Source organism: Lycorma delicatula, chromosome 4 (genome assembly GCF_047948215.1).
Source record: "Lycorma delicatula isolate Av1 chromosome 4, ASM4794821v1, whole genome shotgun sequence".
NCBI classification, from domain to species: Eukaryota; Metazoa; Arthropoda; class Insecta; order Hemiptera; family Fulgoridae; genus Lycorma; species Lycorma delicatula.
In genome coordinates this window covers 21393518-21465606 of record NC_134458.1, presented here as the reverse complement: position 1 = coordinate 21465606, position 72089 = coordinate 21393518, and the positions used below count along the sequence as shown (strand labels likewise).

General features: G+C 34.7%; 1 protein-coding gene across 1 annotated transcript; it reads left to right on the top strand.

Moving 5' to 3' along the window:
* The first annotated feature begins 14356 nt into the window (after positions 1–14356).
* On the top strand, positions 14357–54780 carry LOC142322820 (uncharacterized). The gene is made up of 2 exons (XM_075361892.1): positions 14357–14545; positions 53513–54780. Exons 1-2 carry the CDS (start codon positions 14525–14527, stop codon positions 54509–54511), a joined length of 1020 nt encoding a protein of 339 aa, XP_075218007.1. The 5' UTR covers positions 14357–14524; the 3' UTR covers positions 54512–54780.
* The last annotated feature ends 17309 nt before the right edge of the window (positions 54781–72089 follow it).

The following is a 72089-nucleotide window of genomic DNA, read 5'->3' as shown; positions in this document are numbered from 1 at the left end:
CGGTAACACGACTTTCCGAGCTGCCAGGGGTTGCGCTCCAACTCGCGCATGGAGTCTTGTCAAAACTTGAGTTTGGCTTCCTTGATGGCATGAACGTACTCATTACGGGCGCACCGGTAGATCCACAGACCCTCAGCGCGCACGTCATCAACGATAATCCCCGTTAGGTGGCAACGCTGGTATCTTCTCCTAGCGGACTTAACTCTTCCGCGCAGCACGCTAAGGTCAGAGGACCACCATGTTTTACCAGGTTTCCGCCTGCGTTTAACAACCAGCTACCCGGAAGCAGCGGTCATGATGGCTCCAGGCACTCTCCGATCAGCGGACTAGCTGACGGAGCTAAGGGTCAGTCGGACCTAAGGGTCCGTCCATTGACCGTGGCCGCCATGGGAACCTATCGCAGTCTTGATGGCCCGGGCGAATTGTTCAGCCATCAATTCCACCTCCTCCCTACACTCCATGCGTTACTCCACCACTTGTAAGGCAGCCGCACACTCGCGCCGCAGTCTGTCCGGATCCAGGCCCCTTAGGTTATAGTGACCCGAATCTGGAGCTCTTAGTCTGTCTCCGTAAGTTACAAGCCTATGATCAATCACACTGGTCTCAGGCCAGACAGTCCAACTACTTGTGCATCTAAGCAACCTTCCCTCGTGAACAATTGGTTAAATTGCTTTTAGGACGTGGGGGAGAACCCCATGGGTTTTGTCCTACGGGAGTATTTATAGGAAAGAGTCAACTGCCAAGGCATCCTAGGGCCTCTGATGTGCTGGTTAACGGCGGTTCTGGTTGCCTCGTGGGTGGTTTAATAAAATAAGTGAGACAGAAAAAAGAGATATTGGTATTTTGGAAACTTTTTTCCATTTATATTTTTGTTTTATTTATCTTTAATTTTAAATCGGGGCTCTTTAAACCTCGTAAATGTTTTTAGTTGTGTTCTTTAATGTTCTATAAAGTTTAATGTTTTTAAATAAAATGTCCTCCTCTCATGAATCATGAGACCTTGCCGTTGGTGAGGGGGCTTGAGTGCTCAGGGATACAGAGTAGCTGGACCGAAGGTGCAACCATATCGGAGAGGTATCTGTTGAGAGCCAGACTAAGGAATGATTCCTGAAAGAGGGCAGCAGCTCTTTCAGTAGTTGTTAGAGGCGTGAGTCACAATGACCTAAACGGCCATATCAACATCACTCAGTCCTGAGTACTGCGCAGCTGAAAGCAATGGAAAACTACAGCTGTTTTTTTTTTCCAAGAAAATGTAGCTCTCTGCATTTTCACATATACAATAATGGAGGCGCCTTCCTTGGTAAAATATTCCGGAGGTAAAATAGTCCCCCGTTCGGATCTCTGGGTGGAGGCTACTAAGGAAGGGGTCACCAGAAAACTAAAAAATAACATTCTACGAGTCGGAGCGTGGAATGTTAGAAGCTTAAATAAGGTTGGTAGGCTAGAAAATTTAAAAAGGGAAATGGATAGGGTGAATGTGGATATAGTAGGAATTAGTGAGGTTCGGTGGGAAGAGGAAGGTGACTTTTGGTCAGGTGACTTTATTCAGCGTCAAATAATGGGCAGGCAGGAGTAGGTTTCGTGATGAACAAGAAGATAGGGAGGAGAGTGGAGTATTTCAAGACACATAGCGATAGAATCATTGTAATAAGGATAAAATCAAAACCTAAACCAACAACGATTGTTAACGTCTATATGCCTACAAGCGCCCATGATGATGATGAGGTAGAGTGTGTATACGAAGAGATTGATGAAGCAATTAAACACGTAAAAGGAGATGAAAATTTAATAATAGTTGGAGATTGGAATGCAAGCATTGGAAAAGTCAAGGAAGGAAATATAGTGGGTGAGTACGGGCTGGGCAAAAGGAATGAAAGAGGGAGCCGATTTATAGAGTTTTGCACGAAGTATAATTTAGTAATTGCCAACACCCAATTTAAAAATCATAATAGAAGAATATACACCTGGAAAAAGCCAGGCAATACTGCAAGGTATCAGATAGATTATATCACGGTTAAGCAAAGATTTAGAAATCAACTCGTTGACTGCAAAACTTACCCTGGAGCAGACATTGATAGCGACCATAATTTGGTGATAATGAAATGTAGATTGGGGTTTAAAAACCTGAAGAAAAGGTGTCAGATGAATCGGTGGAATTTAGAAAAGCTTGAGGAAGAGGAGGTAAAGAAGATTTTTGAGGAGGACATCGCAAGAGGTCTGAGTAAAAAAGATAAAGTTGAAAATGTAGAAGAAAAATGGGAGAATGTTAAATGGAAATTCTTAAACCAGCAGAAGCGAACTTAGGCGGAATAAAGAGAACTGGTAGAAAACCTTGGATTTCAGACGATATATTGCAGTTGATGGATGTACGTAGAAAATATAAGAATGCTAGTGATGAAGAACGTAAAAGGAACTATCGGCAATTAAGAAATGCTATAAACAGGAAGTGCAAACTGGCGAAAGAAGAGTGGATTAAAGAAAAGTGTTCAGAAGTGGAACGAGAAATGAACATTGGTAAAATAGACGGAGCATACAGGAAAGTTAAGGAAAATTTTTGGGTACATAAATTAAAATCTAATAATGTGTTAAACAAAGATGGTACACCAATATATAATACGAAAGGTAAAGTCGATAGATGGGTGGAATATATTGAAGAGTTATACGGAGGAAATGAATTAGAAAATGGTGTTATAGAGGAAGAAGAGGAAGTTGAGGAGGATGAAATGGGAGAAACAATACTGAGATCTGAATTTAAGAGAGCATTAAAAGATTTAAATGGCAGAAAGGCTCCTGGAATAGACGGAATACCTGTCGAATTACTGCGCAGTGTAGGTGAGGAAGCGATTGATAGATTATACAAACTGGTGTGTAATATTTATGAAAAAGGGGAATTTCCATCAGACTTCAAAAAAAGTGTTATAGTAATGATACCAAAGAAAGCAGGGGCAGATAAATGTGAAGAATACAGAACAATTAGTTTAACTAGTCATGCATCAAAAATCTTAACTGGAATTCTATACAGAAGAATTGAGAGGAGAGTGGAGGAAGTGTTAGGAGAAGACCAATTTGGTTTCACGAAAAGTATAGGGACAAGGGAAGCAATTTTAGGCCTCAGATTAATAGTAGAAGGAAGATTAGAGAAAAACAAACCGACATACTTGGCGTTTATATTTCTAGAAAAGACATTCGATAACGTAGACTGGAATAAAATGTTCAGCATTTTAAAAAAATTAGGGTTCAAATACAGAGATAGAAGAACAATTGCTAACATGTACAGGAACCAAACAGCACCAGTAACAATTGAAGCACATAAGAAAGAAGCCGTAATAAGAAAGGGAGTCCGACAAGGGTGTTCCCTGTCTCCGTTACTTTTTAATCTTTACATGGATCTAGCAGTTAATGATGTTAAAGAACAATTTAGATTCGGAGTAACAGTACAAGGTGAAAAGATAAAGATGCTACGATTTGCTGATGATATAGTAATTCTAGCCGAGAGTAAAAAGGATTTAGAAGAAACAATGAACGGCATAGATGAAGTCCTACGCAAGAACTATCGCATGAAAATAAACAAGAACAAAACAAAGTAATGAAATGTAGTAGAAATAACAAAGATGGACCACTGAATGTGAAAATAGGAGGAGAAAAGATTATGGAGGTAGAGGAATTTTGTTATTTGGGAAGTAGAATTACTAAAGATGGACGAAGCAGGAGCGATATAAAATGCCGAATAGCACAAGCTAAACGAGCCTTCAGTAAGAAATATAATTTGTTTACGTCAAAAATTAATTTAAATGTCAGGAAAAGATATTTGAAAGTATATGTTTGGAGTGTCGCTTTATATGGAAGTGAAACTTGGACGATCGGAGTACCTGAGAAGAGAAGAGTAGAAGCTTTTGAAATGTGGTGCTATAGGAGAATGTTAAAAATCAGGTGGGTGGATAAAGTGATAAATGAAGAGGTATTGTGCCAAATATATGAAGAAAGAAGCATTTGGAAAAATATAGGTTAAAAGAAGAGACAGACTTATAGGCCACATACTAAGGCATCCTGGAGTAGTCGCTTTAATATTGGAAGGACAGGTAGAAGGGAAAAATTGTGTAGGCAGGCCATGTTTGGAATATGTAAAACAAATTGTGAGGGATGTAGGATGTAGAGGGTATACTGAAATGAAACGACCAGCACTAGATAGGGATTCTTGGAGAGCTGCATCAAACCAGTCAAATGACTGAAGACAAAAAAAAATAAAATAAATAAAATGTAAGGGCCCTTTACACCCTTACATATAACGATTCTGATGTACATATAAACCTCTTTTAAAGAATGTGACGAGGGCTAACGTCCTTAGAAGTCGATGCCCGTATAACAAACCAATAAAGATAACAAAATAACAATAACAACAACAACAACAACAATAATAATAATAATAAATAACAAACTTCTTAATAATCATCCTATGGCTGAATTATACGAACATCGTGCTACCTATTCCAGACCAGCCGGAATTAGGTACCACGAATTAAGAAGAAAATACGAAATTGCTATTCCGGAGACTCTAGCTATTTCCACAAGAGAAATACCGCCATGGCTCTTGCCAGCGGTAAATACAAGTTTGGATCTCTCTCAGGGAGAAATATAAAAAAACCATCAGTGATCATCCAACAGGAATTTTTGGCAACCGTCAGTAGTTATGAAGAATATTTTAGAATTTATACTGACGGTTCTAAAACCGAACATGGTGTTGGATGCTCCATATATGTAAATAGAGAAGCCCATTCTTGGAAACTGCCAGATATGGCCAGTGTTTATATGGCAGAACTACTGCTATTCAGCAAGCTCTTCGCTACACAGAACACTATTGCGAAGAGAGAGTGCTAATATGTTCCGATTCTCTAAGTGCACTTGTTACAATTCGTAGCAAAAACATTAAAGATGTTCTAATTTCAAACATCCTGTCCATTTTGTATGTTCTAAACCAACGAGGACAGCGATGCGTATTTGTATGGACTCCATGGCATGCTGGTATTACAGGTAATGAAAGCGCAGACGAAGCTGCCAGAAAGGCAACAGTCTGCGATGATTTGGATGCATTTCCTGTAAGAGTGGCAGATGTTAAAAACTGTCTAACGAACATAGTAAGAAACAAATGGAATACTGATTGGAGGAGTTTAAATACAAAATTAAACTCAGCGAAAACTTCTTCATATAAATGGAAAAGCGACTTGAAGTTGCCGTGAACAAGTAGCTGTGACCAGACTTAGAATCGGTCACACGCGATTGACAAATTCATATTTGTTAACCGGTGAAGAGAGACCAATGTGCGGTGTTTGCAATAAAACACTTACAATTAAGCATCTAATAGAAGAGTGTATAATATATGAGGGCCTCAGAAAGAGGTTCCGTCTAAGAAGTGACATTACTGCTGATCTGAATAATGGAAATGAAGAAAAGATAGTTTCATTTTTACACGCCAGTGGACTTCTTAGAAATCTGTAAAAGTTGAAAAATTTTTAAAGCTGTGTTAAAGAATCTCTAAGTGGAATTCATTATGTATATGGGAGTCTCGAAGCGTGGTACGTGTAGTGACGGGAGGTAGCCCTCTTGCCTAGGCCATCCTGGCTCGTCGGCATTTACGAGCAGTGAGTCGGGGTGTGTCCAATTATGGCATGGGGGACCCTCAAGGGTAAACTGAGGGCACGAGGCTATGGGTGGGCGTGGTGCATGCCTGTAGCCTATTTATAAGGAGGAGTCAACTGCCACGGGCCCTGGCGCGACTGATATACTGCTCAACGGCAGTTCTGGTCGCCCCGAGGGTGCTTAAACAAACTATAAACGAGACAGGTAGAAGGAAATGGTATTGATAAGTATATTTTTAATTTAATGGTCTTTTGAGAACCTTATCTCAAATTTTAATATCGGGGCCCTTTACACCCCGTAAGTGTTGTGTTTGTCTTTGTTGTTTGTGTCTTAATGTTTTTGTGTAGTTTGTGCTTTTAAATAAAATCTAAGGGCCCTTTACAGTCTTACATATGACGATCCTGATGGTGATACTAATTTCTTTTAAAGAATGTGACGAAGGCTAATGACCCTAGCAGTCGATGCCCGTAAAAATTCAGAAAAAAAAAATAATGCTCTGGTTAAATTCAACTCCACGTCAGTGAAACAACAGCTATGCACACGTCCAGGTTAAGCAACGACATGATACTTCGGTACGTGCACTTATGTCGGCCAATGGGGAAATGTTCTAGCTCAGGAACTCCCTTTGGAGTAGGGGATTGGCGGTTCCGAGCTATCCGAGCTGGTTGCGGATGTGCTTCTCGGTTTCGCTGGTTGCAGCGAGGTAGGGAGGCATAACCGTGGTCTGTTTGCCGACGCTGGGCGAAGTGTCCATCCCTCTTTCGGTTGTGGAGCCGGGTTGAGGGCGGGCTGCTGTGAGTTTGCTTTGCCGAAGTCTTGCGTCGTCCAGTGTGAGTCAGTCACTTCAACCTTTGGCAGGGATTGTCCCCTGGGTAAGGTTATCGGAGCCCTTACTGTACGTGCGAGCTCTGGGATGTCGGTATCATGGGTCAGGCAGTTTGTGGGAGGCGGCTGACTGGAAGAACCCACGAAGGATCATTGATACGTGGCACGCCCAAATGTCTCCCCGGCCGCACCTTGCAACATATTGACTGACGAAGCATAGGACCATGGAAACAACAACTTCCAAAATTTCCGTGGCAAAGGATCTACGTAAAAACCCTCGTTCTGGAGAATCTCTTTCTTCGGTAGCGAAGAGGAGGAAGTGTTGAGTTTAGTGATAAGAAAGAGTTTATAGTTCTAGAAAAGAAGGATCAAACCAAGCTTCGACCTAATAGTGGAGGACCTATTCCTAGGTATTTAATAATTATGAAAAAGGATGGTGATTTTTCTAAGATCCTTCTAAGTCTTTCCTTCTAAGATCCCTTAAGGATCCTAAAGGATCCTTAAGGGATCTTAGAAAGGATCTTAGAAAGGATCCTTAAGGATCTAAAGGATCCTTTCTAAGATCCTTTCTAAGTCCTTCGTGATAATTCGTGGCATCACCAAAGCAGCTGGAGGACCGGTGAAAGATACAAGGAAGATTGTGACGGGATTATTTGTTGAGATCGTTAACGACTTAGAGTCGTCTCAGTTATTAAATCAAAGATTAATTGACGTTAAGGCTTGAACTTATCGACGTTGATGTTGTACCACACGGTACTCTAAAACCCTCTAAAGAAGTAATTGTGTGCATAGATTTGCTTAACTCCATCGATGATGATATTGTTAATGAACTTTACAGACACAAAGTCATTGCATTTCGACGGCTAAACACTCGACGAAACGGAGAAGTCTTACCCTCCATGTCATACGTGTTAACATTTAACAGACCTAAATGTCCGGAGAAAATAAAGGCAGGTTTTTGATAGGGTTGATGTGTGTCCGTTCATTCCAACATCATTGCGGTGTTTCGGATGTCACAAATTTGGACACATGGGTGCGAGATGCACGAGGAAACAGATTTGCACGTGTGGCAACTCGTTGCATCCGGATGATCCGTGCAGGGATCCGCCGATATTTGTAAACTGTAATGGACAACATATCGTAAGATCAAGGAATTGTCCGAAAAATAAGGAAGAAATTACGATTCAGAAAGTAAAGACCGTTCAGAAGTTCAGTTATTTTGAAGCTAGGAAAATCGTGCATAGCAGAACGCCAAAGACCACGACTTAAGCACAGGTGGCTTCTGCTCCTGCAATCACTGTCAAACCTAAGGACGTGGTAAGTGAACTGGACCCAGTCTTAACTACACTGGTAGAAAGAATAATTGATCGGAAATTAAAGAACCGAACATTTAGGGACAGCAGCCCAAATTCGTGTAAAACAAAAGCAGACCTGCCAAAACAATAGTGTCTTACTTTACCAAAAAATGAGTTTTCCACTAATTCAAAGGCGACGCAAATTCAAACAAAAATGAAGGAATCTCAAACTAAAGTTCAGATAGAAAAAATGCCAACTCTGGGACCCGCGAAACCGGAAATACCAATCTTAGAAAAGGAAAATTTATGGAAACTGCAATGGAGCCTCCGAAATCACAGAGGTTTTTAGCTGTGAGGGCGAGACACTCGGCCGCCCCACATGTTCTTGCGGTGAGTACATCCAGTCTCGACTGTGATGTGTTTCTGGCTGCGGCAGTGGAGCTGGTGTCATCTGATGCCGGCAGTAGGAGATCCTCTGTGTTTTCCACCGAAGGAGCTGAAGGATCGATTTCGGATGTAACAGACACCGCAATATTTGACATCGAGCCCTTCAAGAAAATGGAGAAGAACAAGAGAAAAGGATGGCCGAAAAGAAAACCAAGGCGATAGATTTAAATAAGAGAAAGATCAAATATCTCAATCGAGAATTTTATAGTTAAATGAATTTTTTATTGATATGTATTTTTGAGGTTTTAATATAAGTGTTTTGTGTGTGACGTTAAATGGCAAGGGTCCTCTACATTCTTGTCATATTTCGTTTAACAGATTCTTTAATGTGTGTTTTAATTTTAAAATGCGCGGTAAACTCATGTAAATGGAGAACAATAATAAACCCTCGGATAATATGGATGAACAAGGATGTGGACGGGCAGGTCGCCGTTCATCTTATATGCGATAGCCCCCGTGGCCTCAGATGGAGTCAGTAGCACCGAGCCACGTAGAGCGATTACTGTTGCACCACTTGAAGGAAACAGCACCAAACATCGTCATACCGAGCCAACTGCTAGTCCTTTGCAGGCAGTGCCTGTGACCTCTGCTGCTGGAAAACCGAGATAGCGCTTTAAATGGACAGACGAAATGAACGAGCACATCATGCGCTGTTACTATACAATAACTAGATTGGAAAACGACATAACAGGGTACAGGATGCCATTATATCATCAGTTCTTACATAAATTCCCGCAGTACTCAAAACTGATAGAACAACGAATTGCAAACTAAAGCGGGTCATTAGTACGTGACCAAGCCAGCCGTGGTACATGACTATTTGTCTAACCGTACGGCTCTGTTTAGAGATGTGCATCATGCTGTGGAAAAATTCGTCAACAGTGGAAGCCCGCAGGGTTCTGTTCTCGGTTCCCTGCTGTGGAACCTTGTATTTGACGGGTCACTGGGATTGACATTCCAAGAAGGATCACGGTCCAGAATTTCGCGATTACTGTCTCCTACAAGTTCGTGGTAATTGACGACCGCAGCTGGAAAATTGAGCGCAAGCGGCCTTGTCAACCGCGGAGGGCTGGATGGATATTAAAATTTTAAATATTTCTCGGCCCAAGACAAAGTATATGCTTCTCAAGTGTGCAGATAAATTATCGTACATTCAAAACCCCCACATTAAGTGTAAAAGCTCTATAAGCAGACCAGTGAGAGTTAATAAATACCTAATTGTTTTGTTTGATGAGAGGTTGCTGCTGTTTATAAAACACATTAGGCAAGTAGCGGCAGATGCCATCTCAGTGATGCACAAACTTAGGAGGATTGCTCGGAAGCACTATCGATTGTCGAGCCGTCAAATGTACATGGTGAACCAAAGTGTCTTCGAAAGCATAACCAATTACACGCCGCACGTTTGGGCGCATATGTTGGATATGTATAGAACACTTATTCAAAATTTAAGGAGTGCCCAGTGCAGAGTCTTAATTTTATGCATTGTTGTTATTAAAATAACTTCCTTCGAGGCTACTACCGTATTGGAATAGGCTCTCCTAAGCGATTTAGTGGTGAAATTTCGGGCAGCCATGTGGAGATTGCGAAGAGGCTGGGAGGCCGAGTTATTTGCGATGCGGTTTCGGGCCGGGCTAGTAGTGGTACGGGACGGTGACCGCAGTGCACCGGATCTAAATAATTTCGTTCAGTGCCGATCTCCCGCCTGCGAAAGAGGCTGCATAGCCTCGCGATGGAGTCATGGCAGCCGGAAAGGGACACCACGACTAAGGGGAGATCATTGTACAAGATTTTACGAGATCTGGGTGGATGGTGTGCCTTGAGTTCGTTTTTAAGCGCAACGGCTGTCCAGATGCTCACCAATTATGTTAATTTGAACCAATATATTTTTCAGTTCCGCTTGGCAGCTGATGAGCATTGCGCCTGACTGGAGGTTCAGTCAAATGAATAGCTAATATTTTACTGCCCAAGTTTTGGGAGTGCCAGAGACCGGGACACTCTTGAACTTATAGGACAAAGGGAAATTGGCCTCTCACAAGCGGCGAGTCTAATTGGCAAGAGAAGCTTTGTTGGATCGTGTGAATGTTCCTTGATGCGGTTGCTATATTCAACTTACATCAGTAGTTTACTTAAGTTAAAAACTCCTAACGCATTGCTGTGGGAAACTAAGTACTACAAATATATATGACATCTATAAATTGAAATACACTTTTTCTAGAGAGCAATTAGCTGCCACAGCTAAATCGCTGAGTGCCAGCAAGTACCTGACTGCATAGTAAAGCACTTGCAACCTTAACTGCCTGGTGGTCAGCCCACATGTCTGGTGTCAACCCCTTTCATGAAGCCATATTTGCTTCGTTCTATAAGAGAATTCATATCAATGCATTCCCAGAGCCATGCCACAACCAGCCTTTCAAGCAACCTGCCGACAACCGGCAAGAGGCTGATGGGTCGGGTCGATAATGCCGAGCTCAATAGGATTCTTTCCTGGTTTTAGGAGCACCCTCACCGAAGCCACCTTCCAGCAAGCCGGAAAGCAACCCCACCTAAGGCACCCTGAGAACAGCCTTCTAAGTGGCTGTCTAATAACAGGCAGCAGATGACAGAAGATATTGGGGTCAAGTTGGTCAATACCCGGTGTCTTTCTCAGTGCCATTCAAGAAACCACTCGATCTATATCTACTGGATGCACAGCCCGTACGCCAGGGAATGGCGAAGTCCAGCCCTAACGGTGACCTCTCTTTCACTCTCCGGAGCATCCGGAAACAGAGTATCCAGGAATTCCTGGTAAGTCGCCATATTTGTTAAAGTATGGTCACGATCACCAAACCAGCATCAAACACTGGATTTGGCCGGTAACATGAGCTGCAAGTGGCTGCACTGCATCTCGCCTATGGGGTCTTGCCATAGTTTGAGTCTGGCTTCCTTGATGGCATGAACATACTTATTACGGGCGCGCTGGCAGTTCCGCAGACGCTCTTCGCGCACTTCATCTACGATAATCCCCATTAGGTGGCGACGCTGGTATCTTTTCTTAGTGTACCTAATTTTTGCGTGCAGCATGTTAATGTCCGAGGACCACGACATTTTCCCGGATTTCCCCGGCGGCTCCCTGAAAGCAGCGGCCATGACGGCTCCAGGCACTCTCTGATCTGGCCACTGCCCATGGGTTCGTCCATTGGCCGAGGCCGACGTAGGATTCTATCGCAGCCAGTCTTGATGGCTTGGCCGAATTGTTCAGCCATCAATTCCACCTCCTCTCGTTGATCTATGCGCCATTTCAATTCCTGCAATGCAGCTGCGCACTCGCTCTGCAGTCTGTGCCGATCCAGAACCCTTACGTTGTAGCGACCCAAATCTGGAGCTTTTAGACCGCCTCCGTAAACGATCTCATAGGTTATAAGGCTACGATCGTTCACACTAGCTTTGGTGCAGACAGTCCAACTACTTGTACTTCGCAGCAAGTCGCCCGTCACAAAAGTGACGTCGATGTAACTTTCTTCCAATTCGAAAGAGAAAGTTGGCGGTTGTTCGGTATCATTAATCAAATAGAGGTTCTTGGCTTCCACTAACTATTCGATACCAGCACCTCTGGGGTCAGTGAGTGGTGAACCACAGGCGGGAGACTTGGCATTAGCGTCCAGAGCAGCCAGCACTCTGGTGCCAGGAAGCTCGTCCAGAATCTTGCCCAACGTCACCAGTAAGTCATTGATATTCTAAAGTATCGATAGTATACTTAAAAGGTATCAGTATACTGTTCTCGTAGGGTCCCCTTATTCAGGCTTCGACATAAGCTGTGTTTTTTACAGCTCTCGCTCGTGCAATATCAGACGCCTTGCACTGCTTACCCCCGACCTATCTTCCAGCATTGCTGTCTTGCACCAAAGTATAGGCAACGCACTTGGCAGGCGCAGACTTGGCCGGGCAATTGGCTGCCCTTTGCCCCGGGAGTACAAAGTGACCACACATCTCCATCTCCTCTCTGTAGTGGAAAGAGGGGTGACCAAAGCCCTGACACTGTAGCATCGGGCGACCTCTTTATGGTCGACGATCTTACATGAGATCCACCTGAAAACAAACGTCCACCGACTACCAAAACCTGCCGGATCTTTGGCGAGGTTTCGAAGCCTCAGTAACTCTTTCGGGCTTCCTGACCACCTTGGTTTCTCGAAGGAAATCCTCGACGGACATATCCAATGTAGGATTTTGCCCTACACAGCCCTTAGGATTTTCGGCTCCTCCATCCTTGTCGTCCTTAGCATATCGTATACCAATATCTTCGTCTTGCACTCGGCCAGCAACTGACCCTTCAGCTCGTTCCTTGTCAGAACGTCTACCTCCAGTATCTGCTTCGCCTGCTACTCACTTATGACTTCCAAGTTCCAAGATGACACCGTGGTCTTTTGTTTTAGTGATCCGGGAGACTTGGATCTTTTCCCTCCGCGGGTCTAGTGCCTTCTTCATTGTTAGGTCCGTCGCTAACGGCGAAGCCCCCGGACCAGTTTTTAGCGGAACCATCTTAACGGTAGTCTGCTTAATTTTAGCCTCCGGTGCCTGAACTGGCAGCGGTGAACTAATCCGCCTAGTCACAGGCGCGTCAGTAACTGCGGCGAAGGAGACAGGCTTTTTAACCTTCTCCTCCATACCGTTTAATAGACTTGTGGAGCTCTCCCAGAGCCTCGTCACCCGTCACAGTCTTGAAGCCCCTGACTCCGTCCACTACCTGGTCCACTTCCAAGTCCAAGGCAAGGTTGGCACCTTGGAGTCTTTCACATTTTAATGCCAGATCCGAGACAACGATACATAAGAGTTTCATTGAAGTATTTTGCACTAATATCTTCGACATCGCTAGTTCAGCCGGCTTTTTTACAAATTTTTAGGCTACAAAGGAAAAACTCCTTACAATTTCTTCAGACACCCCTCTTCAGTCGTCCCGTACTCTATCCTTTACACAGACATCCGATGATTACGCCATAGAAGCATTACGATTAAACTTTCTATTGACCGCACGTCGAACAGTAACTATAGATTCGCATTTAGCAAACTGCAAAACATAAAGGCTTTCTGTCCAGAAGTCGCCGTTTTTGCAAGCGACACTGTCAAGCTGATAGATAGAGAGTCGATCTACGGCCATGAGTCCGATAAACCTGTCCTTTTTACTCTTTTGACTTCAGCCTTTAATAAACGCTATACAAATCATCCGAGAGATATTATAACAGATTAAAGCCCCAATATTTTAGTCGTCCACAAAATGTATGTTAGAGCGTATAACTTGGTTTTTAACATTTCATCAGTGCAATACTTTTGCACAGATGAAATTGAAACTGACATTTTTCACTTTTGCATAGTTTTATCAGTACCGCTTTTTATCTCTTTATCTCCCCGCCATCCTCACCGTGGTGAGGATGTTTCTTCTCCGTTTACACAAATTTTATTTTTATCCTGCATATGCCCTTCACATTTTGAGACTTCTGTTGGGTCTTTTAAATCGTTATATTCACGTTTAAGGAATTAACCAAAAAATTATACGATCCGGTTTCTTTAGGAAAACTGATATGTATAGAGCGTGAATGTTCGATTTGAAACAACGATCGTAGGATTTTTTTTAATATTTCAGATATTGGTACACAATAATACCGATTATATATTTTAAAACGATTCTCAAGTCAAACAAGATATTTTTCTTTTTAAGTTATCGTTTTTATCTCTATGAAGGTTATTAACTATTACTATTAGTTTTAGTGATTAATTTAATTAGATATTTTTAGTTTGGGCTTATACAGGGATACGCGTTATTTCTTGTTTTTCACCTTTTTATTTATCGTATATTATTTCAAATTACAAATTTTTTTTTGTTAAAATATTCACATATTGGAAAATTAAAAAATCTCATTTTATATTAATAAGCGCAAAACTTAAAAAAAAAAAAATGAGAGAATGCGTACGTATGTGTGAGAGAGAATTTAGGAAAGCGTATAAAAAAAGAAAGAAATATCAGTAGAGCCGGTAAAGGTGAGACGGTAAGGGAGTGATTGAGCATAGAGTGGGCGCGTGGTCGTGTGGGCGTCAACCCTCCCTCTAGCCCCTCCCGATCGAGTGAGCTCGGCCCCAGGTAAGCTCATAGAATTGCCGATTGTTGTCATCCGGCACCCGTCGTCACCCCGTGTGTACGCTGCATTATTATGTGTATCGGTGAGCTTAACGAGTGCGGCGCGATGTGAATGCGGTCTTTAGAATAAAGTTACAAATCTTGTTACCGATTAATTATTAACAAACATCTTTATGAAAGTAACCGATGTAATTTTACGTTCAAACAAGATCAGGATATGATGGCCGATTTCCAAGAGGTCAATTATTTTAATTATGTGTATATAATTAATTAATAACGAATATTTATGATATTAATAATTTAAATTTACTCGTCGTGTCAAAATTAAATTGTATTATGAGACAAAAAATATGGGTATATTTACGCACGTACTTCTAAATTAACGGATTAGTTTACATTAAAATACGTTTTGTTTACCGATCGTTAGTAAAACTGAGACTATTATTTACGAACGGCAACCGTCAATAAAATGTAAATATGTAGCTATTTTAACATTACGATGATAAGAATCCATTAAGAACTAATTCTTTTTGTTTCACAAATAATAATTAATTAATGTCCTAAAGAAATAATATATGTAGATCTGCAAATATTCTTACCGAGCGTAAACAGCGTTATACGTCAAGTTATATGCTCGGTTCGCGTGTGAAAACAGAGCTTCCATTTATTTATCCGAATTCTGCGCATAAGTGCCGTGTAGTGTGTTTACGCAGCTATTAATTGTCTTTCTGTAAAATAATACCCCGAATATCAATCTTTTTAAACATATATCTTTTTCTTGCAAGAACTTGTAATTTATTTGGCGTATTAAAAATACATCAATTAATTTTAATGAAACTTTTTGTAACAAATAATAAATAAAGAATAACCTCCGCAAAACGGTTATTTAAATAAAAAATCGGCAAGAGAAAAAAGCTCAGGAACAGTTTAAAAACACGCTAAAGTTACATGTGTATTTCAGTTGTTAAACTCGTAAAGTCGTTTATAAAAAATAAAGGTACAAAAACAATCGTTTACTAATAAATAATAACGATCGTATCATTTGCTAGTTAACAACTGTGTTTTTATTTTTTTAAACACCGGCTGAAATACTTGTATTTTTTAGTCTTTTTAAAATTATATTTTATTATTTTTAATAATTCTTTTATATCCGTATAATTATTTTACGTTTCTTTTTTTTGTGTTTGTATTTACTTTAACTCTTACGCACGTTCTCATTATGAAAATTGTTTATCAATAGAGTTTTTACCTATTTTTACGTTTCTATTTATTATTACTCTTTTTTAAATGGTATTTGATGTTTATTCTTCTCGCAAATAAAAACGAAAGAAGAAAAACCACAATAATTAATGAAATGTAATTATTACATAATTTTAAATTTCTGGGAATTTCTAAAACATATATATATATATATATATATATATATATTTAATTTCCATAATTATGCATCTTACAATATTTTACATTACATTTAATAGATAAATTTTAAAATTTGTAATTTTTATATATACTAATATTATCGACTTTAAAATAAATGAGTAAAATTGCGTTATATTTATTGACATTTCATAAAGTGTTTTTATAATGAAATCTTTATATCTTCGGGGACGACAAATAATTTTCATATTTTATTTGCGGATCAATAGATTACTCTTTTTTTTAAATATTATTTAATACGTTACTTAAATAAGTTACAGTTATTTGATCATCAGTTGAATTTAAAAGAGGTGTTTCGCAGTCGGATCCGTATAATTTGTTTTAATATATTCGAGCCTTCCCTAAACTGACCGATTTTTATTTTTGTTTGTGGAAAAAGTTGTTCTTCGGGTAGTTCTGTAGGTTTTTTTTATTTGTGATAAAATTAGCATAAGGTTTTTTAAAATGAAAAATTGTGCGGCGCATAACTAATTGCAGGGTTTTAAATTAGTTTTTCGCTACGATTACTTAATATCGAATCGTAATAGATATAGCATAAAGCGAGAGTGATATTTTAAAAACTTTTCACGGGAAACTTGAAGAAACTTACCTTGAAACTTCAAGAAAATTACCTTCAGGTAAAAAGTAATAACTTTTCGCATTCCAGATAACCTTATCTCACAATAGATAGTCTTTAAATGTCGTTTTTCTAGATTCATTTTTTTTATCAAGAAGCAGGATTCTAGGCATTTTATCAACAGAGGCTATCTCTTAGCGTTTCTTTTGAAAGTGGTTTCTGTTAGGTGTATCTATATTTTGAATAAAAATAAAATAAAATAAAAATAAATTATCTGATTTAAATTGGGTGTCGGCTTCAAAAATAAAATAATATTTACTATTTTTCACATTTCAACTTGTTTTTTTTTATATATGTATATGATACATTTTTCAGTTTAATTTTGAAAAAGGTAATAAAGTAAAAATACGAATATAAGTAAATAAAAACGACTAGAAAATTATTTTAAATCCATTTTTATCTCTATCTCTGGAAGGGCGGCAAAAAGTAACAAACAGGGCGAATTTCTGTATATATTTACAATCGATTAACCATACATAATACATTACTTATATTAACGAAATATAAATTGTAACTAAGTACAATTACGGATAAGAAAATTTATTAAAATATTTTAATATAATTACGTACCATCTATCGTGTCTTAACCTTGATAATATCTCGATGATTCTGATTTCTATTCCTCATACTTAACAAAAGTTATTTCTTCTTACTCATATGTACAACGTTCGTACAAACGTCAAGATTATTTAAATAATTAGATAGATTATTTTCGATAGACGTTCCTGGATTAAGTTTTCTGTATCGTAAGAAAAAGATTAATTATTAATTATATGTGATATCTTAGGATAGGTAAGCCGTGAGAGTTAAAACCGAATAATAGAAAATAAAAAAAATATATATCGTATCGACGGCAAAATTTGCAAAAAAGCTCTATCTTCTTAGTCTTTAAGATGACTGAAGTATAACGCAAATTAAAAAAAATATGGAAACGAAATTTTCATTTGAAATAAATTTTAATTTATTTTCTGACAACGAATTTTATTATTTATAGTAATTAATAATTTGACTGTTAATTAACCGATTAATATATTTCACGGATGTTAATCCATCGATAAAAGAGAAGAGAATTTCTCATAGAAATTCTATTATCACTTGTCTTAAAGTACGGCCTACTTCTCTCATACGCATCATTATTTCTTTAAATCTCCGGTGTAGCATTTTGCGGGGGCGGAGTTTACATATTCGTATATTAAACGCGTCGTCCTTTGTAGGAACGAATATTACTTTTTATATCGCATAACCATTTTATTTTCCCATGCCTGCCTTTTAAAAAAGTCGGGACGTTCTTTATATTTGTTATATGTTGCGTTTTTTCGACCGTTCTTTTTGGTACGTTCTCTTTTTATTGATGAATTTACGTATAGTTTTGCACGAATAAAAGTAGGGTAACGTAATGTAATCTAAGAGGTAGAATAACGTTTAGGCATACGCGTCCATCCAAACGGTTATACGCACGTATATACGCTTCGAAACGAGATGCTACCGAATATGACAACCGTTTTCAAGACTAGCCGGTATCCTGTCTCAAAATTAGTGGCAAAAATGACGAGCGAAGCGATCTCTCGTTTCTTTATTCACCGAGACGATTACATTACTTTACGTTAATATAAGCCTGCCGAGTTCGCTGAAATTCTGATAATATTTGGTTTTACAAGCTCGTTTCACAAGCTGTATTGTCTGTTAAGGGTAAAATATTACACCCAGAATACGCAAATTCTGACAGGTATCTTGAAATTCAGGTTCTTTACGTACTTTTAAGTGATAAAAAGACAAAAAAATAAAATGTTAATGCGCTTCTATTCGGTAAAGAAAATACTACGTTGTTTAAAAAAATTATTATTTTTATTAACTATTTGGAAGTACACAAATTTTACATACCGAAGAAATAACCTTATTTATTAGTTATTTAATAAATTAACTACACTTCTAAAAATAAAAAAATAGTAAGTTTATTTTATTAAGAACCCAATATTTTTTAAGCTTTCATTTATTTTTAAATTAGATGTTAAAAAATATCAAATTACGTTTTACTCGGGCAAAAAAATTAAAAATACATTATACTAAAAATAAATAATTTTTTCTATTTTTAATTTACTTATTTACTTTTAATGAGAAAAAAATACAAAATTGAATTTATAAACTTAACAAATTGTGATTAAACCGCGATTGAATTAATTTAGAAGAGATTCATGCTGGAAAAAGATTATTTGAATATTTCTTGATAAATATATATGTTTCGGAGGTTTTTCAATATTTTATAAAATTAAAAAAAATAAAAGTTATTGATTTTAAATGCTTTACTTTTTATGTGTGCGGTGCAATATTTTATTTTTGTATTAACATTTTATTAATTCACGTTAGTAACCAGAGGATAGAACAGACTGAAAAATTTATCGGTTACTTCTTTCTATATACAAATTTAAAATTGCAAAATTGTATTTTTATACCTTATTTTTATCTTGAAAACTTGTTTTAACTTTTTGAAGGAACTCCAAGACATAATTTGTATTTTAAATAAGAATATACATTATAAATATTCAACGACGGTGAAAATGTTAAATTTTTATGCTAAACCGCTAAGTAAAACATTTAAACGTAGTTCTATAAAAAGATTCATCATACTTGCAATTTATTAACTCTAAAATATCTCTTTATCGGTCTACCAATGTTTTAAAAAAGCCGGCGATGAAGCGCATAACTTACGCGGTATGTGATTCATTGTTGAAAAAAATTTTCTGGCTTTCGATTCGATCGTTTTAACCGATTGAAAAACAATAGCCAAAATAATGAATTTTTTTTCACATACTATTTTTATTTTTTTAATGTTGGGGGCTTCCATACTCTACGGTAAACGTTCGGGTAGAATTAATTTTTAAGAAAATAATCTCTAAGCGATGTATTAAAAAAACCTTTTTAAAAAATATAAAGATAGAGCCATAATTCCAGATGGATTGAAGCTTTGCAGCTTCACCCGCGCTATATGTGTATAGAACTTAAAAAAATTTAAATTGCTTTCAGTAATTATCCTTGGGCTGTTGCTCTCAGAGTCGTCGCTGTTTGTAACTTACCGGATAATATTTAAATAAAAGATGCAACCCCAAAATAAGATTTCTAATGAAATCAGGAGAACATTGAATTTGTTCATAAACTACTTTGCCTCGACGCTACAAAGTCTAGGAGTTTCATAATTTCATTTTTTGGCGTCGGAACGGTTATATATTTTAATCGCGTTTCCTATTCGAATACCTTTCCGATTCAAATAGTCGATTTCAGAGTGATTGTCAAAAGCTGATTTGAGACCTAACATATTTCTAGAAGGTCGAACTCTTTTTTTAGCAAAGCGTATAGATTGCTCTTCAAGACGGAGTACGTTCTGGCGTAGATTCACGTTATGTACGATCTTAAACTCTAGTAGTCCTACAAATTTCAAATATTCGATATAAATCGAATCATTATTCGATACAAATCAATACTGATTTAAGTAAGATTCTATTAATAGAATATCAAGTCTTCGCTTTTAAAAGCCGTTAAAAACAATCGGTAGAAAAGGATTGATAATCAAGCTTCACATGCACAAACGTACAGGGTGCGGACTCTTCATCGAGTACCTAGGGATAGCTAAGGATCACCTTCAACAATTTCATGAAAATTCCATTTTAAATAGTTCTAAGATTGTAAATGCCACTATTACAGGAAAGATAACGGCCCCGTGGCTGCATAGTATGAAATGCGAATACCCGGATAGATTTACTATAATTTCTGTTATTTTTCTAATGAATAATTCAACATTTGAATTACGAGAACATTTAACTTGCAGATAGTATTAAAATGTTTACTATAATAATCAGACTCAAACTAATCCAAAAGCTACTACTGCTTACGCATCGTACAACAAACAATAACTGTTACAGTGATTTGAACATTTTCAAAATAAAATATATTTTATATAAAACACAGTTTTTACTGTTTTGATAAAATATTGTTAGGTCTTTTTTTAATCTAGAATATTATATTTTTACGTACATTTTTATCCCCTGCAAACTGTTTTCAACAAATTATTGATAAATAATTATTTCAATATATGTTTTACAAATGAAAATACAAAATACAAAATTTGATTTATAGAAAACAATATCTAATTTTATATTAAGTATTTATTTATTTTTATAAAAAGTTTTACACGGAATATTAAATTTTTGCATACATTCTTAACACCTTCAAGCAGATTTTACAAAAATATGGAATAAATAAAATAGCTTTTTGTCGCTTAAAAAATCGTTTCCCACTTTAGAAACGAAACGTTGAAATTTAAATCTATGCGATGTTTTATAGATTTGAAAAAAATTAGTTATATAATTATTGTTTCAATTAGCTTTGAAAAATCTATGCGCGCTAAACAATTTATTTTCGATGAAGAAATTTTAGGAATGTATAATTGCGGTTAACCGAAATACAACTTCACGAATAACTGCTGCCGGGTCGGTGTATTTTTGAACTCGTAAAAATAAATAAAACTATTCAAAAATCTTTATACAAAACAAAATCAAAAATATTAGAGTTAAGACTAGCCACTTAATAATTGTTTCCTTCAAATTATTCAACCGCCAGCGACTTTTCGCTAATATTCCTAACTTTTCGCAACGCCTCGCTAAGTTTATCGGTTATTATTTCATTAAATATATGTTCAGTGTCTTATCCATATCGATAATTACTTGAAACCCTTCGTCATAAATATTGTAACGAAAAGTAAACTAAATCATAATAACATAGCCTGAAAAATATTTTATTTAATGTAATACTTTCTCTGTCTATCAGTCATGAGACCTTGACGATGGTAAGGGGGCTTGAATTCTTAGTGATACAGAGTAGCTGGACCGAAGGTGCAACCATATCAGAGAGGTATCTGTTGAGAGCCAGACTAAGGAATGATTCCTGAAAGAGGGCAGCAGCTCTTTCAGTAGTTGTTAAGGGCATAGGTCAGGATGACTTAAACGGCCATATCAACATCACTCAATCTTCTGAGTACTGCGCAGCTGAAAGCAGTGGAAATCTACAGCTGTTTGTTTTTCCAAGAAATGTAGCTCTCTGCATTTCCATGTAAAAAAGATGGAGGTAAAATATTCCGGAGATAAACTAGTCCCCCGTTCGGATTTCCGGGTGGGGACTACTAAGAAAGGGGGGTCACCAGAAAATTAAAAAATAACATTCTTCGAGTCGGAGTGTGAAATGTTAGAAGTCTAAAAAGGGTTGGTAGGTTAGAAAACTTAAAAAGGGAAATGTAGATGTAGTAGGCATTTGAAAAGGTGTAGTTGAAATTTTCGCGAGCTTCGGTGGGAAGAAGAAAACGACTTTTGGTCAAATGATTTTAGAATAATTAAGTCAGCTTCAAATAAAGGGCAGGCGAAGTGGGTTTCGTAATGAACAAAAAGATAGGTAAGACAGTAGAGTATTTCAAAATGCATACCAATAGAATCATTGTAATAAGGATAAAATCAAAACCTAAACCGACAAAGATTGTTAATGTCTATATGCCTAAAAGTGCCTATAAAGATGATGAGGTAGAGTGTGTATACGAAGAAATTGACGAAGAAATTAAGCACATAAAAGGGGATGAAAATTTAATAATAGCTGGAGATTGAAATGCAAGCATTGGAAAAGGCAAGAAAGGAAGGAAATAATATGGCAAGGAAGGGTGAATACGGGCTGGGCAAAAGGAATGAAAGAGGGGACCAACTCATTGAGTTTTGCACGAAGTATAATTTAGTAATAGCCAACAACCAATTTAAAAATCATAATAGAAGAATATACACATGGAAAAAAATCCATTACAGATTACAGATTATAACATGGTAAAAAAAAAAAATTAGAAATTATCTCGTCGACTGCAAAGCTTATCCTGGAGCAGACATTGATAGCGATCATAATTTAGTGATAATGAAATGTAGATTGGAGTTTAAAATCTTGAAGAAAAGGTGTCAGATGAATCGGTAGAATTTTAAAGAAGCATGAAGAAGAGGAGGTAAAGAAGATTTTTGAGGACATCGGAAGAGGTCTGAGCAAAAATGGTAAGGTAGAAAATGTAGAAGAAGAACGGGAGAATGTTAAAAAGGAAATTTTTAAATCAGCATAAGCGAATTTAGGTGAAACAAAGAGAACCGGTAGAAAATTTTGGATATCAAAGGATACATTGGAGATGATGGAGGTAAAAGGAACTATCGACAATTAAGAAATACTAGGCAGTGTGTGGTAGGAAAGAAAAGTGGATTAAAGAAAAGTGTTCAGAACTAGAAAGAGAAATGATCATTTAGTAAAATAGACGGAGCATACAGGAAAGTTAAGGAGAATTTGTGGCACATAAATTAAAATATAATAATGTGTTAAACAAAGATGGTACATCGATTTATAATGCGAAAGAAAAGGTCGATACGTGGGTGAAATATATTGAAGAGTTACACGGAGGAAATTAATTAGAAAATGGTGTTGTAGAGGAAAAAGGGGAAGTCGAAGAGGATGAAAAGGGAGATACAATACTGAGATCTGAATTTAATAGAGCATTAAAAGATTTGAATGGCAGAAAGACTGCTGGGATAGACGGGATACCTGCAGAATTACTGCGCAGTGCAGGTTATTAAGCAATAGATAGATTATACAAACTGGTGTGTAATATTTACAAGAAAAGGGAAGTTCCGTCAGCCTTCAAAAAGAGTATTCATGGTACCAAAGAAAGCAGGAGCAGATAACTGTGAAGATACAGAACAATCAGCTTAACTAGCCATACATCAGAATTCTTAACTAAAATTCTATATAGAAGAATTGAGAGGAGAATGGAAGAAGTGTTAGGAGAAGACCAATTTGGTTTCAGGAAAAGTACAAAGGAAGCAATTTTAGCACTCAGATTAAAAGTTGACGGCAGATTAAAGAAAAACAAACCGACGTACTTGCCATTTATAAATTTGAAAAAGACATTTGATAATGTAGACTGGAATAAAATGTTCAGTATTTTAAAAAATGTAGGGTTCAAGCATAGAGACAGAAGAACATTTGCTAACGTTTACAGAAACCAAACTGCAACAGAAATAATCGAAGAACGTAAGAAAGAAGCAGTAATAAAAGAGGGAATCTGACAAGGATGTTCCCTATCCTCGTTAGTTTTTAATCTTTACATGGAACTAGCAGTTAATGATGTTAAAGAACAATTTAGATCCGGAGTAACAGTGCAAGGTGAAAAGATAAAGATGTTACGATTTGCTGATAATATAGAAATTTTTGCCGAGAGTAAAAAAGATATAAAAAACAATGAATGGCGTGGATGAAGTCCTACGCAAGAACTACCGCATGAAAATAAACAAGAACAAAACGAAAGTAATGAAATCTAGTAGAAATAATGGAGATGGACCACTGAATATAAAAATAGGATGAGAAAAGATTACGGAGGTAGAAGAATTTTGTTATTTGGGAAGTAGAATTTCTAAAGCTGTACGAAGCAGGAGCAATATAAAATGCCACATAGCACACAAGAAACAAGCCTTCCGTCAGAAATATAATTTGTTTACATCAAAAATTAATTTAAACGTCAGGAAAAGATTTTTGAAAGTATATGTTTAGAGCGTAGCTTTATATGGAAGTGAAACTTGGACGATCGGAGTACCTGAGAAGAAAAGATTAGAAGCTTTTGAAATGTGGTGCTATAGGAGAATGTTAAAAATCAGATGGTGGATAGAATGACAAATGAAGAGGTGTTGCGGCAAATTGATGGAGAGAAGCATTTGGAAAAAGATAGTAAAAAGAAGAGACAGACTTATAGGCCACATATTAAGGCATCCTGGAATAGTCGCTTTAATATTTTCTTTTTTCCTGTTTAGCCTCCGGTAATTACCTTTCAGATAATACTTCAGAGGATGAATGAGGATGAATGAGTATGAGTATGAGTGTAAATGAAGTGGTCTTGTACATTCTCAGTTCGACCATTCCTGAGATGTGTTGTTAATTGAAACCCAACCACCAAAGAACACCGGTATCCTCGATTTAGTATTCAAATCCGTGTCAAAATAACTCACTTTACTAGGGACTTGAACGCTGGAACTCTCGACTTCCAAATTAGATGATTTGAGAAGACGCGTTCACCATTAGACAAACCCGGTGGGTTTAGTCGCTTTAATATTGGAGAGACATGTAGATAGGAAAAATTGTGCAGGTAGACAACGTTCGGAACATGTAAAACAAATTGATAGGGATGTAGGGTGTAGGAGGTATTCCAAAATGAAACAACTGGCACTAGTTAGGGAATCTTGGAAAGCTGCATCAAACTAGTCAAGTGACTGAAGACAAAAAATATAATACTTTAAAATGTTTAAAGTATTATTTAAAATGTTTACAAAATTCTATTTAAACTTTAAGGATTTAATTAAAATTGGCTCAAAATACATTCGAAATGATTAAAGCGATTTTCACAACACGAAAACCTAAAATCGGGTTTATAGCTCCCGTTAATGCTGCTTTCTTTTATTTTTTTCAAGGTAAATATAAAAAAAAATATTTAGGATATCTAAGCAATATTATTTTATTGAAAATAAAAGATTAAAAAAAATTAAAAAATCTACGGATTAAATTATTTAACGCTCAGAATACTCGGTACAGAAATTTTTTTTTGAATCTTTAATAAAACAATTACCGTTTAAAATATCTAAAAATAGGGCTTAAAATAATTTAAACTATAAAAAAATATAAAACAATAAAACGGTTAACGTTTATAAAAGCTTTGTAAACCGGTTTGACTCGCTTGTATTTTATATCGAGCTAGAAACTTTAACGACGAGCGACACAGAAGTGCGGAAGAAATAAAATCAACACGATTCAAACGCTACATTTTTTACTCTCGTACAAAAAAGCAATAATACAAGTTTGGAGATTTTTGAGCTTTAGGCTATTAAAAAAAATTTTGTTTAACGTTAAATACGATTTCATCAGTATAATGTTAAAGTTGTAACATTAATGTACTTTAAGTCGGAATAAATCATTTTTGCAAACTGAAAGGAAGAAATTTTCACAAAAATATTAAGAAAAGAAATTAATTTTTTAGTTTAAAACATTGACGGTCGATTACCGATTGTTATATTACTTGATAAAATTTTATCCAAATATCGTTTAATTGGTCTTCACAACGAAGATACGTTGATTTTTAACAAAAAAAAGCCATACAATAAGAAAAATCATTAAAATTTATCCAAAAGAAATGGTATATGAGTAACGCACACACTGGGAACGCACATGTAATCCCTAGAGTTTCCAGATAAAAACGTCGATACGATTTCAAGAAAACATAAAACTTTAAAAGTAATCCTACGACTACAAGGCGCTTTTAATCCGCTTATCTGTAAATAGTTAAATAATTTTTTTGTTACCGTTATTTAAAAACGTAATATCTAAAAACAAGAACTTCTTTGTGTACATTAGTTCAAAAAAAAGAACTAAATGTTGTTTCTATTTGTTATGATAGTTTATAACGTAAAGAAGATTAAAAGGGTTCGAGTAAAAGTTTACGATCAAGTAAAGAGGGTTCTTTTCCCTCTTCTAAATGCCGTTTGAGTCCTCTATATACAAATTTATCAGTATCTAGTATATTCAGGAGCGTTGCTAAATCGATACATCTTAATAATAACAGTTCAATAATATAACTATTTACACTTGTTTAAATTAATTTTTATCTTTTATTATTATTTAACCTGATATCGAGGTTATAACGTCGATACGCGTAAGTTGTTGTAAGATCGATTCAAAAATAATGTTAAATTTTTTGTATTATAAAAATAAAAAAGCAACCGGAGGCAAAATTACTAAATTAAAGTGTGCAAATTCAATTTTTTTTAAATCTATCTTTCTGTTTAGACGATTTAAAATTTAAAACACCATAAATTAATTGTTTTTATATCGGTATTTTTTTTATTTTTTTTTTATTTTCGTCGATTAGGAATTAGGGATAATAATTTTACTTAATAAAAGGATAAAGGAACTAATTCTTCAATCGGTATGCAAAATTGTGTTATTTATTTACGTAATTTTAATTAGATCTAATAACATTGAGTATATTTGTAAATAATAACCGATTTTATTGTCATTGATTTTATTTTTAACTGGCAGACCCAGCAATGCTTCGCGATTGCTAGATTTATATATATATATATATTTCCTTTTCCCCGTTTTTCACTTTTTTATTTTTTCCATTTTCCCCTTCTTCCCTTTTACCTTTTTCTACTTTTCCCTTTTTCCCCGCGCTTAAATCGGTCCAGTAGTTTTTTTAGTCTATAGCGAACACACAAATCGGAACATTGAAATGGAATCGTAAAATATTTAGTATAGCGTGTGTTGCTTTTAAGTCCAACAGATAGCGCTGTTTTTTTAAAAAAAGCATGTGTTTACCTGTCAAAGGTGTGACATCTTATGTATATAAAAACTCGCGCCTATTCGAACGTAACGTTGTGTCAAAATTTCCAAGTAATCGGTGAAAAACTTTCGGAGATTTAAGATTTTGAACAAACGAATATTTACATTTTTATTTATTTAGATTCTATGTACTAATCTTTACATGTAACTACATTTGAAAGCGATTTCTATTTTACTGTTTACTAATTTATATATAATAAACATTACACGATCGCAGCTTATTTCATGCAACGATGAAGCTCAATCGCAATATATGCAAATAGTCGTGTGTATCCTTATTTCTATAAAAAGTAATAATAACAATAAAAATAGATAAAAGAGATTAAGTTAAAACATAAAAGAATTTCATCAGCGGAAAAGAGTGTAATTTCGATTAGGAGTGGCTCATAAACTCGCTATCGCACAGCAGTTAACAGTTAGTAACGTATGATTTCTTGTTAAATTAGCCTACAACTGATCTCAACACAATCAGGATAACTTTCCGATAAAATGCATACGATTAATTAAAAAATAACTTATAGAATAGTCGATGATCGTGTAAATTGTGATGACCTTTACGTACTTAATATTTAACATCTACACGTAATCTTCCCCAACGGTTATTTCCGTTACGGATAAACCCGTGTAAATATTGTTGAAAACCTACAATTTTTGTTATTTTCTTTAGAGATTTACCAAAAAAATTGACTTCTTATTCGTTAGACTTCTTTGCAAACATATTCCGGTAAAACAAAGAGTTGAAAATAGCGATTTATAAAAAATAATTTTCGAATCTCTTTTTTGATCTATTTTATAACTACAGTAATTTGATAGATCTACGGAGAAATTTGTAGAAAACGATGCGTAAATCGTACTTCTATATTACCAGGGAGGAAGATAAATAGCAACTGGCAAAGTATCGCGTGACTTTCCGGGCTATTAATGATAAAAATTAAAAGAGAACCGAAAAACAAAAAAAAACAGAATATACATTTTTTTAGAGGAGGGGAATAAAGTTTAAGAAAAATTCCCCAAAAAAAGTTCATATGTAAGTTTAAGTTTAATAAACTCGCTTAAGTAAAGTTTTCTTATTATATTCAAAAAGATTATCTCAAAAGCTTTTGAAAAACATTTAAACAGAAGGGAGATAGAGTAAAAGAACAAAAAACACATAACTCAATTTTAAGAGGTGGCGGTTGATTTTTAGAATTTTTTGGGGATTATTTATGTATACTGAGCGGAAAAAAAATTTACTTTTTATCAAGTTCTCTCTAAAATGACAATTAAAAAATTGAAATAGGTTTTTCGTGATATCTCCTAACCCTTTAATGTGATTTGTGTGGGTGAATCACGCACTTCGGTCGAGTTTCGACAGTTAGTGGACTTCCGAGTGTGCCTTGATGGTTTCTGAGCTGGCATTGAAATGCGAGGGTCTCCAGGGCGCTAACCGAGCCCTAGATTCGGTCGTTGATTGACTATCGGGCAAAGGTGGACCAGGTGGTGGAAGGAGTCAGGGACTTCAAACCGGTAACGAGGAGGATCCTTGGCCAGATCCGCATCTCTTTAAAACGGGTGGAGGAGAAGGTGAAAAAGCCTGTATCCTTCGCTGTAGTAAAAGGCGCACTTGGGTCTAAGCGGGTTAGTCCCCCGCCGCCAGTTCAGGCGTTGGCTAACAAAATTAAGCAGGCCACCGTCAAGGTGGTCCCAGTAACGCCTGGTCCCGGGGCTTCGTTTGCGGTGATCGAACTGACTCTGAAGGTCTCCCGGGTCACGAAAACAAGGGACCATGGAGTGGTCCTGGAGGTCGTAAGTGAGCAGCAGGCGAAGTGGCTACTGGAGGCCGATGTTCTGCAGAAGAACAAGCTGAAGGCTCAGTTGCTGGCCGAGCGGAGGCCTCAAATATTGGTGTATGATTTACCAAGGGCAACGAGGGCAGAAGAGCCCGAAATCCTCAAGGCGATACACGGCCAAAATCCAGCGTTGCATATGGCTTACGAGGACTTCCTCAAGGGTTTGGCGACGCTTGAATTCGAAAAGCTTTCGAGGACGGTCGTCACCATATTGAACAATTGCACCTGGGGTAGTTAAACATTCCCAAGCGGCCACCAATGAAGCCATGAGGATCCTTGAGGAGTACGACCTCTTGGTTCTCTTTGTCTAGGAGCTGCACATGGTCGGGGATAGAGTGGTCGGCTTTCATGGGGTTGATGTTATTCATTCTCATGGGGAAGGCCGCTCTCTGGAATCGTGGTCGGCTCGGTCTCGTTGGGTGTCTTCTGGATGCCTCAGTTTTCTGACGTGCAATTCACCGTCGTGCGAGTCACGAGTACGCTCGATGTTGTACTAATGTCGGGATACTTCCAGTATGGATGGAATATCGATGACTTGCTGGTTCTGGACCGTCTCCCAGGCATCAGAGTGCTGGTTGCTCTGGACACTAACTCGAAGCCTTCCATCTGGGGTTCACCACTCACTAACCCCAGAGGCGTTGGTTTTGCCGAACTGAGGGAAAGTTACATCGACGTGACCTTTGTGACGGGCGATCGGCATAGGAGTACAAGTAGTTAGGGCAGGGTAGACCAGTGTAGGTCATAATCTTATAACCTATGAGATCGCTTACAGTGGCGGTCCAAGAGCGCACGATTCGGGTCGCTATAACGTAATATATAGTCTATATAGACTGGATGAGTACAGGCTGTGGCGCAAGTGTGCGGCTGCCATACAGGGATTGGAATGGGGCATGGAACTCAATAAGGAGGTTTAATTGATGGCTGAACAATTCGGCCGGACAATCAAGACTGGTTGCGATAGAGTCCTACGGCGGCCTTGGCCAATGGACGGACTCTTATGTAGTGGCCAGTCCGCTGATCGGAGTGCCTGGAGCCATCATGACCTCTACTTCCGGGGAGCCGTCTGTTAAACACAGGCGGAAACCCGGGAGAAAGTGGTGGTCCTCTGACCTTAGCGTACGGCGCGCAAGAGTTAGGTCCGAGACCAAGAGCTAGGAGAATATACCAGCGTCGCCCTCTAATGGGGAATATCGTTGATGACGTGTGCGCTGAGGGTCTGTGGATCAATCGGCGCGCCCGTAATAAGTACGTTCATGCCATCAAGGAAGCCAAACTCAAGTGTTGACAAGACACCATGCCAGCGCAACCCCTGGCAGCTCGCAAAGTCATGTTACCAGCAAAAGCCATTGGACAGCACGTCCAATGTTCGATGCAGGTTTGATGGTCGAGACCACACTTTAACATCTGTGGCGACTTACTAGGCTTTCCTGGATACTATGTTTCCAGAAGCTTTGGAGAGTGAAGCATATGTCGGCGTTAGGGCGGGTGAGACACCATTCCCTGACGTACGGGCTGTGGATTCCGTAGATATAGACCGAGTGGTTTGTCGAATGGTATTGAGAAAGTCACAGGGGATTGACCAACTTAACCCGGATATTTTGTGTCATCTGCTGCCTGTCATAAGAAAGCCGCTTGGCAGACTGTTCTCGGCTGCCAAAGCTGGGGTTGCTTTCCGACTTGTTGGAAGGTGGCTTTGGTGAAGGTTCTCTTAAAATCAGGAAAGGATCTGTGTGAAGTTAGCAGTAATCGACCTGTCTGCCTCTTGCGAGTAATCGAAAAGTTGCTGGAAAGGCTGTTTGTGGAACGACTTTTGGAAAGCATCGATATGAACTCACTTCTAAATCGAGGCCAGTATGGTTACATTAAAGGGGTTGGCACCGAGGTTGGAGAGGCAGCATTTCCTTCCTTGTGTTAAAGTTCTGTCCTCTATGAGTTGGAACGCCGCAATGTTGACGTTGCCCTGCAGGTCGTACTACGTGACACTGGTCTGATCGCCGGGCTCTGTTTAAGAATGCGCACCTAGTTGTGGAAACGTCCGTCACCAGGGGAAGCCCTCAAGGCTTCGTTCTGGGTCCCTTGCCGTGGAAACTGGTATTAGATGGATTTTTGGGACTGACATTCCCGGGAGGGGTTACGGCCAGACTTTCGCCGATGACTGTCTCCTGTTAGTTCGTGGTAACTCAAGGTCGCAGATAGAAGACCGGGCGCAAGCGGCCTTGTCAACCACAGAGGGCTGAATGGATATTCAAAATTTAAAGATTTCTTTGCTCAAGACGAAGTTTATGCTTCTCACAGCTGCAGAGAAATTATCATACAATCGTAACCCCAGTATTAAGTATAAAGGCTGTATAATCAGCCGAGTTTGAGTTCAGAAGTACCTAGGTGTTTTGTTTGATGAGAAGTTGTTGTTTAGCAAACATATTAGGCAAGTAGCGGCGGACGCTGTCGCAGTGATGCACAAGCTTAGGAGGATTATTCGAAAGGTTTACGGACTGTCGGTCCGTCATTTGTACATGGTGTACCGAGGTGTCTTCAAAAGTACGACCTCTTACGCGGCGTTAAGTTGTGCCAAGCGCAAAGACTTAATTGTATGTACTGCGGTTCTAAATTACGTACAGTGTACCATCTCCCGCCTGCGGAGGAGGCTTTACAGCCTCGCGATAGAAGCATGGCAGCAAGAATGGCACGCAACGACTAAGGGTAGGTCCTTGTATAAATTTATACAAGATCTGGGCGGATGGTAGCTTCTCCTTCGTTTTTAAGAGCAACGGGAGTCCGAGTGCTCTCCACTAAATTTAAACCAATATTTGTTTCGGTTCCACCTGGCTGCTGATTAGCTATGCGTCTACTGGGAGGTCCAGTCGAACGAACACTATATACATATAGTGTTACTATATATATATATATAACACGATATTCGACCGCCCAGCTCTTAGGGGGCCAGAACTCAGCCACCCTGGAACTTAGAGGTCAATGGGAAAATTAGCCACTCACAAGCGGCCAGTCAATGTGGCGAGAGCCGCATTTTCGTTCCGTGTGGGAGTCCCTTGATGCGGTTGCTTTGTTCAACCGACATCAGTAGTTTGCCTAAGGGAAAAGACTCCTACCGCGCTACTGTAGGAAGCTAGCCGAGAGATCTGGCTGGCTACCAGCCAGATTAAGGCTCCAAGTGCTTTAATGGTGGACAGGTACTTGCTGGCATTCAGCGACCTAGGCGTAGCAGCGGATTGCTGTCTTTGACAAGATAAATTTAATTATTGATAATCATATATGTTTTAGTAGTTGACGGGGTTCGGCTAGCCATTTTAGTGCTATATGACAAGTGGGTGGTGAGAAACGCAAGGCAATGGTGGATGGTACCACGCTTATTCCGCTCTCGCTTTTAGGTTAGCTCTAGGAGCTAGTTAGGACACTGGTCCCTAAACAATTTCGAGGCTCAGTACCCGTTTGTCGCCCAGACATTCGTTCTTATGCTTTAGTGCGACCGAATAGGGTGGTGGCGGGAAAAATTTCAAAAAACATCGCCCCATTTTTATTTTTAAAAAGTAGATAAATTAAAAAAAGATCTGATTCAAGTAAGGTATTAACTATAAAATCAGATCGAATAAAAGTTTTACTTTATCTAAAAGCGTCAATGCATTTAACACCCACACATCTCTCAAAAAATACAAACCTGAAAAATTTGAAAGTGTAATAATAATAATAATACCCTGATAACTTAACCGAGAAACTACTGAACCGATCATTACGAAATTTTAACTGTAGGTTCTTATGATCCTCGGAATGTTTACCGCAGTTCAAACCTACCCGACTTCACCAAACGTAAATCATAAATACTAAAAACGTATAAATAAATAACCTAGAACTTTTTTTATTAAATTTAATGTCGTTTATATCAATAGATATTGTCTACATAGATCGTTGTATATATCAATACCAACCGACATCTTCAGCAGTTATGTGATTTACTAAATTTAATATCGTTGTTAATAAAAAATTATTTTATATTACTATCATAATGTACTTAAAAAACAAACGGTTTGATAATAAAATTAAAGGGAATGACGACTACTTATATATTTAAAATTTTAATGGTTTGACGAATATTGAATTTTGTTATCGATATAGACGTCTTCAGAAAGTTATTAGGTTAATTTAAAAAGTTATTATGTTTTACTATATTTAATGCCATCGACTAATCTGGCGTGTAGACCGGTGGGACTCGCCTCACGCGAGCAAATTAGTATTCTGTAGATTTTTATATCCTGAACTAAGAAGTTCCATCAGGATAAGCCGTACACATAATCGCCATAAATAGGACTTTCAATTCGGTATTAATATTTTCATAGCCCAGGTCGACGAAGTCACAGATGATAGGAGGAAGAACTCCTAGAGCTACTAGAATTTACGGTCGTAGACGACGTGAATCTACGTCGGAGCATTCTAAAAGTCTTGAAGAACAACGTACACGTTCGGCTTAAAATCGAGTTCAGCTCAAAATCGAATAAGTTATGTATAGAGATAACTTTGAGAGCAAGAACCCATACGTAAATAACAAAAAATTATTTCAAATTTTTTATGTTCTATACGCGTATAGTATCTATTTTTTATTTTATAATTTTTTATATGTTTTGAGGCTGCTTTGATCAAAGTTTTATCATGGTTTCTGTTGATCCAGCCAGATAAATGTCAGGGTAGTTCCTTATTTAATTCACGGAGTAACAAATCTATCCGTTCCTGACGTGATTTATGTAACATATTATTATGTATCAATCAGAATAAAATATTTATTATTTATCTAATTTATTTGTTAAAATTATATATATTACTGTACAAATATCAAAAATAAAGGTTTTAGTAAAATTTAAAAACTGTTTTAGAAAATACGTTATTGATGAAATCATTTTAGGAAAACAAACGAAACTTGAATTTTGCGTTACATAATAGTAAAACTGTTTATTTTTCGATGATGTCTTTAAACTCGTTTTCACTCTAGTTCATCGGTTACTCCGTCCTATTTTTGTATTTTATAAGTTAGACTCTACTCTTCTTGTATGTACTGCCTTAGGGGTTTTGTGTAATGGACATGAGTCTGCATTAAATTATAACAATGTATTCATGAATGAACGATGTATAAATAAATGAATGAAGAGGAGTACGGCACTGTAATGTGAATTAAGGTTAGGTTAGGTTGGCGTCGATCATAAAACAATAGGAATGATACACACGGGGGCGTCCGTTCAGATGGCCTCTCGATTCTGAGCCATCTTTTATAACAACCTACCTATAAAACCCCGTGCATGTATACAAGTGACGTCATTATTATAACATCCCATTATACTAATTAATATAATAATATATTTGACAAACACGCGCGTGTGTAATACAACACGAACGGTCTACGCATAAGCTATATACACATACAAACACACATAGACTACTCTCACGCACGAATTAAAATGCTATGATGAATTACGGGGTTGTCAGATGTATAGAACAAAACTTCTTTTATATCGTGAAGAATTTTCGATTGTATTAAATAAATTGTTAAAAATATATTTAGCCTGACGATTCGCTACAGTAATTCTGATATTAAATTCATCCTCTTAAAAAATTTAGAACATGAGATAATTAAAATATTCTCTGTAGATAAAATCAGTATTTAGGATGAGAAAAAAGGGAATAATAATAATAGAAGGCAAAAATTGTGATAGGTTATTAGACAAATTTTTAGGTAGTGTTTTATACAATAATTATAATTTTTTTTTTTAATATCATTTACATTAATTAATTTTAAAAAATAAAATGGATTTTAAAATCTTACCAAAAAGTGCAAAAAAGAATTCTGTTAATTAATAATAATTAAATACATAAATAATATGTTGTCAAATTAATTATAATTTTGTTTTTCTTACAATAATAATAGTCACAAAGCAACTAGATCGGCTGGAGAAGAGAATAAAACTTGTCATTTATGGGGCTGAAATTTATCATCTGAAATTCGATGAGCTTGGTGGGCTGATTTTTTACAATATAATCGGCTTAGTAAGGAAATTACTTTACTTCCTTAATAAGCCTGGCTCATTGAGGGATTATTTTAAAAATTAATCGTTATCTGTCTTTAAGATTGAATTTTATCTATCGTTTAAGCATGTAAAAAATTTTCGGTTATTCACTTCAATTTGACTGTCATTAATAGTGGTATATAATGAAACGATTGTTGACATGTACTAGGTCTACACAATATTTTGCGCTTTCATGATACAGAACTCTTTTCAACTTTATAAACAACCGGTCGAGATTTCTAACAGTTTTAATGGAAATTCTTCTTTCCTTCACAATATATGATTTTTATTGTCGTTGTCAAATAAAATTATTAAACTATTTATGTATCGAAATAGAATGTTAAACATATATTTCAACGAAATAACTCTTTACTAAAGCCGAAAAAGTTTTTTTTTTTTTTTTATTTCAATATATTGAAACCGATGATCGGAAATTTTTAAATTATTCAAACGATAAATGAAACTTTGTTCTTAAATAAATGTGTATATTGATCTTTTTATTATACAATCTATTAGAGTTTTGAAAAAAACTATCGGAAACTGCGTGTTCTTTATGTTTAATTTTTTATAACTTCAACAATTTTTCTTAAAATAAATTGCACCTTTAATATTTAGAACATGAAAATTACTGCTTTACATTTTTTTTTTATTTTGTTTATTTAAAAATCTTGATTTGTGATGTCAAAGATCTCTATGAGGATGGATAGACTATACATATCTTTTGTTATTTATTTATAAATGAGTATGATTTTATGTTTTTTTTTGAGTGATTATTTTTTATGTAAAATTTTATATATATTTATATATATATATATATATATATATATATATATATATTTTTAAATTACTGCATTATGCTATGTGTTTGAAATTTTTGTCCGCCATTTGATTCACCATATTGAATCAAACTTTTTTTTTAAACAAGAAGGTGGACATGAGGTATTTGATTTTAACGAATCAAACGCACTATAAAGTAGAAAATATCTATCTAGATCCGCACTTGTTTCTACCTCCTAGTATCCATCAGTTTTGAAATGTGAAGTCGTTTCCATACTTTAATAACATTCTGTATAAGGGTGAAATATGAAATTCTTCGAACATGTTATGTAAATTTTTTGATAATTTATAGTCTATCGTAAAATTGATTTATTATTAATTAATAATTACCTTTAAAATATATTATTTTATTAATTAAATTATAGAGTTAAATTTAACAAAGATTTACAAATTTTTTCGCACTATGTTTTTATACTGATAAAAATGTAATAAAAATCGTATCGATAAAGAATATTAAAAATAAAAATACTACTACGGGAACAATAGTTTACGAGACAGTTTAATTTTATACCCCTAAAGTGTATAAGTATTGTAATACTAAGCGTATAACTTTGTGCTTGCATTGTAATAGGTTTTTTTTTACAAAAAAAAAGACTTAACTTATTTTTTTTGCATTTGAATTTATTTAGATAAGAAGGAAAATTTCCGTAAATGTTTTAATTAATATGGCCGGACAAGATGTGTCAATGATCAGAAAAAACAAAAAACTTCTCACTTTGATAGTATTATTATTCCAGAAAAATAGAATTTCGCTTAAAAAATTAAAAAAAACAACATATATTTCAATATTTCCTTAAGATATTTATTTCAAATTAATTTTTCTATCTATGTTAGATGAGTATAATCTACTCTGTATACAATCGCTTTTCTTTACGTGAAACTTCAAATTAATTTCCGACCGACACAACTAAATAGTTGAAACTGAACGGTACATCTTACAACTTATTAAAAGATACAGTAAATTAATTGTTCGATTCTATTTAGTGATGTCAGTTGTAATACCGACCGTAAGATAATTAAAAAATACACTTAATGGAATTATAGACAATAATTTTCTATATCTAATTCAGAAAACAATGAGAATGGAAAATGCAAATGAAGCAGCGTAATAAAAACTATTTCAAACAGAATAATTAATATTCGTAGTTAACTGTTTCCAACAATTCCAAAATCGATATTTTTTTACTTGTTCCATACTTTTTTTTTTGTTCCATTATGTTTAATTTTTTATTACTGCAGTTAGATAAAAAATATTTTCTTGTCGAAAAAGTTTACCAATCCCATAAAATGCATATTTCTTATGGATTTTTTCCTCAGAAATCGAAATTTAATAATATATATAACCGGCTCAAAAACTAAATAAAGTCCGAGAATCAAGCTTTTATTTATAAATCTCATTAATACTGCTTATGAAAAATAAAAAACATAAATCGATAGCTACTGGATTTCTCTTATGCGGTAACGTAATGTTTTATAATTTTCAAGTCCACCGATCAAATATAATTAATTTCTCCTCGAATATAAAACGAGCTTGAGTTTAAATTCAATAATTTCAGTTTTATTAAATTTAAGTAGTCTGAAATCCTGAAGTAAAACAAATGTTTTGAAATGATAATTCGTTTCTTCCTCCAAGTACGATGCATTATCAAATAAGCTACAATATATTTTATAATTGTAGTCACGAAAGAAAAGGCGTATTTTTGTAATGACCATTTGATGGAACAAGTTGATTTTTAAATCGTATTAATCTTTGATTTTTTCTGCATTTAACTTAAAATTTCAGTTTATTTAAAGAAAATCTATCAGAATTACGTATAAAAAAAACCGCAAATTAAATATAAAAAATCATTTTTCACGAAGGTGAAATTTCAAAGATTTTTACCTTGAGCGATAAGAATTGAAGAATATTTTTTCTTCTATCAAAAATGTTAACATATTTTTTCCGATGATCAGTTTAAATGTAGCGGCCACATAAAAAAATGCTATTTTAGCTCTTACTACAGAGAAGAAATTTTTACCGCAAAGAACTGCACTGAACTGTGTTTCAAGAATACTACAATGATATCTACAGAGTTTCGTAATTTCAGTTAATATCGGTTCGGTAAAACGGTTATGAATGAAAGAAGAGCTTCATTAAAATCTTTCGGAATCTCGACCGTCTCATACAAAATAATATAGTTGCTTAACAGTGTTACACAGTGAAGCAGCTGTACAGACAAGCACGAAATTTTTCCTTTTTCTTAAACGTACATGAAATTACTGAAATCTAGAGGAAACTTTCTTTCTCAGCCGTAGGTGTTTGTAACAGATTCCATCATTTTTAATGAATATTTCTCTTTGCATCCCTTTTTCATCGTGTTGTTAGTCGAAACTGAAAGTATATACGTACAAGAACAGTTGCTAAACAGACATTTCAATAAAAAATTATTTTTATATCTTTATCGACAGCCGAAAATAGTAATTTAATAAAATTAGCCGATTTATTAAAACGGGCTACGGAAAGATTCATTTCTTAAATTATTTAAAATACGGATAAAACCAGATTCTTGATTATTTATAATTAATAATTATTTGTATAATCTCTAATCACATAACGGAATGTTGAAATTACATTACCGAGAAAACAAATGAAAAAGGCAATATGTTTAGATTGTCTCGTAATATCTTCAAATTTTCTTTAAATAAATTAAATCTCAATAATAACAAAAACACAGGAAAATCTTTTAAAGTTTATTAATACACAAGCGAAAAAGTTTGTTTTTAAAAAAGTATGCGTATATAAGAAAAATTTGGTGCCACATGATATAATTATCTGATAGACAAAAAAAAAAATTAAAGTTTCTCTAAGATACTATTTCTTGAATTGCTTTTTTGCGTACATTACAGATCTGTAAATACAATTTTTCTATCACCCTTATTTTTAAATAAATTACGCTTCAAAAAAATTAAGGGAAAATATAGTTAAAATCTGTAAAATTTATAATTTTGCATCCCCATACCTGTGTTAGAATGATTTCGCTGATGCTTTTCTTTATAAATAGCCTCAGGCACATTCCAAATTAATTCCAACAGCAATCAACTAGCATGCTAGTGCTTCGTTTTCCTTTATAGCTGCATTCCATCACCGAAATGTCTTGATGGAAACGTTCACCGTGTTCGTCACTTAGGTCTCCGAGGTTGTCCGGGAAAATTCCAGATGTGAGTGGAGGGAATTTATTTTTAAGGACATATTATTACTTCCCGTAGCTCTGTATGAAGTAAGTTGATTAACAATATCGTGGTATTTTTGTTTGCCGAGAAAACCTTTGCAAACGTATTTAAATAAGCCCAAGCTGCACTTTCTACATTATTTAACATCGAATTAACTACATCATCTTTGAGCAGCTCTCTTATTTCAGGACCAACAAATAATATTCCTTCTTTAAGTTTTCATTCATTTACATTCGGAAATTTCTGCCTGATGTACAAAAATCCGAGATTATCCTTCTTCATTACTTTGAAAAACTTTTCATTAGTCCTAGCTTGATATGGAGAAGGGGTAAAAATATTTTTTTGGGTTCAACTAAGGGCTCATGAACAATTATTTTTCCCATTTAAAGTTAATTTGTCTTGTTTCTTTCACTCTTTGGTAACATAATGTTTATCGCTAGCTCGGCTGTCCTGTTCGTAAAGAAAACACATGTATTTAGTATAGCGTAAATGCACGTGCCTAACAAAATAGCTATAACTTTCAAATCACCTCATATGTTCCAGCTATGTTTTTTATCATTTATTTTTTCAAGAACATCTATCATCACATCATTTATCTCTTTCAAATTAATACCACAAGCGACTGGTATCGAAGGATACTTGTTAACGTTGTATAGTAGAACCACTTTCAAACTACACTTGGACGAATCTATGAAAAGGCGCCAGTCCTCAGGTTTATGAACTTGTCCTAAATGTAACATAAGCTCATCAATATTTGTGCAATAAACCAAATTATTTTCATCAATAAAGTACTGAGAAAGTTCTTTTTGTCGGCTTCGAAAGCCCGAAATTTTTGTATTTTTTTAAAGTAAATTCCAACCTTGCAGTCTTGATCCTAACAGTTCAGCTTGATTTTTTGATAAATTGAAATCCCTAACCAAGTCATTTAATTCACCTTGTGATATAAGATGACTGGAAGATGATTCAAAATCAAAATCATTGTTGTCTTTTTCGGTACTACCTGATTCTTCATCGCTGTTTTCGAAACATACATTCACAGGTGGCTCAGGAAGAATAATTTCACTGTGAGGTACAGACTTGACTGCAGATTGCAATGAAGGATATTTTAAGTATGTTTAGATTTTTACAAATTCCAGACACACCTGTTAAATAAAAGTAACAATCAATTACATGATCCTTTGGTTCACGCCAAACCATAGGTACACCAAATGGCAAAGCCTTCCGTGTACCTTTCAGCCATCCCCTTAAATATACAGAACAATTAGTGCATATTATGTCAGGAGCCCACGTCTTATCCTGATCACCAATTTTACACTGAAAGTACAAATGATATGTTTTTTTAATTAAAGGTGTAATGTATTTTCTATTTGATTTTACGGTAAACTCACCACATACATAACAAAAGGCATCCACATCATTTATACCGTTTCGAGGCATTATGACATTGCACTTTTAACAAACTTAAGACGGCAATAACACCGAAGAAAATGAATTCATTTTTAAATCCAGTGCTTAATACAAACAACACAGCTGTGTTTTCAGCTACATGTTTTGACCTGCAGAGACATGATTAATCTTGTCCATGAAGGCTCACTCTTCAGTATTAAGTATGATGTCACATAATATGTGACTATGATATGATTTAATTATTTGTCTAGTATTGTTTATTTATAGCTTACAAATTATGTTAAAAAGTTAAACAATAAAAAATTAGGTAACAAAATACAATATAGGAGCTTAAAATGCTAATTATACGTTGAAAAATGTAAAAAATCGTTTAATTAAAATTTAAAAATTTTAAAAACATGGCGAGTGATAAATAGATTCTGAGTTCATATTCATTTTCAGCATCAAAAATCAGATTAAAATCATGTATCGCATGTTAGGAAACCAAAATTATGTTTATCAATGTTATGTATGAAGAGAATTTTTAAAAAATGCGAAAAGCCGAGTTTCTAGCCGAGATTTCTTTAACAGAGATACAATTTTAAATTTAGAAGATTATTATTTATTAAAAAGTTTAATTATAGAATAATTTAAAAACGGATTTTCTGCTTCCCAAATATTTTTGGAGGAAAAAGTACTTAATCTAACCTAACCTACTGTATGAGTTAAGAATCGATAGAAACGGGAACAGTAACATTTCTATCGGCTAATTATTCTAGTATCGATGAAAACAATCGTTCTTATTTGTATAGATTCCTTATTCTTCTGGCAGAACTACAGAATAAAAAAATACGTAGGTTGTAGCAAAGATGATGATTATTCCTCATCGCTGTACTTTTTACCTTCGAGTATATTTAAACAATACTTAACTGATTGCATGTAAAGTACACGGGATTTGATTTTTTTTCAATGTAAAAAAGTGGGAGAATGCATTGAAAAAAGACTGCATTTGGTGAAGGTTAGGATTCGATTTTCTACAGTCGTAGTCAAACTAATTATTTTACGCATATAGAAGATAAAAAAATTGGAAATAGCTTTTTAGTAATTAGAAGTAGTTCAGAGTTTGACGGTAAAAATAAAGTTATTACCTCAGAATTCTTTCGGACAACATCGATTTTCATGAAAATTTGTAATTAAGCTTACCTAACCCTCTACTTCAAAAATTATACGTTCCTGATGTGTGCTTTTTTGTTTCTTTGGGGGTGAAAACCACCCCTTGTTAAAAAAATTCAAAAACCATAAATTTAAACATTTCATAGATTGAAATCATGTTTAAATATGTAGAATAAACATTCTTTTATATTTTGGAATATAATTTAGGATGTTTTATTACGTTTCAAGCCTTAGAATCTACCCTAATGACGAAAAAAACTTAGTTTTCAATAACTTAAAATGTTTTAATGGTGTATTTATAATGAATTATACACTTTTTACAGTTGTTAATGTAATTTATAATTTATTGCAACGTCCCAAATCTTAGAAACCGGCCTCGTGCATATATCCTTAAAAAATACATTTAGAATTTGTAAGGAATTTTTTTAATAGTGTGATTTGAATAATGAAGTACCACACAGACGACGCTTTTAAAGTTAATCAAATATAAAGTTCGTTTAAAAATCTATTCAGCATTCAATTTAAAATTAATGAGTTTATTTAAAATAATTACTATTTTTAACTTTATCATGAAAATTAAATTTCTGCTCATGTATTAAACGATGAAAAGTGAATCTGATGTACTTACATCTTTATTAATAAAAAAAAATAATAACTTTAATTCAATAACTTTTGAAAGGTAATATTAACGAAGTGCACCGCGTGTTTATTCTTTCGGTTTTGGAAATGTATTGACTACACCATATAAAAGAGATACACATTCAGATACATGAGTCTCGTACATGTACAGAGAAAAAGAAAATTTTATAAGAAATTTGAAAATACTTTTCAAATTGAAGCAACCTTTTTTTCAAATCTAGGCATTCCAAACCAGTCAAACTTCTAGAACATATTTTTAGTACTTAAATAAAGCAAATTTTAAAAAGATTGCGCTCAATTCAATTCTTGCGGAAAAATCATTTGTTTCATTGCTGATTTTTTCTCCGAAAAAAGGCAGCCATTCTATTTTCATCATAACTCCGTTAGTTTTCATGCTAATGACTTTTACCAAACTAATTTTAAAGGGCTTTTTAAGTATTATGAAAAATATTTACATGTTTCTTCGAAAAAGTTTTCGTTTTTCCGTTATTTAACGTTGAAACGTTCGACTTCAGTTTTCGGTGAACAAAAAGTTACATCCAACGAGGCATAACTCGGTTCATATTGCATCTACAGAAATAAACAAAAAACTGATCTCTTTGGTATTTTATAAGCTTTATTTTTGTCAATACTAATTTTTTCGATAAAACGTAAGGTTTTTGAGTTATTCGCGAAACATCGTTCAATGGTTGGATGAAAAATCAACATTTTCAATCACGAATAACTAAAAACGTATTGACTACAAAACAATTTTATAGAACATTTTTTCCTTAGAATTTATTCCTTCGTCGATTTCTGCGGTTATTTTGAATTTAATAATTTCCACCTCCGAGAAGGGGTGGCATCCACTCCTAGGGAGAAAGACACATGAGCTTTCCTCGAGTTATTCCCTAATTACTGTTAAAATTTAACGTCAATCGGGTTTTTCCGCAAGAATTCTGAGCGATAAACCGTCAAACACTGGGCTAATGCAGGTTCTTGCTATGAAATTTATTGCTGTTCATAACTTATAACAATTACTCGACGGTTAAACTCGATTTTGAGCCGAGCGTATACGTTACTCTTCAAGTTTTTGAGAACTCTGTGGCGTAAATTCATGTCGTCTACGATCATAAAAGCTATAGGCCTTAGCAGTTCCTTCTGTCTGTGACCTCGCCTACCTAAGCGTTATGAAAACATTAATACCGAATTCAAAGTCGAATCACGCCGATTATGTGCACGGCTTACCCTGATGGAAATTCTTGGTTTGGGAAATAAAAATGTAACATTTTCCTTTAGCACAACTTTTCAAACGTATTTGTTTGAATGGCTTCCTTATCGTTTATTTTTTATTTCCGATGTAAACATACGATTTATACATTTAATTATTGATAATATATTTGAATAAGTGTATTTAGTAAATATATCTATACGTTTAATGAATATATTTACCGCATAAAATCTTCGTCATCCTTCGTTATTTTATTACTTAAAAACATAATTTTTCGACTTCCGGTTACGACGGTAGAAAAACGGTATTATGTTTTCCGTATTATCCTTCTTTCAACTGTATTTCATTATATGCTCCTTTTTTGTTTATTTTAAAATTGAGTTTCTTCCCCGGCAATAAATTCTGATCATTAATTACCTATTTTATGCCAAAACTGTAATACCGTCGACTGGAGTGCACTGCTAAATATTCCAGTACCGAAACATTTGATTTTGTATTACAGCATACTCCAAGAATACGGTCCACAACCGCAGGCTAGACGACACTGTTATGAAAAATTCACATTCATTTCGATTTTTACATCGATAAGAAGCAAAAATTATCTTTTTCATTCTGACCACCGTAGGGGAAGACACCCTCCACCAACCCTCCTTCCTAGCCCTTATGGGATTTACAGGAGGTCATCTTCAAAAACTCGACTTTTCACTTATCCAGTCCGCTTCGGGCAGGATGCCACCGATACAAATGCCACGAGTGAAATTCCCATCGGTGTGCTACTATTCAATGAACTCAAAACAAAACACATCTCACAGAGTCTTAAGTAAGACTGAAAGGAATTAATTAAACAAAGGAACTGAACTACCTACCCGTAGAAGGTAAAAGTGAGTTCAACATACAACACGAAACATAAAAATATTACACGGAACAATAACAACACAGTAACATTGAAAATACAAAAAACAAAGGACAAGAAAAACAAAACCATAATTTATAAAACAAATCATCAATAAAAACAAAATACAAGAGACATCCATGCAGGGCTGTAGATCTCCTCAGCAATCCTTCCCTTTGCCTAGAACACTATAAAACTCTCCACTACTGCCCTTTCGGCCTGGCTCCTCCAGTTTACACGGAGATCCAACGCCGACTCGATAACATGAAGTCGACAGATGGTCTCCATGCGCATTAACTCGTACTTCGAGCACTCATAAAGACATGGTAAGTGTCATCCAATTGTCCATACTGAGGACACATCCCAGAATCTACCACGCTGAATTTCTGAAGTCTGTCCCTAAAAGCACCATGACCGGGAAGAAATTGCGTCTCATATTTATGAGGGTGCACCCAAGAGGCGTTCCGCAAACCAACAACATTTGGAAAGAAATCATGCGTACAACGCCCACTCTCTGTCTCATCCCATCTGGCCTGCCACAAGGCATTGCCATGTTCAATTTCTCGAACTTTATCCGAAGTCAACTCACCGGACGTCTTAGCAACATACCGCTGCTACTTCTCAGTCGCAATCAACTTTATCGGTTTCACGCCTGGAATCATCAAGACTGCCTTCCCGTTACCGTTAACAACATTAGACGTTGAGCCCTTAATTACATGTCCCGACAAGTTTTATATTTTAGCCCATCCGCCCAAACAGGCGCCGCATATAGCATAGTAGCCTCGCACACCCCTTTATACAGGATTCTCATGATCTAAAAATTAAGACTCCAATCAGAACTGATCACACGTCGAATACCGTCGAAACACCCCGAGGTACTTTTGAACCTGAACATACTTAATACGCGACCTGCCATCGAAACACAGACTCGCCGACTCGCTGCCAAACGATTTTTGAGGAGTAAAATCGTGGTGTTTTCCGGGCTAAACGTCATCTTGTGTTGGTGACCTCACAGCTCAAACATCCTGCAAGCTTGAGTGGCTGGGACTTGAACCTCCCTCCGTGAGCTTCCTGCGATCAACAGGCGCCCATCGTCAGCATAACCGACGATGCAACACCCGCTGGGCAACCTCAGCTGCAGGAGAGAATAAAACTCCATCACCCACAATAAATGGCCCAAAGAGCTGCCCTGGGGACATCCCTTGGACAATGTCTTGCCAACATGGCTGCCCTCGCAAAGCAGCACATCCCGATGTCTAAAGTAAACCGTCTCATTGATCGTTACCACCCTCATCACACGAAGTATAGCGTCCTCAGTTCCCTTTCCGGGAAGAAACTCGTACTAATTCTCCATCAACAATCTTTACGAGGTTAAACTCTCATTTATACGCAGCTACAGAACCTTTCAAAGACCTTACCCGTAACTGGAAGCAACGTTAAAGGCCTATACGAAGAAGTAACGGCAGGATCCTTGTCGGCACCTTTAAAAAATTTTACAATCCCCTTCTTCCAACACGCAGGGAAGTATCCACCAAACAACAATTTATTAAAAATTCGTGTGACAACTCTCACACTCACCCCGACCGATCAAACAAGAAGCTCCACCGTTATTCCATCAAAGCCTGGGGCCTTGCAGGTCAAATATTTAATTTTTTTCGCGAATTAGATTTTTAATGACTTATTTTGCGGCCGTTTGCCTTCGGATATCCAAGCTGATTTTATAATCTAAGTTATATTTTTTATTGGCTCATAATTTGTTAATAACATATCGACAAAAATAAAAGTGAAGCGAAGGTTTGGAGTCGAACCGAACGATTTTAATATCCACAAAGACATTTGATTCACGATCCTTTGAACGACTTAACATTTATAGTTGAAACATCAGAGTACAAATTTTTTAGTCCTTGAAATATTCCAGTTTTGATACTTATTTTAACTTATTTTTTTACAATTTTTACTTTGTCTTATCCGGTAAAAATAGCAAAACAGTTATTTTGATACTTTTACCGCATAAACTGTGCTTTATCTGACTCCTTTCTCTATTTCAGTTCACCTTTTCTTGTGTTTTATACTTATTTTAGCAACACGATTCTTATAAAAATTGTAAACAACTGCACTTTGTCTATAATGAAGTCCTTATTTTTTTAAATTTTTAACATTCTATTCTGTTCCGATAAATGACTATTGTAAGTTGTAAGAATACGATTATTTTTACTGTAATCATTTATTCGGTCTCATAGGATGTTATTTAATTACGGTTAAAAAATGATTTTGCATAATTTTTCAATAAAATAATTTACGGTTATTCTACTTTATTGAAAATATATAATAAGGGCATAAAGTAGAGTTAACCGTCTAAGATATTATAATTTTTCTTATTGTTAAACGATATATTTACTATTCGTAAATTCCGAATACTCTAAAGAAGTAGAAAAGATATACCGACATCTTTCATGGGCTACTTCCTACATATAAAAAATTATTTATTTAATCGTTTAATGAATAAATTATCTTGAAATGCTTGCAGTCTTATGTATCATCACCGATTCCTCAATTTTCCTTCTATCCACACCAAAAAGAATATGTCTCATAGAACTTTGAAATTCACAGAAACATAATAATCGTTAAACGAACAGGTAGATTACAAAAGAAACCACCTTGATATTTTAATGAAAGACCCGAAAATGTTCTTCCACTAGAATTATACATTCTTTAAATGGAGCCTTAATTCACAGATTATATAATTTTGCTAAATTTTAGTGTTTCGTTATTAAATTTATTTAAATATATTTTTATAAATATACAAAATTACCCCGGTACTTTTATTAATCGTTTTCATTTTAAAACTTAATTAAAATTGTTATACTTGTCAAAAATTATTTCGAAAATGTTAAATTTAAGTCAGATATTTTTTCGTACACAAAGCATTATTTATTTATTATCATTGTTTTTTTTTTAATATCACTGGAAAAAATTAGTTTAGAAGAGTTTTAATCTTAACAATTCAGTCGATGTAAATAATCTACTATCTTACCTTATAAAATATTGATCTTTTCTGCTTTACTGTTTAGATTTTCCAATCGCTTAAAGAAAATCTACAGAAATTAAGGGAAATTAACTCAAAATATAGCCCTTTTTATGTTTGTTTTAAGTTACGGTAGTACAACTTCAACATTCAGTAATTTTATTTTAGTTAGAGTTATGGTAGTTTAAAGTTATTTAATATTTTGTCTTCAAAATTATATATAATAATTATACCCTTTCCATTTAAAATCTTTGATTTTGCTTCCTTCATGAGGGCACCATGAGTTCTTGGTTGTGCAGCAGTCTTATACAAAAATACCGTTTGCTAAATTTAATTTTCCTACGATTAACAGTTGAAAAATTACGTAAGGGCTATCGTACTTTACTAACACGGTTTAAAAATCTAGTACTAATATATGTTTAAAAATATCCAATAGAATGCCAATATATATATATAACAAAAAAAATATCCAGTATCCAAAATACATAAACAGAATTTTACATGCTGTTAAAATTTTCCAACAGTCGATTTCCATTCGATCATTAAAAAATACTTCTTCCACCAAATAGTGCATTTTAATAACGGTTATATATTACACGTAATTTTTCATATCTCCATAAACAACAGAATCGAAAAAAGCGGTTGCGAAGGGAAACAGAATTTCGTTTAAACCGACTGGAATCCCTCGATCATTTATAAGAAAATCGTACAGTCGTTTCTTACAAGTGTTGATTATAGTACAATTCTGGAACTTCTTGATATTCTTTTTTTTGCGTAGCACTGAAATGGCTGTACTCTTTTTTGTTAGACGGTTCAGTTTCCCATCAGATTTAATAAAATGTTTTCTTTCCTTCCCAAATCTTTTTCCATCCTGTTTTAATTTCGGTATATAAATAACTCTGTGAACTCAGATCAAAAATATATTACATACTAAAATTAAAATGTTTTTTTTTCTTAATTAATAGCCAAAACTCACTGTATCTAAAAAAATACATGATTTTGAAGAAATCAAGTAATTTATAATACGTAAAACAACCAATTCCATAAGTTAAACGATTACGATGCAATGATGAAACGTATTGTTTTTTTGACTGGGTTTTGTAATTTTTTAAATATAAAAATTTAAGTTAGATCAAGATTAATTATCTTTATGTATTTATCCCGGCTGATATTTAAAAAAATATAAAACGGTGGTGTGTTAATTCATTAATATATTGTTAATTATTAGGGGTACGTATTGAATGAGAAAACTTAAGAGTAAATTATTTTTCAACGATCCATAAGTGGAGAACAAATTGTTTTTCTCCTATTTTTATCTTGTGAGCCGTTAATTAAAATAAAAATACGAGGGTAAGTCAATTATTATCCGCAATTTAGTTATATTTTTGTTTATATTATGAATATTTAGTACTGTCGTGTTGCGTAGATGACGCATGCGTGGTTTAATTGTTGTTATGTTTGTGCAGGTTTTATGCTGCTAGGTTAGTTCCATTATCGCTGCCCTGCTGTTAACCATGGCTGCTCCGCTTTCTGTTTGCACCAAAGAGAAGAGCAACGTTGAGCGATCCGTTTTTTGTTGTCGGAAGGTGTATCAGGGGTCGAAATTCATCGAAGACTTTCGGTACAGTACGGGAACAGTGTGTTGCCGCAACGGAGTGTCTACGAATGGATTGAAAAATTCAAAAACGGTCGCTCAAGGGTTAGGCACGAAGAAGGAGCCGGACGACCGTTTACCGCCACAAATGAGGAAAACATTGAGCGTGCACGTGACATGTTTTTCTTAGACAGACGAGTAACTATCGATGATGTGGCACATCGTCTGCAAACTAGTCACGGTTCTGCCTACGAAATCATCCACAACAGACTTGGGTTTCATAAAAGTCTGTGCAAGATGGGTCCCAAAACTACTCACACAGTCGCATAAACAAATGCGCTTGGACATCTGCCAAAAACATTTGGATCACTATGGTAACGAACGGGACGTCTTCTTAGACAGAATCATCATCGGTGACGAAACATGGATCCATCATTATGAGCCGGAGAGTAAACGGCAGAGTACGGAATGGAAACATCCAAATTCCCTGCAAAAAAAAGTTCAAGACCCAAACGTCCGCAGGAAAACTGATGCTTACGGAATTTCGGGACTCACAAGGCCCAGTACTGGAACAATATGAGGAAAGGGGAAAGACAATAAACAGTACGTGTTACAGTGACATGCTTACTGCCAAGCTGAAGCCTACAATTCAAAGCAAACGCCGAGGACTGCTGTCGAAAGGTGTTGTGTTGTTGCACGACAAAGTCCGTCCACATACTGCTGAAACGCTCCAGAAACCCAACTTTGAAGTACTGGCTCATCCTCCGTGTAGTCCTGATCTTGCCCCTTCTCACTACCATTTATTTGGTTCACTCAAATAGGCATTAAAGGGCCGTCGATTTACCTCGGATGAAAGAAACAAACAAACAAACAGTGAAAGAAGCGTTGCATTCCTGGCTCGCAGCTCAACCGAAAACCTTCTTTTATGAGGGCATCAGGAAGCTTGTGTAACGATGGATCAAGTGCGTTGAAAAGCAAGGGGACTATGTTGAAAAATTATGTACATGTATGTTTCCTATTTGTATTGTAATAAAATTTATAACTACATTGCAATTACCCTCATACTACACTGCAATAATTACAACTGACTTACCCTCGTACATAGATAAATAAAAAAGAGTAATATTATTAAACATCATATGCTTACTCTTTTTAAAACCTCAAGTTGTTTCCTTATTACCTTGCGGTAACGGATAATTTTTTGTAGTTTTCATGCGAAAAATCGCCATCTCTTGCGTTTAGTTATTCGATAAAAGCAGATTTGTACCGTTGTAACCGTTTATGATGACATTTACCGATTAAGGTAATTTTTACGTCATTATGATTTATGTATATCGCTTAATGTTATAGGCTTAGCCGGTTTTTTTTTTTAAAGTCTCTCCCTTTCATTTAATTCAGAAATCGAACGCGATCTTCTTACTTAAAATAGAAGAAGCATCGCGGCTACAATAAGCACCTGTCGATGGTAAATTGATTAATACTTTACTCTCTTTGGTAGTGCAAATTCGGATTCGGCAATCTTAAGCGACACGTCTTCACGATAAACGGGCCTGTCACGGTAACGGTAACGAACGGAATTAAATGATAAAGTCACCGAATGGAAGGAAGCGAAACGAAATCCATAATAGAATTATCATTTTATACTATGTAAGAGCTACTCGTTTAAAATATGATTTATTAATTTTACAAAATGTTTTAATCAGTATTAATCTTTCGCGCTCGATAAACGAGTAGTTTTGGGAGAAATCTTGAGCCGATACGTTCAATTATTCTGCTTCAGCTCGACTGTATTTTTCTATTGAGGATCTAACATTTAGCGCTCAAATGATAAACTCTAATTATTAATTATATAGAAATATGATATAAGTAAAGTGTTTTATACTGAACAAAAGAGGTTTCATTTTTTTGAATAGTTTTTAAAATACCTAAATAAAATAATTAATTATTAAGGTGATATCTATACAAATCATTATCTTAGATATACGATAAAGAATATGTAACTAAAAATACAACCAGCAAGATATAAAGAAAGGAAATTAAAAAAATTGTTCATAATTGACTTTTTAAATTTATTTTTATGTTCTGGATAGGTTCCTGAAATCTAAAATAATATTTTGTTATTATTATTATTTTCATTTATTCACGAGGTAACCAATCGTAGTATGTACTATATTATTTATTTAAGTTTTAGTATTATGGATTGATTGCATATATGTTTAATTAAGAGTAATGATTATTCTGAAATATCATTATACTTATTATTTTATATTTGATATGGTATATGTATTACATGATTCTACATATGTATATAATAAAATTCGGATATAAATAAAAAATTCCACAAAAACAGTAAAGTGAATGATTAGATCACTTACAAATGAGATAGGCACTTTCACTATATTTTTACAGTAAGTTTCAAAACATAATTTTTAAAATACACAAATCCATTTACACTATAACACAGCGGTTCTGAAAGTGTGTCCCCAGGAGAGCCGCAATCTCGTCGCTTGGACGCTGTGAAATATTACACGATTTACGTAATTCGATATCCATTTTCAATTCAATGTCAAAAGACGCGACATCTAGTGGAACCGGTGCAAACCGTTTAGTTACTGGTTGCAGAAGCCTCTGTAAACGGTTACTTATATTTTATCGTAGTCAATGAGCGATAAAATCTAAGTTACGCGCGAAAATCAATGCAATAAAGAAAATGAGATTGGCTGAGCTCAGTTTAATTCCACGATTTGAGAAAATGCGGCAATCGATAGGCTTATCCGTTCTGACTAATCTTTATAATCGGTTGAAGTTGTTTGATTACTTTTTTGTGATCTAAAACTGTTTTTATTTGTTTTTACCTAATCCTTGCGAAAGATTATTGGCTATATGGTCGTAATCCCTGATAGGCTTTAACGGGAGTCGTCTTTCGCCATCTAACTTTTTACATCTCATAGTAATAAGCCAGACCTCGTTGGGATGCCACCGATATAAATGCCTCGGTAGACATTTACATCGGTGATTTTTAAACTCGGCTACCTTCGCTGTATACCTCGTCCGGATATCTTGCATGTCCTACATCGTTGCCCTCTGAACTAGCTAACCGAGTTCGCGGAAGTACGAACCCCAAGCCTAGTTCTACTTTTATGAGCCAATTTCTAGTAAATGTTTCGAAATTCGAGGCGATTTAACAACACAACACCAAAAATGTTGTTCGCAACAACGAAATTTAATCCTAGTTCCCTTAATTAACTCAACTTCAGTTCATACCCCTGACTTAGGCTAATTAACGGATTCTTGTCTGGTCTACAAGGGAGAGGCGGACAGACCTCCAACTCCCACTCAGCTCCATCGCAGAGTCCTGCGTGAAATTTACTTGCTTTCAACCATCGTCGAGATGCCACTACACCTCACTGCTTGTCGGGCCGTCAAAGGTACATGGTGTACCGTGGTGTCTTCGAAAGCATTATCTCTTACACGGCGTCCGTTCGGGCGCATAGGTTGGAAATGAATAGAGTACTTGTTCAAAATTTAAAGACTGCCCAGCGCAGAGCCTTAATTGTATGCACTGGTGTTTTTAAAACTACCTCCTATAAGGCTACCACCGTATTGGGAAAGGCACTCCCAATCGATTTAGTGGTGAAAGTTCGGACAGCCATGTTGAGATTGCGAAGAGGCCGGGAGGCCGAGGTATTTGGGATGCGGTTTCGAGCCGGGCCAGTACCGCAGCGGAGCGGCGATCACAATACACCGGATCTAAATTTCGTTTACCTGCCCATCTCCCACCTGCGGAAGAGGCTGCAGAATCTCGCAAGGGAAGCATGGCAGCTGGAATGGGACACCACGACTGAGGGAAGATCCTTTTATACTTTTATACAGGATTTGAGGAGATGGTATGCCTCGAGCTCGTTTTTAAGGGCAACAAGAACCCGAGTGCTATCCAAGCATGTAAATTTAAACCAATATTTGTTTCGGTTCCAACTGGCAGCTCATGAGTTGTGCGTCTGCGGAAAGATCCAGTCAAATGAACACCTGATGTCTGACTACCCTGCTCTTGGGGGGCTCAGAGACCGGGCCACCCTGAAACTTAGTGGTCAAGGGGAAAAATTTCACTCACAAGCGGTGAGTCAGTGTGATGAGAGCCGCATTGTCGGACCGTGTGGTAATTCCTAGATGCGGTTGATTTTTTCAACCGGCGTCCGTAGTTTGCTTAAGGGAAAGGCTCTTACCACAATGCCGTGCGAAGCTAACCCTGAGTATGGCTGACCACCAATCAGTTATTATGGCTCCAAGCGCTATAAAATGATGGTCAGATACTTGCTGGCATTCAGCAACCTAGGTGTGGCAGTTAATTGCTGCCTAGACGAAATAAATTTTTATTATGGATGACATATATATTTTTAATAGTTGACGGGGTGCGCCTACCCATTTTAGCAAATATATGACCAGTGAGCGGTAAGGACACGTAAGCCGTCGGTGTATGGTACCACGCTTAGTTCGCTAACGCTGTTAGGTAAGCTCTAGGAGCTATGTTAGGATACTGGTCGCTAAACTGTTTGAGGCTCAATAGCAGTTTGTGGCATGGACATTCGGTCTTATGTTTTATTGCGACCGAATGGGGTGGTGGCGGGAGAAATGCCAAGCAAAAAAAAAAAAAAATATATATATATACATATATTTGTGTGTGTGTGTGTGTGTGTGTGTGCGCGCGCGCGTATTAATAGAATAAGGTGCTTCATAAATTATAATTTTATATACTATTGTTTAACATAGCTATTGTGTGGTAACTTTACACAACGTATAACTGTAATATTACTTTTTTTATTATAATTATTTTATTATTGTGTGTGCGCAGGTATGGCAGGATATAGAGACGGTTATATCGGGTGGAGGTGCACCGGTCTTCGAAGTGGAAACTTCAGCGGAGTTACATCCAGTGACGATCGAACATTTTCAAACATCTTCACCATCGACGGGTTATTATTTCGATCTGGGATGCCCCTATAAGAATAGACCTACCGATCAACTCGTTCCAAGTCATTCGATATGTTCGTTGCCGGATTCAAGAAAGGAAGAACATCTGAAGTCTGAAATTACGCACAGTTATTCGGACTGTTCAGGAAGAATAAAACCGGAAGAAAGTTCAGATCACGGTATATATATGACGAGACAGACCGCTGAGTATTCAAATATTTCGACTTCGACCGGGATGCAACATTATTGTAGTCAAGGATACGTTGTACCTCAACCGTCCTTTATGTCAAACGGACCGAATTCTGGATCCCGTTGTTTCGTTTCCCTAGGGCATATATCCCCACCGAATACTCCAGAAACGTACCATCCTATACCTTCTTTACCGGGCGGTTCCGATCCGTATAATCCCGATAGACATCATCATGTGATGATAATAACTCCACCGTCATCTCCTCATATCACATCGCTTCACGGTTCCTCCGAAACTAACTTCCGTCACAGACATCAACCGTACCTCGCAAATCATCAACATTCTGTACCTCCACCAGGAGTTTCTTTAAAACCTGGAGGGACTAAAACGAGACGCCGACAAAACTGGAGCCGTCGTAAAGTAATCGTACATACGTGTTCTCATGCCGGTTGCGGAAAAACTTACACGAAATCGTCCCATTTAAAGGCGCATCTTCGAACTCATACGGGAGAAAAGCCCTATCAATGCGGCTGGAAAGGATGCGGTTGGAAGTTCGCCAGATCCGATGAATTAACACGGCATTATCGGAAACATACTGGAGATAGACCGTTTCAATGTCGGCTATGCGAAAGAGCTTTTTCTCGTTCCGATCATTTATCGCTTCATATGAAAAGACACGTTACTATATAACCGAAACAGTATGTAGTCAGAACACGTTACGGCATTAGTCGCAGTCGACGGTGCGCGTCAACGGCTTGCATCCTGTAATATATGAATGTGTACCCATCCTAATAATGTGATTCACGTCGATCACTCCCCGTGATATTATCTAATGGCTGATACAACATACCTTTAGTTTTTATTAACTAGTATAGGACCAAAGACATTCTGATTAATGTATTTTTTATGTTTAATTAAAATAATAATTAATTCATTAAACTATTTTTGTAGAGGTAAAAATTTAGACAGACATATCACACACAAATACATACGATAGTAAGAATATACATTTATTTTATTATTATTGGAATCTAATACTTATATCTTTGTTTATTGTAGGATATGTTAAAATATTTTCTATTAAATATTTTTATTAAACTTTATAATTTTAATAACTAATATTTTTACATAATTTTTTTAAATTTGAAATCGTTTAAAAACCTCAGAATTTCGCAAGTAGCTAAGTACAGGTAATTAAGTCATTTTCTCATTTGAAAAATAGTACGAAAGTAAAAAACTACCTTTTTTATACAAGAACCGCTATTTTTCTAAATTACACTTTTTAGTTACTATTACTTTAACTAGTTTTCGCAAAAGAACTTTTCAGTTAAAACGCATTAAAACATTATTTAGTATTTTTTCTTTTGTCGAGTTTTATACAAAATATTAAGTCAAATATTTAGTAAAAGAACAGGTCAAATTACTTGAAATTCAATGACTTAAAGCTTTTACATACACGCGGTTTTCAAATTACATGATTTCAGAAAGAGATGAGAAAAATGAGTCTTTGAGCAGTTTTACGACGTGAAAAAGCCGCAACATAATTACTACAGTGTCTAGTTTTATTTATTAAAACACTGTTTTAAAATAATACACCTCTGTTTTTTTACGGCTGACTAAACAATTCTCTATCGAAATTCTTTTTTTTACAAAAATATACCGAATTAAATAAACAAGTATAATTTTTAATATCGTTGAACAGTAACACGTTTCAATTTTTTGTATAGGAAGATTAACGCGAGTGTTACTAGTTTTTCTTTTTTCTTTAATACATTATATGATTGATTCCACAAATAATTCGTGTAAATGAATTGTTACTGGACATTTACATAAGCTGTCGGTTAAATAACGGTACCCAAGATCGTAACGGTATGGAGAATCTCTACGAACAGAGTTGCCTGTGACACACTGCCGTCATTGACACTCCACTAAATAAGAATTCAAATGGTACTTCGTAATAACTCGTATCTCGATGCTGTTTTTTCTTCCCATCTGTTCTTTCCCGCAAAATTTTGATTTTCTGTGTAAGTGCACCGTTTACTGGATCTTTTAATTTATTTCTGTATGCTGACTTTGAATCGATCCTTTCAAATACGGTAGTACAATACGCTCATCGTGAACAGGAATAAATTAAAGATTTATTTTTAATACTAGCTTAAATGGTGTGGGAAATAATTAGTTGGAAACACTTTTATGTGTCTGAAAATTTTATCAGACTAAATTTTAAAAATAATAAAAATATTAAAACCTTTAATAACACTACGGTCGGAAACGAAAAAAAAATTTATTTCAACCGATCGAATGAATTAATATAAATGAGTTGTATAAAAATGAATTACTGTGTTTTTAGGACGTAAGTGTAAATATTACAGTTTAAAGTGACGGCTGCTTTTTGTATCAGAATAATTTTTTTTTTTTAATTTTAACTTTTTTTCTTAGCGCTGAGAAGATTCTTCTTCCTAAAATAATATTTCACATATTCCCGATAGAACAACAAAAATGACAGTTGACTTGATAAAAAAACTAGCTCGGCAATCTATTAGTCACAAAATTCATTTATAATGATGGTGGATTGGAATGGTTGAACGTTTAATTCGACTCAAGAAATAAAGTTTTGAAAACTTGGCTGGCAGCGATCATGACTCCCGTAGGGGAGGGTAGCTTCATGCTTTCTGATTTTGATAGAAAAATTATTATACCTTTTAATTCGTAGTATAAATTAATTATTTGCAAGAAATTAAGCTAGCCGTTATAATTCGAAATGTTACCGATTAATAATTCTTATTTAACTTTTACTAAGAATAATAAATATTTTTTTCCGCTGTAGCTATTTTTCATAACTCAAGTAGAGCAGTAGTTATTTTGCTAAAAATCGGGGTTATTTTAACCCGCGTAAAAATTTGAAAAATACAAATAAAACGTCGGTTTGTAAGGGGGTTTGTTTAATAATTTTAAACGATAAAAGCCGGATAAACAAGAAAATCGGTAGAAAGAATTCAGCATGCAGATTCTTCCATCCTGCTTCTATCGGGTCGTGGCGAAATGTTTTATTATCTTTTGAAAATTCCGATTTCAAACTCACGTTATCTCTATCTTTTTTTCTTCGGTGACAATATGCATTTGCATTCAGTGAAGAAAGCAACGGGAAATCAGTTCGCTCTGTATTTTTCCTAGTAAACCTTGAGATATCACGCTGAAATGTTTGTGAGTATATATATCGCCTGTTCCATGTAACTAATATAATACATATAGATAACTGTTATAAAGGGGTGCTTTACTCATGACGGTCTACGGACCGAAACGAGTGGACGGACTACCCAGAAACGGTCTAAGGACCGTTTTTGGTCAGTTGAACTCTTTATTCTTGGATGCATATGTACAGCTTTGTAATATAAATTTTAAGATATATTTTTCATTACAATGAAAAACAAAAATCGATCATTTTATCACGCCAGTTTAATTTGATCACGTCAGATAAATATCGCCATCCCCTGGTAATCTACCTAACGCGAAATAAATTATAACCCGTTCTATAATTGTGGTAGTTTAAGGACCAATTTTTTTTTGAACCGATTATCTCTTACGTGACGGTTAGTATAAATATATATATTAAGGGAGTTAAGCGTTTAAATTTAAAAAAATAATAACAAGGCGGTTTTCTTGAACGTTTTTTTCTCAAGAACGTTAAATTCAGAGAAAAATGTCAAAATTAATTTTTCAAAATATAAATAAACAAATTCTACTCTAGCGGTAGAAATATGAAAAACACCTGTACTTATTTTAGATATTTTTCAGCATGAATCCTCGACTATTACTAATTTAATTTGAAGCTAACTGTTCTAACTCATATCATCAGGTAGTCTACAACACATTAACGTATTATTTTCAGAACGACACTTAAAAGCGACAAAACTTAATATTTATCGATAATATTCTTTATCGGTCGAGTGGGATGTATATATTTGAATTTTTAATAGTTAAAAATATCTTTAAAAAAATTTAACAGAAGTTCATGAAGAAATTACGTAATTTTAATGTAAAATTTATTTTAAAATGTGTGAAAAATAATTATGCAAAAAAATGAACAAATCTAATTAAAAGTCTAAAACGTTAAACAGCTTTATCATTAAAAGAAGATTTAATATCGTTTATAATTAACTTAACAGATAAATGAACGATCGTTTATAAAATAATCTAGTAAAATATACGAAAATTTATATGCGGTTAACTTTTTTCTCCGTAGAAAACATTAAAAAAAAAGTAACTCCAAAATATTATATTAAAATTAGGACTTATGTGAGTTATGTGCATCGTAAAAATTTAGGACGAGGTATATTTTAAACTTCACAGATTTTATTACGGTTCATTTTCTATAATTCTTACTGGTTTGATATAGACTCAAAACTATACTTATAGTAATAGGAAAAAGTTATTAGAATATTTCTTTCCCTTTTCAATCTGATTTCATAAGTTATTTGCAGGCCTTTCATTAACCGATCTATACCGATTATTGTTACTACACACGATAATAATAAATTATTATTTTGTTGATTTCGGATTTATGCAAGTACAAAAATATTATACATATATCTAAGCACCGGATTTAAACCGAATGATGTATTATCATATTTTTATCAAGATAGGCAAAAAAAATTTATTTTTTATATAAGTTATTAAAAAAACCTTTATTTCTATTTGCGTACAGGGCATTAAAAAGCATAGAGTACATTTGAATAAAAACAAATTGTTATTAATCGAATTAATAACAATTTATTTAAATATATGGAATGTATTAAATTATAAAGAAATATAATTACAAATATTATATGTAATAATAAATAAGAAAAGAAAGACATATAAAACTAAAAATATTTCAATCTGCACGTCAGTGTGCGTTGTTTGTATGTATTTGTGCGTGAGAGAGACATTTTGTTTTCTATTTTAGTTATTGTCATTATTTATTCTTACGCATGTTTATGTGTAAATTTACTTATATTTTATACAGATTTATACATATAATATATAGGTAAGGAATGTTATTTATATAAAGTATAAATTAAAATATAACTGTGTTCTTTATTTATTTCATTATATATCTGTTGTAATTTTGGTTTTAATAAAAATTAATTTAAAAAAAATATTATTGTTTATAAGAAATAATTAGTAACTATATTTAATATTTTCTTCTTTTTAAAAGTATAAAATGTAAACACGCGGTTTATTTTGATAATTCATAGTGTTTTTAACAAATTGTTATTGTAGTAGTTATAAAATTAAATAAAAAAATTTAAGTAAAACAAATTGTCATTTATTATTTACCGTATGTATTCGTATTATAAATAAGTAAAAACTTTCCACTTTCTTCGCTTATATTTTTTAAATCGGCAATGAAATTTTTACGTTACAATGAGCGATCGATTAAATAAAAAGTTCCTTTTAACTTTAAGTCCCAAACAAACCAACACATTTTAATAAATTAATTTCTTATTTAATTTATTATTAAATTTCAATAAATACAACTCTCCGGATTCGGTTTTTTCAGCATCCTTATCTCTAAACGACTATTTCAACATACATATCGACAACATCAGAAGTATTTTTTGTTATTCGATTGAAATATTTATAAATAACTAATAAAAAAGAAATCTGAAGACTTTTTCAACAATACCGCGATTTAATGTGAAGACATTAAGACTTAGTTTCGGGGGAACGGTTACAGAAGGAAAAAGGACAAATTTACCTTAAGGGTTTCAACAGAAAACGGGAACAGGCTTATATACTAACTTCTGTTTCGATATAAGTAGACAAGTAAAATAACAACAAACATCAAGCGCTAACGAGATCGTATCGTACGTTACTTGTATGAAGATTATACGATACAAAATCTTGTTTAAACCTTGATAAACTGACGAAAAGAACTAAAAATAAAAATTTAAGTTTTAAAAGTTATTTCTTTATTTCCATTCGTAACGGAACGTTTTTAGGATATATTTTCCTCAGTATTTTCAACAATTACAATATTTAGAAATTTTATTAATTCAGACTAGTTTTTATCCTCGTGAATTCCAGGTAAGTGAAATTATACACTGGATTACTTCCCAAAAGAAAACTTGTATAGATTCATTTGTATACATTTAAAAAAAAGGAAAGCATAATTTGTTCAAGAACTCCACACATGTACTGTTCGTAAAAAAACATTCCGACCTTTCTGCATTTATTACGATCGACTTTGTTACGCTTTAACTCGTACATTACTCCGTATATTAAATTAACTGTGTACACACATCATTTTTTATCCGTTTAAAAAATTTGAGCGTAATTTTTCTATTACGCTAATATTTTTTTGTACATAGATTACTGTGTGATATTTTACATTCTACCGGACTCTTTTTACGTTTGGAATAATATTCAATAGCGATACATCTAATTATTTTTTTTATAAAGAATAAATAATTCCCGATACTAATTTAATATGTAAAATATCATAATTTTTGTTCGAGCGATCTAATTAGTTTATATTAATAGTAAATGTCATCGTAAATACTACGGTTTGCGATGATAAATTTGTTTCCAGTACGTAAAGAAATATCTAATTTTGATAAAAAAAAAAATTATACGACAAACTAGAGTCTAGAACGTACAAAGATTAAAACCCCTTTGCTCATTTCAGCGTAATAATTATCTGTTTTTACAAGAACCTGTAATTTTATTTCAACGTTACCTGTTGCACATGAAGCAAGCGAAACCGACCGGTGTAAATATCGATAAGCTGAACCGACAATCAACAGTAAATTGAAGATGAAATTAAATAAAGTTTACCGTAGTCTAATTTTCTGAAATAAATAAAAAGTCGATCGGCTTAATATAGATCGGAAGAACCGCTTAAAATTAGAAAAGAAAAATACAGTTATTAAGATCAAATTTATGCCAGAATTAGCAATTTTTTAATCATTAATAAGCAATTTAATTTATTTTATTCCGAAAACTTTAATTTCTAAACAAATTTAGGGCCTGGTAATATGACGTGAAGAATAGTAGAATCGTTTAGAATGACATATCGAGACATGAATCGCATCAAAATAAGCTGTTTCTTACAGGGAAATAAATTATATATTTGTTTTGCAAAACCTTTAATAAAAAACAAAGGAAGGGTCTTTTAGTCGCCTTTTAGATTATTTTATGCGAAAACACCGACTGGCTGAATTTTTTATCAGATCGTCGATTCGTTAAAAAAAATTAAGTAGAAGTGTATAACGGTCCATTTATTTTTAAAAAAATGGAAAATTTTCTGAGAAATTTAAATAGTAATAGCATAATCGAAACAAAGTAGTTCCGCTATCTTAACGTCATGTCAGTCGGTAAATCTAGGGTGCGGTGAAAAACATTTTTCGGTTAATTTATCATTTAAAAGAACGGCTAATTCTTACACGGATTAACATATTTTAACTATTTATTTTATGCGATCAGCTTACTCGATATTCAGATTAGTAAAAAATTGAACGCGGTTCAATTTTTTTTTAAATTTCAAGCTTAATATACGAATTACTCTCCAAAAGTCTAAGTTATGAATTACGAAGTGGTCGCTCGATTCAAGGTTACATTTACAAAGGATACGAGAAGGTTTGCGGGTAATAATTTGGGGTTTATATACTGATCCGGGACAGGAACCGAAAACGCCCACAAACTTGTGGAATTCCCACTGTATCTATAAGGGATACCGAATAAAAAGAAAAGGAATGGGAAGTATTACAGGGTGATCGACCCGTTTAGGGATGGTGTTATAACACATACTTTATTGCGTTTCTATAAAGCGGGTTGGACATTTTGTAACGCATCTTTCAGTGGGAAAGATCTCAGTCTAAAATTTATCTATACGAGAAGACCGATGCGTTTGAAATCCAAAAGATGGAAACGGCGTGATATTAAAAAAGGACTTTTGTATTAACCGGCTAATAAATACTCTGAAACATATCGCTTTTCTTTATAGGGAAAATCGAAACGCTTTTCCCGAGAAATAAAATGAAAAACTCAAACTTCTGCGGAACTCTGCACTAACCCACGGTTCAGCGACTCACATGAATTAAATGCTAAACGGATATTTTACTTCATTAACGATCGGACAGCTGTTTCACTCTTTTGTATTTTCACATCCTCAGCATACAAAATGAGATTTTATGTTGTATTATTTGACAAAATCGGGTAGCGGAACAAGTTTTGGTGGATTAAGAGGTAAGTGTGGAGCGATAACCATATTTTGAATTTTTTAACCTGATACCTTAAACTCAGAAGTGCAAGTAATTAATTAACCGAATAAACAACAATATGCATGTTAATTTATAAGGTAGCCGGTTCAAAAAATGATAGAAAAGTTTTGAATGCAGTCTCTTTGCATCGTACGTCCGGAATGTAAATTTTACATTTAGCGTGTAAAAGCTACAATCTCTCTTAAACAATATATTTAATACTTTTTGAAAAAAAAAAATTGCATATTAAATGAGCAAACATAACTCAGATCGAGTCTTTTAGTATGCGATAAAATAATATATTCAATCATTTTATAACGCTTTATTGTCATTAACAACAATATTATCTACAATACCGCTGAAAGAAATTACATTATACTTTTGAAAAATCTTCTAAAATCAGAGTTCCGAGAATATAGAAGCGAATCTTGTTAAATCTATCGGTTTATAAAAGTTCCCGATTAACTTTTACGAAGTGTAGATGCTCTTGTATGAGTAAATACGCAGCTTATTTTTATACGTAATTTGATTCGTAGCTTAAAACAAAATTTATTTGAAAATTATTAAGTACGGAAGATTAAATTTTTAATTTAATTTATCGGTTACAAACTCTGATTAATTTAACTGAACCGACTACAAACTTCTTCAGACTAACGTGTTGGTCATCGCTGTATTAAGATATATTAATAACGATTACATGCAAAAATCAAAAAGATAACGGAAGTGTTAAATATTTTACGGCTAATAATATTTTCAATGTAATATTCTACATAGCGGTAGGAAAGTAACTTCCCGTTTTAATTTTCTTTTTTTGACTGATGAATTAATTCACAACAAAATCTTACAAAAAAAGCTTGCGCGTGGGAATATGTAGCTTGTATGCGGGAAATTTTAGCGTATGAAAAATGTTTTTCCCTGACTGGAATTCGAACCCGGAATCTCTGGATGAAAGGCCGAGTAGCTACCGCTCTACCACGGAGATGGGATATAAACTTTATATTTTATTTGCGATGAACTTTATATATTTACCGTTTGATTTTCGACAGAAATTTCTGTCTTATATGTCTTATATCTTACGATATAAGAAATTACCCGTTATACTAATATAGACGTATACAATATACTAATATAGGCGCTAGTATTTTTCATGTCATTATAACCATTTTGTAATCTCTACAGCCGATTACCTGTGGTTGTTTATTTATCGAAACTTTCCATCGCACCGATCTGCTAAAGTTTGAGGTTGCCATAAATCCCAAGAAAACGTTGCAGAGTTCAGCGCAAGCTGTTTTGCAATAGGATCGCATAAACCCAAAATTTCCAGAACCACTAAACCCTTTTTCTAGTAGGAGCATATATCACTAAAACTATCGATAATAGTAGTCGTAATATTAACGAACTGCTATCGCTGTTATTATGTATTTTTACATATATATTAAGGAACAAAATAAATTCTGTTTTACTAAAATTTATCAATAAATATAAAATTTATTGAAACAGGGAATTACTTTTACAAACTCTCTGTATTGCAGGAAATTAAACTTAAAACTCTTCGTTTTGGAGTACTTTAGTCTCTTTTTTATAGACGTCGATCAAACAGACTTCATATTTAACAGCCGGTCGACTATTCCGAAAATCGCTTACTTCAGATCGCTCAATGTTTTGAGTCCTGTGCCCACCGAACTGTCGCTGTGTAGAAATTACAGTAAACAGGTAATTTTTATAAATCGAACAGGCTTTAATTATTATTAGTCTGTATTAATCTTACAATCTTGAGGATAACGAACGCGGCGGGGATAAACGGGAAAGACGAGCAAAGCGCCCTGACTGGCTAGTAGATAAATAAAATTCTATTTTAATAATCCAAAGAGTAAAAAGACAGATAAAAAAGTATCGAATTGTAAATTACAAAACGTGAAGTTGCGCAGCGCTAAATGTATTAGGAACTTCATCCGATAAATAAAGTGACATTTTGTCGCGATGAATACAATTTACACTCGAAAAGTACGGTATCTTGGCGGAATAGAAGATACTGCATTCCTAAAAAATATTTTATGAAAAAGTGAAAGAAACCTTATTGAACCGTTACCTAAATCCTTCCGTTAGGAATTATTCAGCCGTAAGAAATAACATAGCATAGTGGAACGATCTGTTACCAAAGTGAATTAACTGAACCGAGTTAAATTAAGAATAGAATAACATCATGCGATAGGGCCTATGCGTTAAAAGATGTATCGTCCTACTTTTCAGAATAGACTTAAGAAGAACGAAGAGCGTCCCTTCACTTTGACTGAGTACGTATATGCTTTGTTTTAATGTTAATAACAAATATTTTAAACTGAAAATAATTCATTCAAGTCTCTCTATGGAGGCGGTTAACCTAAAATATTTCTCTTTTTACGTCGTGGGTTTTGCCAACAACTCACATCTAACTGAACGTATAACCCGATAAGTTCGTTACATATATGTACATATCTAGGTATAATTTTACATTTTATTTATGCAAATTTCACGTATTAAATTATTTAACCGATCGATGACCGAAGTAAATTAATATTAAAATAAATTATTTACGTTAAATATTTCCGATTTGTTAACGAAATATCTCCTGAATCTTTAAAATTAGTTATATATTAATCGAGTAGGTGATGTATTTACCGGTAACATCATTATTACATTTTTAAATGAAATTTTTTTAACTAAATCATTTCGATAACTCCACTATCGATTCTAAATGATCTTTGGTATTCATCACCGATTAAAAACGTTTGATGGTGAAAAATCTTACCGACTAGTCCATTAAAGCATTTCATATCGTAACAAACGTTCATCTTTTTTCAGCATTCCTGTAAGTTATAGTTTTTTTTTTATTTAAAGAAAACGTGCAAGGATTATGGGAAATTATGTTTAAAAAATAATCTACCTTTTCTCATGATTTCTCAGTAATACGATGTCAACGTACCGTAAAAAAAAAGAAAGAAAAGCATATAAAAATATCTAGACGGGTTTAAGTACATAGCTGTTTAGCTATATTTTAAATAATTGGAAGTATATTTCCCACGCTAGGTTTCAATAAGCCGGCCGTTTTGTTTTAACTGTTACTTCGGCTCGTATCGAAGATAAGAATTTTTTTGAGCTGAAGCAATTCTTTTAACAAAATTATTACGGTCGTAAATATTTTCATAAATTCAATTAACAGTATGGAAAAAAGGTTCTGAATTAAAAAAAAAAAAACTTCCAGTAAAATTGAAAACGATGTCGATAGATAAGAGGCGGTTATTTCACAGTCTTCACAGCATAACGACTACACGAGATCGTTTAGACCAGGTAGTCTATATTGTATTATATCGTAACGAGAAGGGGCAGCACTGTTTTTGTAACGGGTGGTCGAGATTTCCAGCAGTTTTAACAGAAATTTTTCTCTTGCTAATTTAAATTAGAGAATTTTGTACTCTCCGTAACGTTACCTTTAAGATATATAATCTAGTACAAAAACATTCTACTTTTACCGAAGATTCGAAGTATGTATTTTTTTAATTTTCATTGTACCAAGCCAAACATCGGAAAATTAAACAAAAAGAAGATTTAACTACAGCTAACACATTTTTAAAAATATATTTAATCGTCAATTATTTACGTAAAAATTGCACTACCGATAAAACAGTGGACAGACGGATAATTATAACGGGATTATCGTGTAATTTTTTCACGTCATTTTCAATAATTCTTACAATCTTTCTTTAAGAAACTGAAACTAAAAATTAACACAAAAACAATACTTAATACGATATAAAAATCACTTTCTTCCGTCAAATGGTTTTTAAGATGTAACTTTTCAAACACAAATTTTTTTCATGAAAAATACAATAAAACGCATTATTTCCTCGTAATTTAAAAGTCAGTCTTTAATATTTCAAAACGAATTATTACCGATCTCTTCGTGCCGATGAATAAATAAGTTTACATTACAGATAACTATAATTATCTGCATATTTTTTTCAGACGTTTTTAATTATATTTTGGCATTTAATACAAAATGAAGCAAATCAGAATTCTATTTCATTTTGTAAATGTTTATCTTTTTGCCAGGACATCGTATAATAACGTTAAGTCTAATTTTATAAAGCTTTCAGGACGAAGTTAACCGTAATTTAATCTTAGATAAGATGATTTTAAATAACTACAAGAAGGTAAACCCATTGTTGATGAAAAATATTTACTTTTTAAATATATTCTCACAGCCATTTTAAAGAAAAAATTAATAATAATAAAACAATGAACAATGAACTGAAGTGACGTTATTAAAATGTTTTTGAACTTTGAAGAAAAGGATAACAAATAAAAAATGGTATTCAGTTTATAATCTATGTAATTTTACGTTATTAAAAATTAATTTAGCGTTTATAGTATTAATGAAGAAATATAGACCTTTAAAAAATAAGTTATGCTAAAGCAAAAGAAAATATTTCAATAAACAAGTTACGGTCGATCAACAAGGGCGGTAGCCCGATATAAGGGAGGAGTTTTTATAGTACATAACAGATAGAAACTTCAAATTTCTTAGCATGTCAGATTTGAAGAAACACAACTGTTGTATAGATAAAAAGTAGAACTATGCTTGTCTTCGTCGCCATAGCAGCCTGTACTGTAATGTTATGACAGACTTTTTCCGACTCGTAAACCGAACCCATTCAGAATTTCTCCTTTTTCAGTAGGATACGATATCTCAACATTATTAAATCCCATCTATTAACGAATCACGATTAAATTTCTTTTGAACGAAAGAGTCAAGTTTCTTAGACTTTAATCGGACCTGTAACACAGTTTTCTGATTTACTTTTTATCACAGATGAGTACGTAGAACAACGTAAAAACATTTCTTAAAGGAAAAGTGGTTGAAATGAGCCTTATATTCTGCAATGAGAACGTAACTTTTTTTCACGATAACATATCGAAAATTGTTGGGATAGTCAAAGAGCTGAAAAAATAATACATATGAGATTTTAGTATAAAATTCAGAAAAATTGGTTCTTTGCTTAACCGTCCTGGAATCAATTTTTTCAACGTTTGGAAAGAAAATATGAAAAATTTCTGATCTACATTCTAGAAATATTAAATAATACATTTTTATTCTGCTATAAACAAAATAAAAACTTCATATTTATATCCGAATGCGCACGAGAAATATTAAAAAGTTCAGTACTTCTATCGAGTTTTTTACGTTATTTTTCCTTGATCTAAAAATTACACTCACTAATTTATATCATCGTCCGTTCTTTTATTTTTAAAATGTTTAGTCAGCGACTGAACGGTATAATAGTCCAGAATATCCTGTAAGGTGTCCGAAATGTTACGTATTTAGTCGGTATCCGCAGATAGATACATCCCTTGTACGATAAATTTTAGTATTCTATATAAGTAGAATGTTTCTTTTAATGTATAAGTATATTATCGGTTATTCAGTTTAAGATGTAGAACTTGTTATTCAATATAAAATGCATTAGAAACGCATTTTAAAAAATTATTACAGATATCAAAAATGAAATAAAGAAAACTAAAATCGTAAAAACTCTCGTTATAAGTCTACGTATACATCTCCTAGTATTATCTTAAGAAGAGGGATCCATTTGTATGCATAGGCCGTAAAAGTTTTAATCATTTAAAATATAAATTCTTCTCCGCTTCTATCTCTTGTAACAGCTAGGTCTTGACTGGCGACGTTGATTTTTTTCGGAAATGCCTCGTGATATAAATTTATACTGTACCGTCAAAAGGTAATCTGTATTTTAAAATTACTGTAAATACAATAGAATACATTTTTTTTTTTCAAAGGTAATTATTTTGCTCTTATATCCTTGAAAAATAAATATACATTACGGAGTAATGACAAACTAAATAACAAAATAGGACGTTTTGCTTCTGCGACTAGAGTATTGGTGATTGAAAGCTTGGGGGGCAAAAGAGGCTAAGAAAAGAAGCAGTCGAAGGAGCAGACTGCAAAAGTAAGTAATGTAAGCTTAAGTTTTCACAACGATACGTGAACACGAGATAGAAATGTAGTGAACCGTGGTGCGTTTGCGTTATAGTGAAGCGGAGTGGGCGCTCCTATCGCATTTGCATACAATCAGGCGAAACAGGATGATGGGGCCATAGTGTTATTATTAAAATAAGGGACTACGCTGTACTACAACAGGTATAACATATATAAAACATATATATATATGTATGTATATATATATATATACATACATACATACATACTAGAAACTGAAAATCCAGTACTTTATAATACACCGAGTTAAATTTGTTTGCTCATATACCTCTACCATTCATCGGGATGTCATATCAAAAGATCTAATAACTTGCCTATTCATAGTCTATGTGTGACTACAAATCATTCTAAAGGAATATAATTGCTTTCTTCGAAACCGGGAATGAAAAATCTATATATGCTATTCTCAAATGGGATGATTAAAAAAATTCATCGATTGTTTTCATAATTAATGGTTTTTCATATTTCATTAAGATTAAAGTAAGTGAATTCCCTGTATTACTAAAATATTAACCCGATAATAAAAATTAATAAATTCAATGTTGATAAAAAGAATATCTTAATCTGAATATTAATTTATTACTTATTAATAAAATATATTAAATTTATATTCTAATAATACTTACATTTTTTCGTCACATAGTATATTTATACGAGTATACGATAATATTGGAAAATCCAAGAAGGATTTGGCGAGACTACTTTAACGGAGATTTAGTTTTTAAACTAATCGATTATAAATAATATTTAATCTTGGTTTTAATACTATGCAAGATGAATCACTAACTATATCTTAGTATATCAGAACTTATTTATAACCCCCGAAAGGGAACTCTCATCTCTCTTTTTCTATTTAGCCTCCGGAACCACCGTAAGGTATTACTTGAGAGGATGATATGTATGAATGTAACTGAATCATAGTCTTGTACGGTCTCAGATCCATGTTCCTGAGATGTGTGGCTAATTGAAACCCAACCACCAAAGAACGCCCGTATCCACGATCTAGTATTCAAATCCGTATAAAAGTTGCCTTTACTAGGATTTGGGCCTTAGAATTCCCTCAGTTAAAATTCCATAAAATTTACATTCGAAAATTACTTTCAATTTTCTTTATCACTTTGAAAATTTTTTATTAAAATATATATCCGCCGAGTAACTCGTATTCAGGAGAGATAGATGAGTGAACTCTAGTTTGAAATTTAAAATCGTTTTCGAAAGCGATTAGAAAAAATTCTATTTACCGTAATTTTCATCGCTTGAAATTTAAAGCTGGAATATTTAATATATAAATGCGAAATTTAGTATCGGTTCTGTCCGTCAATGAGATCAGCGTTTCGTTGAAATGCGTGTATCGAGATCATACGGCAGGTAACTGTAAGGTAACAAACAAACCATTCGATTGACCTGTCTTTTATTCGTTTGAATGCACTGACGAATTCTTTGAAAAATAAAAAGACAAAACTTGAAATAAATACAGTAAAAATCAAAAGGAGACCTAAACCGTATTTTAGCTGCTGTTCTTTTAAATGATGGTTTCAAGGGCTCACTTCGCTCGCCCTTGAAACACTTCTACATTTTCATAAGATGTTTCGTTAAGAACTGGTATTTTAAATTACGCGCCGTTTCCATACTACAGAGTTATATGCCGCCATATTTGATATTTGTCTTAGTGAGCCTTAGAGGTTATAAGAAATACCGTTTTACATATTAGAGCAACGTTTATTTACTGCAAAACCTGTTACAAAAACGGGTAGTGTTTGCCAGAAGCAATGAAAAAATTACGTACTCATGTCGGTAGGCACAATGCCTCACCTCGGCCGACTGTTAAAGAGTCGATTAATAGCTTTGAGCGTATGAGTCGATGTTCCGGTCGGTCTGCTGCAGCGAGTGATAGTGTAATGATAATCCTAAAACATCAATACGTCATCGAGCACAACAATTAAACATTTCACAGGCTGCAGTACAATGAATTTTGAGAAAAAACCTTTTCCTTCGTGCAAATAAAACTCAACTATCGCAAGATCTGCTTCCTAGAGACCATCGACAACGAATAAACCTCATCAATCGGGAGTTGAAACATAAGGAAGCGAATGATAAACTTCAACGGAAAATAATCTGCGGTAACGAGACTCACGGCTTAGTGATTGGTTTGCTTGGCATTTCTCCCGCCAACACCCCATTCGGTCGCTCTAAAGCACAAGTCCGAAGGTCTGTGCCACAAACGGCTACTGAGCCTCGAAACAGATTAGCAATCAGTGTTCTAAATAGCTCCTAGAGTTTACCTAACACCATGAGCGGAGTAACCATACACTACCGGCTTACGTGTCCCAACCGCTCACTTGTCATATATTTACTATAATGGGTAGGCGCACCCCGTCAACTACTAAAAATATTTATGAAATTAAAATTTACTTCGTGTAGACATCAATTCGCTAGATCACTGAATGCCACAAAGTACCTGTCCGCCATATTAAAGCGCTTGGAGCCTTGATTGGCGGTCAGCCATATATCTCTAGGTTAGCTTTCCACAGCAGTGCGGTAGGAGTCTTTCCTTTAATTAAACTACTGATGTCGGTTGTATCAAGGAACTCGCACACAGTCCTACAATGCGGCTTTCGCCACATAATCTCGCCGCTTGTGAGTGGCCAATTTTCCCCTTGACCTCTAAGGTTCAGGGTGGTCTGGTCATTGGCTCCCCCAATAGCAAACATCAGGTATTCATTTGACTGGACGCACAGCTCATCAGCTACCAGGCGGAACCGAAACTGATATTGGTTCAAATTAACACGGTTGGTGACCGTCTGGGCACCCGTTGCCCTTAAAAACGAACGCGAGGCATACCATCCCCCCAGATCCCGTATAAACTTGTACAGGGATCTTCCATTAGTCGTGGTACCCCATTCCAGCTGCCATGATTACATCGCGAGGCTCTGCAGCCTGTTCCTCAGGCATAAAACGGGCAAAAATTTCTAAACGAAATTTAGATCCGGTGCATTGTTATCACCGTTCTGTTCCGGTCCGAAACCGCATCCCAAATACCTCGGTCTCCTGGCCTCTTCACAAACTCAACGTTGGCTGCTCGAACTATCACCACTAAATCGATTGGGAGAGCCTTTTCCAATACGGTAGTAGCGTCGTAGGAGGTTGTTTAAAAAATACGAATGCATATTATTAAGGGTCTGGGCTAGGCACTCCTTAAATTTTGAACAAGTGTTCTATTCATATTCAACCTATGCGCCCAAACGGACACCGCGTATGAGGTCATGCTTTCGAAGACACCTCGGTACACCATGTACATTTGACGACTGGACAACCCATAGTCCTTCTGCGCAACCTCCTAAGCTTGCACTTGCCTAATGTGGTTACTAAACAGCAACTTCTCATCAAACAAAACACCTACGTACTTATGAACTCTCACTCGGCTGATTACACAGCCTTCAACGGCTTAGTGATTAAACAGAATTGTCGAATTCATGGCAGTGAAAACCCAAGGAGTTTACACGCATTCCGTGCATCATCAGAAATTGACGGTACAATGCGCAATTCAGGCCGGGGCTGTGATCGGACCCTAATTCTTTGAGAACGACACCAGTGCAACTGTTACGGTGCATGCTGTTAGCATATATTTATATATATATATATATATATATATATATATATATATATATATATATACTAACAGTTTTGCCAAAAGTAAGGTAGAAACTAAGTTTCTCTTTAGAAACGAAAAAGAAATCCTGCATGAAAAGCTATTTTAAATGTTTTTGTCTGTAAAAGAAATAAAATGTATAAATTTTTGTTGAAATGTTTGAAATCAAATACTGTATTTGAATTAGCGTCTGAAGAGACTATGATTTCGTTAAGACCACGTTTTTTCGTTCACATGTAATTTCGGTATAAGTAAAAAACAAACACAAATGGTAATCATCCGACATGATAATGAGAATTATGACTTATAAATCGTTGAAAACTT

Bases quoted from the DNA above. Each gene is read 5' to 3' on its own strand.
- LOC142322820 (XM_075361892.1), top strand. From the start codon at position 14,525: ATGATGGCCGATTTCCAAGAG. The intron at 14,546-53,512 runs GTCAATTATTTT...GTGTGTGCGCAG, and splicing joins TGATGGCCGATTTCCAAGAG to GTATGGCAGGATATAGAGAC.